Below are 66,126 nucleotides of genomic sequence, written 5' to 3' on the forward strand. Positions count from 1 at the left end.
GGATCAGCCAAAGTGTGAGCTTTTTGGAAAGTCTGGCATTCCTCTGCTTTCTCTAAATGATGTGTGGTTTGTTTTTGTTTATTGATATTTTTAAAAAGTGACCGTAATATATCAAACCTTTCAGAATGCTTTCCATTTACCATAAGTGGTCCTCTTTGCTGTGTGTGGAAACTTAGGTTCGTACAGACATCAGCTTCTTCCACAACTGAGTTTGCACTAAAATGCTGTTAACTGTACTGTATCTGGATGAATATTCCATCTGTTCACAGTTGTTAACAATTAGAATCCCAAATTAGTCCATAACCATGCACAGAAAAGGTGATTAAAAACCTACCCTTCCCCAACCTTACTCCAAATATGACAAGGTTGTTATATAGCAACAACAACAACTTACTTGTATCTCGCCCATCTGATGGGGTTGCCTCAGCCATTCTGGTTATTAATGGTTATTAAACAGCAGCTAAGCTGGTTATGTTTTTGATGTGTGTTCTTTCATTTAAAACTTTTGGAATGTAGTTTTCACTATGTGATTGTTGATAGGGTAAGACAATTAATGTCCCAATCCTACTGACTACATGATACACTAGGTCTTGTCCAGGCTGCAGCTTGGATTATTTTTCTCATAGCACTTTTCTTCCACCACAGAACCCAAGGCAACAAGCATATGGTTCCCAGGTCTGTTTCGCTTCAGTAAGGGTCTCATTTCCCTTCATTCCATACCTAATGTCTGGGTTCAATGCTGTGGTGCCAAGCTGCCTGAATGGCACTGGGGGGATGGGGCAACTGACTGAAAAAGATGTAAATCACTGTGGGGTTTTGTTTTAAAGACACTCTTTCAGACCACTAGTCACATGGCCTGCTAAGAAAGGATCAACTTGGATAGCTCAGTTGGTTAGAGCATAGTGCTGAAAATGCCAAGGTTGCAGGTTCAATCCCCGTATGGGACAGCTGCATAATCCTGCATTGCAGGGGGTTGGTCTAGATCAGGGTTTCCCAAACTTGGGTCCCCAGCTGTTTTTTGGACTATAATTTCCATTATCTCTGACTGCTGGTCCTGCTAGCTAGGGATGTTAGGAGTTGCAGTCCAAAAACAGCTGGAGACCCAAGTTTGGGAAACCCTGCTCTAGTCTTGATGATCCTCAGGGTCCCTTCCAGCTTTACAATTCTATGATTCAGTTCAAGGCAGCGGGGCCAAAGTGCAGTGCAGTCAAAGCAGCACATCTGTCACCTGAAAGGGGCCACCTATGGAAACCACTTAGAGGTCGAGCAGCAGCAGCACCTCTGGTGGAGCAAATGCACTGCAACACAACATGTTGACTCTGCCACCTGGACTAGAGGGGTGCAGAACCAGGCTGTGTTCTGGCACTGCCATGCTGAGGCTTACAGGTTCCTGCCATTGACAGGCTCCCACTGGTAGCATCTGTGACTTCAGAATAAGGAAGATGTCTCTGTTCATGTTCATAGTGGTACAAGCTCAGCGGCAAGCACAAGTCCCAGAAGTCAGGATTCCAAGGCGCATGAGCAAGGCAAGAGGTCCATAAGCAAATGGAAGCTACGAAGATCTCCCAACAAGTGACATTCCCCTCCTGCCAAGTTTTCAAAGATAAGGCAGGGCAAACTCTGCCATAAGACTGTCTTGTCCTGTGTGTCTGCTCTGTCTGATCTTATTGTGCCTGGTGGGGATGGAGAGAACTGGCAAATCTACTTCCTCCTCTCTGGCCACTAGAGCCAAAAGGGGAGGACCAAGAGGTTGACTCCATTACCTGTTGCAGAACCAGGCTGTGTCCTGGCACCGCCCTGCTAAGGCTTACAGTTGTTGGATGTGCTGCCTGTTATCTACCGCAGTGTTTCCCAACCTTGGGTCTCCAGCTGCTTTTGGACTACAACTCCCATCATCCCTAGCTAGCAGTACCAGTGGTCAGGGATGGTGAGAAATGTAGTCCGGAAACAGCTAGAGACCAAAGGTTGGGAAACACTGATCTACCTGGTACCTGAGAAACCCCTCGCCTGGCAGGGCGCGCCTCGCTCCCCTCCTTCCCTCCCGCCTCCACGAGGCACGTGCCACCTCTCTCCCGCGCTCCGCCTCTCAGCAGCCGGACTCTGAAGAGGAGCGCGTGTCAAAGGCTTCTCCTGTTGAACTTCTGCCTGTCTGACGAGGGAGGAGGGGGTTCCTCGTTGCCCAGCCGCGAGCTTCTGCCCCCTCGCTCTTCGCCGCCCTCCCGGCTCTCCTCAGCCAGGTCGCGCTCTCTTCCTCCTCCTTCTTCTCCCGCGCTTTCCTCAGCCCTCGAGGCCCGCTGACTCCGCGGGGGCGGGGTGACGCCGGGCGCCCGCCCCGTCCAATGAGCAGGCGCGGCGCCTGGCGGAGGCGCCAGGAGGCTGCCTCGGCCGGCTCAGTCCCCACAGCTTAGCGGTCGGCTGAGGTGCGCGCCTGGCGCGGGTTCAGCGGGCGACGAGGATGCGCCGCTGGCCGCTGCTGCTGCTGCTCTTGTGGGGGCTGCCCGCCGTGCCCGGGCGCCACTACCCGCACAGCGCCGTGCTGGACGGGGCGTCCCGCTACCGGCTCTCGTGGGCTGCGCAGGGCAGCTCCATCGCCTTCCGCCTGGAGGTGCGCGCGGCGGGCTACGTGGGCTTCGGCTTCTCGCCCACGGGAGGCATGGCTTCGGCGGACATCGTGCTGGGCGGCTTGGATGCGGGGAAGCCCTACCTGCAGGTGAGGCGGACGGGCGCCTTGGACAGCGGGTCTGGCTCACAAGTGCCTTGGGGGAGAGGGAAGGAGAAGAAGCCTTCCAGGATCCGCCTTCCCCCTTCCAGGATCAGGGATCCAAGCTCCTTAGGGGTCCAGGCTCCAGCTGCTCCGTGGAATGGGCAGCCGTGCACTCTGTGCATGCTCAGAGCATTATAAAGTGGCAACGGGACAGCCACCAAATCGCGACCGTTTGGGGCAAGGGGCAAAATGGGATCTCATGCTTGCTTCTCCTGAATAGTCATTACTGTCAGGCCATTATTACTATTATCATTTTCGATTTATATACCGTCCTTCATGAAAAGATCTTCGGGGCGGTTCCCCCCCCCCCAAAAAAAAAAAAAAAAACAAAACCCTGGTGCCAATGCTTCTTAAGGGATAGGTTTCGGAAGAATTAATATGAAAAGAATTAATATGAGGAAACATTCAAACATGTATTGGAGTTATTCTGGCATGTGCGGGGCGTGTGTTTTTATGGGGAGGGTGTGCCAGCAATCCTATGCGAGACAGAGAAGGCTTAAAAGCGTTTTTAAAAATTTGACCTGTTTTATGAATAGCCTTATCTCCCAGGTTAGAAGCCTGGTGCTGAAGTTGGTTCTGAATTCGGCAGGTTTGAGGGTTGATCCCTGGGCAAGACTTGGGTCCATCTAAGACCCTTCTAAGGTGAGCAGATGAGTGACCAGATGGGTAGCATGCTCACTGGAGGAAAAGGCAATAACATACAAGTGATTTTCTGCCTCTCATCTGTCTGTTTTTCATCTGGCATTGACAGAGCACTCCTAGTATGTAAATCTGTGTTCAGTTGAGTTTAAAGGTGAGCGTGCTTAGGATTGAAGCCCTAAGTTTTAGCATTGTTAATGACGACAAGCCCCAATGTTCACATGACTGTGTTCACACTTCATGTGCACAGATTCAGGAATTAATATTATTAGTAATAGAATGTTGAATATTTGTCCCCTTGTAGGGATGGGCGAATCTTGAGTTTTTTTGTTTCTCCTCAGTTTCTCATTTTTCCACTCTCTTCAGTTCATCAGATTTCTACATCAGTTTGCAGTTAAATAAAAGAACAAACCTTGACAAGCAGGACTTCTGCAAAGGGAGGTTTTGTGTCACACACCTTTTGGAATTCTTTTAGTGTCCACATGTATTCAGTTGAGGGAGATCTGGTTGACATTATATACTTAGACTTCCAAAATGCTTTTGATAAAGTTCCTCACAAAAGGCTCATGAGTAAACTTAGCAGCCAGCCACATCGTAGGAACACAGGAAACTGCTTTATATCATCTAGCACAGATTAGTGACAATATAAAGGTTCGATTACCACAAAGTAGGCATTTATCTTTTTCCTTTAGTATTTACTTATGTTTATATAAGTAAACATAAGTGAATTATGTTTGCACCATATTGGTGCACACAATATGGTGCTTTACATGGCTTCATTTATTATTTTTTTAAAAAAGTCCCTGCTCCCAAGAAACTTGCAATTCATATGCTCCATTAGATAAAACTGCTTTGCTTCCATCAAGGAAGATATAGATCAACATCTAGCTGATCAATCTGTGAAAGTTCATAGTGGAAGATCTGAACAGTGGAACTGAAGTGTTTTTACATAGTATTTATAAGAAAAACACACATATATACACAAACAAGCCAGAGCTTTCTTTTTTCATAGACTTTTAAAAATTTAAAATGCCCCACCAGGAATTGATTTCCCACATCCCCACCCAAAAAAGAAAACATATGCCAAGTACTAGAGATCAGGAAAACTTTTAAATAAAAAATATAAATAATTATCTCTCTGTGTGCCTCTTGATGTTACCTTGGGTTTTTGCTTCAGTATCTGGTATGATGAAACAGAACTTGAAAGATTCTTCTACTAACTCCTTGTAAATAGATCAATCAGGTTGAAGGGTGCAATTATGTTGTGGAGACAAAAAAGAACTTTACAAAGGGTCCACACATTCTTTCAAAAACTGTGGTTGAGTGGAGAGGGAGCCTGGAATGATGCATTAGTGGCCGAGCATTCCAGGAGCTCAGAGATTAGAGTGGGAACCCAGCTCTAACTATTTGGAAAGTGCAAGACTTGTGGTAAGAGTGGTCTCTCAAGCATGCTTAATAACTGTTCTATGAGGGGTGGGAAAAGAGTGAGAATTGAGCTAATGTGGGGGGGGGGGAGAGAGAGAGAGAAAGAGAAAGAGAGAGAGAGCACTCACTACAGACACACTTGTAGGCCAATGGTAGCAAAGTAGCTGCAGACGGGTGGAGCTATTATTATGAATACATTTAAGCATGGAAAAAGCACATGTACCTCAGTGCAGTGAAGCAAAGATACTTGATTGGTGCTGCCTCAGAGAAATTGCTCAGTCTGTCTGCTTGTAGTTATAGTGCCACTGCAATATTGCCAAAGTGAGTTTCTCGGCGGATTACTTGCCATGAGAGTGCTCAAGGCAGCTCTAATTTTTGCATCTAGCTTTTTGAAAGACCCTCTCTTTTTTGCTCATGAATTGACACAGCTTGCATTTTCTTGCCTCCTCCGTGGTCTCCGCCCCTATCTGGAATTGTGCGTCCCCACCCGCAGCCTGCAGTAGCTGTGAGATCCATTTTTGCAGAGGGTAATCCTTCTTTATGAATGCTTGTTTTGTGCAAGTTCTACAGAACGTTGCATTGCAAACCCTTCTGTTGAATTCTTGCACAAAAATAGCCCTTACTTGAGGCATAAATCCTTTTGTGAATAGCTCTTCATTAATACTTGATAGTGCTGTGTTCATTATAACCCTTGCTTGTTAGCTGACACCCATAACGAAGAATATTTGTTTTATCAAATACAATCAATTTTGAGATGTTACAGAGGAACAATCAGAATAGATTTTGAAAATCGAGAAAATGGTGAACGGAACCATATTTAAATGCACTCATGCCAACATAAACAAAGAAATGCTAAGAAAACAAATAGAAAAGCAGTAAGGGGAGATATGTCAGTGTGACACACACTTTATATGTCAGCTGGTGTTTGGCTGGAGGCATTTCAGTACGAAGCCTCCCTGTATTGACTTAACTATGGGCTGAGTTTGTAGGGTAAGAGCATTCACACTTGAGAAACCAGAACAAAACATAGCAGTTGGCATCTTGCTCCATATTTACTAGCCTTCCACACAGCAGACCTGCTTCTTTTCAACATGTGTTCAAATCTGCATTACGGTAATTCAACAACCATTTTGAAAAAGTGTTGAGCACAGATAGAAGTTTTCCACAAGGTTGAAACAAATTGTGAAGAAAAGACACAATTTCTGAAGTTTTATTGCGTGGACAGGCGGAGTCCCCAGATCCCGAGTGGTCCCCCCCGTCATGTGGAATAACGACTCTAGACAACGTGCTATGGGATTAAATTGGCCACAACTTTATTAAATTTCAAATGTGGGTAGACCTTGGCTCAGGCATTGGGCGTTCTCCCTCCCCAGTCCCCAGCTGGGGACCTAGGGAGCATCAGGGTTATCCAGTGTGTGTGGGGGGGATGGGCCGGCTCTGGAGAACATATGTTCAAGCAGAGATAGCCGCCCCCGTTACGCCGCCGCAGGGGAGAGCAATGACGACCTTTCGGCGTATGGCCAAAGCCTCCCTTCAAAAACCCCTTTAACGGGGAACCCTGGTATCGCCGCCGCAAAGAGGAAGATGGACTAAAGGATTCCGCCCAAGGCCTGATACCGCCAAAGTTGTGACGTTTTGCTACGGGAAAGGCGAAACCTGCCAATGCAGGGAAATTCCTTTCCGGCCCTTTAACAGCGACCTTATCGTAGCATACCTGTGGAGAGGTTAACCTGCAAAAGAAGACATTAACTGAGGGTGGGTAGGGTGGGAGAAGCTCTGGAGCCAAGTGAGGATTAACAAGTAAGATCCACCCTCTATTGTGTGGGCAGGTAATCCCTCCCCTTACCTGGCCTGGTTTCCCTGGCAACGCTTCCCCCAGGTGGGATTGGACAACTCACTGGGGTTAGGCGGGGACCTCCAGGTATCCCACCTGAGGGAAGGCAAAGCCTATGCTGATGGGGCCACTCCAGATCCAGGGCTGCACGCGTCCACGCAAAAGGCGCCCCCCGTTTTAAGTGGGGAGCGGTCATTCTTTTACCATGAGCTGTAGAAACAAGTGTTATTTTTAAGATATAATCCTTCACAGACCCCCCCCCCCCTCTTCTCAGGTTTTCCACAGATACACAAAATACCTATAGCCCTGGTTGGGACCCTCTGCTATAATTAATCAAGCCCTGCTGGGGAAACCCAACCAGAGGGGCAGGGTGTGGTCTCTGTTGTGTTAGGTTGTAAACCTGCATAATTCCCCAAAGCCAGGTTAAATGATAATAAAGGACTTGTCAGCCTGCCAATTCTAAATGGTTCCCCACCTAAAAATGCCTGAAGCAATTCTTTTTTTGGTTCTTTATTACATTTGAATCCTCCCAGTGAATCTCAGACTGACATTTTACCCTCACAATATAACCATGTAAGTTAAGCTGAGAGCTTAAGGTACCCCTGCCCGTACGGGCCAGTCGTGTCCGACTCTAGGGTTTTGCGCCCATCTCACTTAAGAGGCCAGGGGCCAGCACTGTCTGGAGACACTTCTGGGTCATGTGGCCAGTGTGACGAAGCTGCTCTGGCGAGCCAGCACCAGCGCAGCACACGGAAACGCCGTTTACCTTCCCGCTACAAAGCAGTACCTATTTATCTACTTGCACTTAAGGGTGCTTTCGAACTGCTAGGTGGGCAGGAGCTGGGACCGAAAGACGGGAGCTCACCCCGCCACGGGGATTCGAACCGCCGACCATGCGATCGGCAAGCCCTAGGCACTGAGGTTTTACCCACAGCGCCACCCGCGTCCCTCACAGCGCCACCCGCGTCCCTTAACTTGTGGCAAATGTGAATGTGGACCTTGCACACTAGTCACTGTACTAGTCTGACTTGGGTGGTACAGAATGAACACTCATCCATAATTTGCATTCACGTGGAACAAAATTTACATCTCACAAGCATAATGGCCCATATGCCCGGTAAATTGCATAATCAGGCTATCAAATAATCTTGTGACCCTTTGTGTTGGAGTGCCCCAGTGTAGTTGAACATATTATTCTCACTTCCTTTACAAATGGAAGGAGGCAACATATATTGCAGGTTGTCAAGTAGTTGGAGGGTATCTTCTCCATAAAAACACCTGTTCAAGGATAGAATGACAGCTGTGATTCCTCCCCCCCCCCCAAGGTTCCTTGTGCAGCTCTGCTTACATTCTTCAAGGATAAAACAGGGCTTATTTACATATTTTTACTACATCCATAAGAAAGTACTCTCCTTGCCATTTTGTATAGCACTAATCAGAAACCATATCAACTGCAAATCTCTTTTGAGAGAGTGAGAGCAGGGTCAACAGCATGTGAGGAGCAATTCATCATCAATGCCTTCATCTGTAGGAAATTATATACCTCATCTTTTATGATCCGTAAAATCAACTTACCATGTGTTGCTTCAATTTCTAAATTACTTCCAGTGCATGAAAGACATCTAATTGTTTGACTACACCCACAAGCCAATAATTGCTTACGGTAGTTTTCTTTTTAAAAAAGTGCTGATTTTCGGCAGTATCTTTACTTCAAAACATGCTAAACTTTCTCATTATATTGTCTACATCCAGGATGAACAGCACATCACATGTGGTCAGCCGTGATCTCAAGCTCTCTTTGCACAATATTTTGAGCTGACATGGTTCTTGCCATTGACAGGCTCCCACTGGTAGCATCTGTGACTTCAGAATAAGGAAGATGTCTCTGTTCATGTTCATAGTGGTACAAGCTCAGCGGCAAGCACAAGTCCCAGAAGTCAGGATTCCAAGGTTCATGAGCAAGGCAAGAGGTCCATAAGCAAATGGAAGCTATGAAGATGTCCCAACAAGTGACATTCCCCTCCTGCCAAGTTTTCAAAGATAAGGCAGGGCAAACTCTGCCATAAGACTGTCTTGTCCTGTGTGTCTGCCACAGGTACACATGTCTGCTCTGTCTGGGGGGTGCATGTGATCTTACCTACAAAGGTGGTGCCTGGTCCACAGTTGGGGGAATGGAGAGAACTAGCAAATCTACTTTCACCTCTCTGGCCTCTAGAGCCAAAAGGGGAGGACCTCCTTCCTCCATCTCTGGGTGCCAACCTTCCAGCTCCCACCCCCACCCATCTTCCTATCCTTCCTGGGGTTGCCAAGCCACATCCTGATGGAGTTAAGGAGTCATTATCATAGTTCTTCACATATGTCTTTGCCAATGAGGTTAGGGCAGACTACAGTTATATACAGTGCTGGGGGTTGCCACTGTGATGCAGAGCCACACAGTGCCACATCATAGGTAGAGAATAACTCCTCACACAAAGCTGCTCTGATGATCATGATAATAGAGTAATTCAAGGTAACATGTAAACTCAGAATATTTTGCCTCATAGCAGGTACTGGAGGCAGGTGAGTGAACTGACTGAATGTCAATATCTTTGTTGATCTGTCACATTAGTTATCTTTTGCGGACTGGAAATGTTTGTCCACTAATATATACTGGTTTTCTTGGAGATGCATACCTTGGGTTATCTACCCAAATTGTTTGAGTTTAGTTTCTGTTTATTTATTTGGTCTGTTGTCTGCCCCACCCCCACCCCTGTTCTTTTACATGTATCTCTAATAAAATTCTTTTTAAGAAAGAAAGAAAGAAAGAAAGAAAGAAAGAAAGAACTGCTGGAAAAATGTGTAAGAAAGCATAGTAGCTACAGCTAACTCAACACCTCATTTTGGAGTGTGGACCTGGCAAACTCACTCTGAGCAAAATAGGAAACAAATGCACAAATGCCCCCACAAGCTAAGAAAAGAAAATTAGATGACATTGTTAGGATATTTCCGTTCCACCTTAAAAGGGAGCAGGCTTTGTGAGTCACAGAGTCTGTGTATTTCCTGTTCACAGGTCTATGTTGTGTCTATGCTTTCGTTTCTCTCTCTGTGCCTGAACACGCAAGCAGGCAGTCATGTTTTTTCTTTGTTCTGACCAACGCTGAATAAACTTCTAAATAATGCTCTCCTGCGTGCATCTTTCGCTGTGCGAATTCTGCTGATAGAGCATGCATCAGCTCTGGAATGTGGCAAGCTATTTTCTGGAGCTCATGTCGCTAATTTGCTGATACTGTATCTACGGGAGATCGATGGATCGTCCGGTGGCGACGTGGGGGCCATGATGGGCTTTATCTCCCTGGCAGTATCCCAACAGACATTGCTGTCCTGGTCTCTAAGTCTATGGAACGTTTTTGTGAATTAGCATCAGAGAGTTTTAAGTCAGTCACAGGACTTATGGTGACCTAGAGAGGAGTCAGAATGCCAGCTGCACATTATGACAAAGAATTCAGAGGTGAAGAGGTTAATGACACTATAATGCAGCTTATGCATTATATCATATGTCTGCTAACATTGAGAACTAGGATAATCTTTCCTCAGAAAAACATTAAAATATTCCTGTGGGTTGGCACATACAAAGTGTACAACAATATTATATTCCTATTTAATATTTCTCTGTCTGTCTGTCTGTCTGTCTGTCTGTCTGTCTGTCTCTCTCTCTCTCTCTCTCACACACACACACACACACTAACTTGGTTATGAATAACTTCCTTCCATATCTAGACTAGGAAGTAGGTTCCAAGGAACTAGAAAGAACTAAGAACATAGGTTTAGGATTGGGGTATTAGATTGTTCATTAATGCAGACATGTTATTCCTAGATTTTAAAACATGAAACAGAAGTGGGCTTTGAAATAGATACACTTTAACAACAGACTTTTAAAAGTTAGTTTATACATTCTACGAATGTAAAGCAAAACCATAATGGATACACTTTTAACCTACAAGTACAATGCAAAGAAGTATCATCTGTACAAAATGTTTCACATGGATCTTTTAATGTAACTATTTTGATTACAATATATTTCATGTTTTCATGGTGACAATGTTGGGAAATTTGCTTTGTTTTCTTTTTCTGCTCTTTCCTTCCCTCTTTTGTAAGGTGCACAGATGAAAATATATGCATACAGTTATAAAATAAATTCTGGTGGCTAAATTCTGATGTTTTCCTGTTTGCTAATATAAAATACTTTCTTAGAAAATTACAACTTATCCTTTTACACTTCTTTCCCAGAAAACTCAAAAGGTTGTTGAGTTCAAATTATTTAAAGCAAAACAAAAAAAGTAACAGCAGGTTTGTTTCTTCAACAGGATTATTTTACAAATGCAGACAGAACATTGAAAAAGGACTCACAGCAGGACTACCATCTGGAGTATGCCATGGAAAATAGTACCCATACGATACTAGCTTTCAGCCGGCAACTTCACACGTGTGACCCCAATGACAAGAGTATAACAGTAAGTAGTTGACGATCAATCTGACTCAGAGAGAGGGGAGTAAGACTTAAATCATGAATGAAGAGATAAAACAGTCTGCCCCCCCCCCCAAAAAAATATCAAGCCGTTTGTGAGCTTCACATTCTTGGATCAATTAACCATTATACTATGCTAGGGTTGCCATATTTCAAAACGTGAAAATCCGGACAGAAAAGTTGTTGAGCTTTTTCTCTCTCACTGAAAAGCTCTATGCCTAATAGAAGTTTGTTTAATTACAGATTCTGGTGGTACCAGAATACAGTGGTACCTCGGGTTACAAACACCTCAGGTTACAAACACTTTGAGTTACAGATTCCGCTAACCCAGAAGTAGTACCTCGGGTAAAGAACTTTACCTCAGGATGAGAACAGAAATTGTGCACTGGCGGCGCAGACGCAGGGGAAGGCCCCATTAGCTAAAGTTGTACCTCAGGTTAAGAACGGTTTCAGCTTAAGAATGGACCTTCGGAACAGTTTAAGTACGTAACCAGAGGTACCACTGTATCTCAATTCCACAAGGAGGCATTGCCTGAAGTACAGAACACTTTAGGATAGGTGAAACGAATGTTCTTGGATTTTAAAAATTTAAAATATTTATAGACTGCTTTTTTGATCATATTTAGGCTGTATAAAAAGCAGACAAAACTATTTTAAACAGCAAATTTAAACAAAACAAAATGAAGTGCAGAGTGATAGAACTACAAAAAGATAAAATACAGCTATCCCTTACTAAAGAATCCCTTACTAAATCCCTTACTAAAGAATCTTTCTGGACTATCTCTCACCAACCCTAGCCAGGTGGTGGGACTGATGAGAGTTGTAGTCTAAAATATAAGAAGGGTATCATTAGGAAAGGGACGCGGGTGGCGCTGTGGGTAAAACCTCAGCACCTAGGACTTGCCGATCGCATGGTTGGCAGTTCGAATCCCCGTGGCGGGGTGCGCTCCTGCCGTTCGGTCCCAGCGCCTGCCAACCTAGCAGTTCGAAAGCACCTCCGGGTGTAAGTAGATAAATAGGGACCACTTACCAGCGGGAAGGTAAACGGCGTTCCATGTGCTGCGCTGGCTCGCCAGATGCAGCTTGTCACGCTGGCCACGTGACCCGGAAGTGTCTGCGGACAGCGCTGGCTCCCAGCCTATAGATTGAGATGAGCGCACAACCCTAGAGTCTGGCAAGACTGGCCCGAATGGGCAGGGGTACCTTTACCTTTACCTATCATTAGGAAAGGCTGTTATATATGGGCAGATTCATCTGGTAAGCTGCCATGATTGACTGTGACATCTTCTTGCATACTTAATCAGTAAAGTTTTTCCTTTTTCCTTTCTAGGAAAGCACAGTGAGGGTGATATGGGCATACCATGACAAAGACTTTAGAGAAGGAGTTCAAAATTACCATGGTTCAAATCGAGGGACAAAGAGTCTTCGTTTATTGAACCCAGAGAAGACTGCTATTATCGCTCCCTCATTGCCGTATTTTGACTTGACAAACCAAGGCGTAAGATTCTTTGGGTTTTGCTTTGATTAAGTATCAGGGTAAGATGGGTGGAACTGTTAGCTACCTGTACAGAGAGCAGAAATCAGATACTTTTATATTATATTTGCCTTTCCTTTTCCTTTTATTAAGACAGGTGCCTATACCAGACAAAGATACAACATATTGGTGCCAAATGTTTAAGATACCTACACTACATGAAAAGCATCATGTGATACAGGTATGCCATCAAGATACATATATGTATGTATTTATAAGATAGCACTTTTTGCTAAGGCTTTCTTTTTTGTACACACATTTTAAAAACAGTGAAGATCCTTGAAATATAGGATCATATTTTCAGCATCTAAAAATCCGAACTGCTGCATTAACTTTAGTTCTGTTTTATGTCCTGCCTTGATTATGTTGATTTACTGTAGAGAAGTTTAAGAAAAAGAGGGCTTTGGTTGGTCATCCATGCATGTTTGTGTGTGGGGAGAGAATTACTATCAACCCGTAAATGGTTTTCCCTAATTTGGATAGAAACATGATTATTTGAAAGTTCCCTTGAAATGGGATTTGATTAGGAGTACTGAAATGTATTTTTAATGTATTTTAAATCTTTGTTGGAAGCTACCCGGAGTGGCTGGGAAAACCCAGCCAGATGGGCGGGGTATAAATAATAAATGATGATGATGATGATGATGATGAAACAGCTCCCCCTTCCACCCCCCAAATAAAAGCCATTTTGGTTAAGTTTAAGAAATACTGTTTTTGAACATCAGCTGTTTTATACTGCTGGATATACTTGTGCTTCTTCAGTTGATACGATGGAATTCCAAGACTTGCTGTCCTTGTTCATTAATGTTCAGGATCTCATGTGCCAACATTTATGACTGTTTAGCATAATACAAACATGCTGAGGCAAATGTATAGGATCTAGGCAGGTAGTTTGGTGTACAGTAAGTCTGCAATGTACACATATTTTACTTGGGTGCATTCAGGTTTATGTGCTTGGCAAAACAATTTTACCTAATTAAAAAGGGTGTTGAAAGGAGGCAGGCATCCAGGGGAAAAGACTTTGGCAATCCCACCTGCCATGGAACCCAATGTGTTTTGACTATACGCGATTTTGGCTTTAGGCATGATTCCAAGAACTTAACCCCCATGTAAATTGCGGGCTTACTGTAATCTCTGAATCACATTGTGCAAAGATGGCTTTATGTAACTCCACAGTTTTTGTGAGGAGTGGTGGGTTTACCAAAGAAGTTATAAGATTACAGAAAGACTTGCTTCTTATTCTGAACTTCTTAATCTGCTACTTTTATTTTGAAAGTAAATGCCTATCCAGCTAAATATGTTACATAAATCAAAAAGTTCATATGAGTTACGAAATTTTACAAATCTTGAGACCCAAGGTATATGCAATTTTCTTAAGGGAGTCAACAACACTTATTTATGCCTGCAAACATGTCTTGTGGCTAGATGTGCACTTGCATCATGCTTTAGTTTGCTTAAGTTGCAGAACTCCACAGATGCCAGAGGCACAATTCCATGCATTTGATGTTTGCCTATATATAGTACTAATGTCCTGAGTGTTCTAAAATAAAATAAAAAACCCAGCCTATGCATTATGTATACCACTCAAGGCTTTCTTAAATACTAGCTCCCATGTAATGAAAATTAAGACTCTCAAGTCCTTCACTAAAACTATTAAATAGCTACTATTGAAAATATTGTGTGTGCCTCTCTTATTGTTTTCTTGGGTATCTGTTTTATTTAAATGAATATATGAAGATTACAAATTGTATACTTTTTATAGATATTGAAGAAGGGAGTATCCTCTGTTAGACAGAAATCTAAGGGGGGGGGCTATTGTTTTGCCCTTCATATGCCAACCGAATATCGTATAAGGGGCTCTTACATGGCTGGCACAAATACCTTTTGTTATGGAGGAAGATTTTTATTTCTCCGTTCTTAGATACCGACTTCATTTTGATTCTGGTACCTAGATAATAAACAGATACCAGGAGTATATGTTAACATGGACACACATTTTTAATATGTAACCACAAATTATGAAGTACCACAGTTTCACATTAGTTCACATGATGAAAGTATTAAGATGCAGCTGAATGAGTTGGAAACTGTTTCTCCTGTATATTTCAACACCTGTTCAGTCTCGAGTTAGAAAGGGGGTGGGGAAGGATGGCTGGAGCTAGCCCACCTCCCAATCTGCCATGCTGCTGGTGGGGGAATTCTGGCACCAGCACATGAGCCCTGGCAGCAAGAAGTGTGCCCTGTACACTTTCCCCAATGGCACGTGGATTGGAAGCTACCACTAGTGGTATCCCTGTGGGCAGAAGTCCATGGAAAAAGCCTGAAACAGGGTGTTTGGGGAATTGATTGGCACAGTATGGTTCCAGTGATGGGGCTGTGGATGCAGCTGTGATCTACTGTGTTGCATCAACACCAACCACTTCCAGGCAGAGGTTCTGATTGCTCTGTAAGATCACTGTAGTTGGTAATTTAAGTAGATTCCACTTCATCCAAGTTGCAAACTTCTCCTGAACCTGGCTAGGTAGAAGGGGTGGGGGAGAGAATTTGAGATGCTGATCAGAAACACAATTCAGTTTTATGGCCAGTAACTACAACCAGCTGTCATGGCTAAAAAAGTTCAAAAAAATTGCTCCGGTCTTTCACCAAGTTTACATCATTTACTGTTATCTGTACCCACCTAGTTTTGGCAAGTTTCTTAAATCAACAGATGTCATGAGTGGCCTTTGACTTGTGTGCTTGACCTTTTAACCATCCTAACTGCAACTTCCAGATGAGGGTCTGGACATAGTAGGTGCTCTTCATAATTTTCAAAGGAATCATTTCTTTATTTCAACCTTCCATTTTGCACCCCTTCTAACCCGATTTAACCCCATCAACATTATCCTGCAGCAGGAGGCTATGCATGTAAGGACATAGATGACTATCACAAGCACATGTGATACTATTGGCAACCTATTGGGCCGGTCACTTGGGCTAGTCACTGTCTCTCAGTCCAGTCTGCCCTACAGGGCTGTTGTGAGAATAAAATGGGAAGAGGAATAACCATGTATACCGCCTTGAGCTCCAGGAAGGAAACATGAGGTATAAATGTAATAAATAAATCCCAGATAGGACTGGGGGAAATCCCTGTTTGAAGCTCTGAGAAGCCACATTCATTTAGTATTTCGAAGTGATCTGACATGGTATATGACAGCTTTGTATGCTGGTAGGCTATCCAACTGTTCAAAGAAGCCATGTTCGTGAATGACACCAAATTATTTGGGGGTTTGTGCAGAAAGCTCCAAAAGGAACTCCTTAAACTGGCTGAAAGGCAACAGAATGGCAAAAGAGATTCAGTGTAAATTCTTTTGTTCCAGATTAGCAGTAAAGCACATAAAAACAGTGTGAAAATGAGTAGCAAATGTATTGATGCGTGGCAAGAGAAGCAGATAGACCTGTTCTGTTGCATTTTTATTTGTTTTTGTACTTACTGTTGACCTGTTCTATTGTATTTTTTATCTGTTTTTATGTTTGTTGTAAACTGCTCCTAAAACTTCCTCATTGGGTTGCATATAAATACTTTTAAATAGAGACAGGCAGGCAGGCAGTGCAAAATTCTGTGCTTCTGACAGGGGCCAAGAACAAGTTGCCAAAATATTTTATCTGCCCTGGAACAGGCTAGCAGATGCTACTTAAACATAATTTTTAGATTCATAGTAGAGTCTCATTAAAAAGAGACTCTCAAAAATCTTGTTACCATGGGTAACTAGGCTTTTTGACACAGGAACGTATTAGTAATGCCAAATCCAACAGCGTGCAAAACACAAAGGGGCTCCAGTTTGAGAGCATGATTGATCGGAAGCCAAAGGGGCAGCCACAGCATTTGATACTTAATGGGAGCACTGTTTCTTATCTTGAATGATAGACAGTACCTACTTATTATTCTGTGGCCTGCCCTGCATCTTGCTTGATGCAAATTGCATCACTTTTTTTTCTGAAAAGGACCCCCCCCCCAAAAAAAAAAAAGTGATGTGAAGTTTTGCATTCTAAGCATTTGCTACCTGTTCAAAGCTCTCACAGCTCCATAAAATCAAGTTGTCTGTAAAATGTTCAGCTGAATATCACAAATCTTTCTTATTTGTTTATGGGTCCTTTGATCTGATGGATTTTCTCTTTGTTGCAAGCTTGGCTATGCCTTTTAAACTTCCAAGATTATTTATTTATTTTGACTTACAACCCACTTTATCCTCAAAGGCTCAGAGTAACTAAGAACACTGAAGATGATCAACAGCTGAAGGTTCTAAAAACATTTAAAAAGATTATGCTCAAGATGGATTCTGATTCTTTCACAATAAATTTATAGGGTGATATCTAAGTCAGGCTAGACCCATTGAAATAAATAAATTCCAGTAACTTAAGTCCATTGAGTTGAATGAGCATTGTGACCCTATGGCAGATGTGAGGGGTAGGGGTCTGAGAAGTGGCCCAGAACCCAGGCAGCTGATATGATGGCCTCCAGTCCAGGGGCAGGGATGACAATCAATCAATCTATCATTTTATTTGTATGTCACCTTTCCAAAGTTAAAACCATGCTCAAGGTGGCTTACAATGTACTTTTAAGATTACTTACCTACAAGCATAGAAAAAGTAGTCATAAGCAATCAACAAAGCATCAAAAAGTGTACAACCAGACTGAACAATTTCCACATAAATCATAAGATCAGAATAAAGATGCAAAAATAGCATTAACAGCAGCAACAGAACCTCACAACAGCACCCTCCCGGACCAGATGGGGAAAGGCGTGCAAGGCAGGGAGCAGGTCTTGCAGGTTGCAGAGCCAAGATGGTGTCTGGCCTCTTCAGCAGCCTCAGCAGTCCAGATCCAACATCTCCTAAGATCATTGGCAGTGTGGAGATCTGCTAGAGGGTCCTGCTGCAGGACCCTCTAGAAGACCTCAGGATCTAGTGGGCAAGGCAGAACACTTAGCATATGACTTAGTTACATTCCTACTTTCAGTTGACCAAATCTTCCAAATCATTTTTGAGAGCTGAGATTAATGTTGAGTGAGTATCATTTTTTCACTTGCCCAAATTTTGGACGAATAGTTGTTAAAGTACATACGCATGCACACAGCTTACAGCTGCAACTTCAAAAGAAGAAAAGCAAACAAAAAAAAAGGGGGGGGGGAGATGGGATATTATAATAAGCAAAGTTCCATGTCTTTCTGATGTCACCCTGGAAAAGGGTCTGGCTTCCATGTGTACGTTCAGCCATCTGAAGTTTTATTTTTTGCTGTTTAATGACAAATTCCTGATTTTCTGTTTGTTTGCATACTGCGCTTGTAATCCTTTCTAAATCTGATACCCATTCCAGCTGACATTTTAAATGCTACATTATTATTTTTTTAATCCTATTCAGTATGCCCTATTAGTATTTAGTAACACAGAATATATGGAACGTTGTGACATTCACCCTGTTTCTGCCATTATTTTGTATGTATGCTTCCCAGAAGGTACAACAAAGTACTTCCAAAGCTATTATAAAGCATAGATGGAATGTTTATTTTGCTTAGACAGGAGCAGTTGTTGAATAGCTAAAGGCTTGTCCACACTTCTGCTTTGCCCTGGGAAATCCCAATCTTTGCTGCCGAATCGGAGAAAACATTAATCAGGTTTTCTGCAGATTGACATTTGCTCCAATTCAGCACTAAAGAGCAGGTTTTCACAGGAAAATCTCTTGCATTCATGCTTTCTAGGCATGGGACAACTGGGACGAGCCCTGGGTGAGTGATGGCAGAAGGAAGCAACCAGGCTTCTTTTTTTCTAATGTGGTAATCACAAAACAATCTGGAAGTTAAAAATTGCCGTTGATTTAGATTCTTTCTACACATACTTAAGTCCAGCACTGATTTATTTATTTATTTTGAAATATATCCTATATATCCTTTGTGCCTGCTCCTTTTCAGCCCTACCTATGTTGGAAGCGTGACATGAGTTGGGCCAGGGCCAAGGAGGCTTCCTCAGTGTGGCGGAGGCATCCCATGTCTGATCTCCCTCTCTGGTTAGACCTCTTTCTCCATTCTTGTACAGGGAAATTCCATGCTTCCTGTGAGCCCTGGGAAATCCCACCAAGGACCATTGGATTGTAAGGTTAATTAGTTAAAGATAATATGACAATAGGATATCTAGAGAGAGGAAGAGGGAGAGAGAGATTAAAACAGTTTTGGAATCTGTCTAATGCTGAATAACGGTTCAAACCAAATCTCTCCCTAGAAAGCTTGTCATGCAAAACAAATAACTAGACATCTGGCTGTTTTCTTGTTTCTCATTTTGCAGTAATGTAAAGGACTGTAATTTTGATGAACTGGCCAGCCACAAAGAACATTGTTTCTCTTTACTGCCAGTAAGCAGTGTTTATTTCAACCCAAAAGGAACAATTTCTGGTAAAATGTTGCATAAATGTGCCTTTGGGAAAGTCTCTGACATGTTATTTCACAATCTCTTTGAAGATGGAAAGACAAAATAGTTGTGGCACATACATTATTTTGTTCTGAGAATTGTATTGATTCATAACAGTGTGCGGCATAGAGCCCTACTAATACAGTGGCACCTCAGGTTAGATACGCTTTAGGTTACATACACTTCAGGTTACAGGCTCCTCTAACCCAGAAATAGTGCTTCAGGTTAAGAACTTTGCTTCAGGATGAGAACAGAAATCGTGCTGTGGCGGCATGGCAGCAGCAGGAGGTCCCATTAGCTAAAGTGGTGCTTCAGGTTAAGAACAGTTTCAGGTTAAGTACGGACTTCCGGAACGAATTAAGTACTTAAACCAAGGTACCACTGTACTTATGCTTTATATTGGTTTTAAATATGGGGGGGGGCATCAAAAGACAAATTTTACCAAAGGGGTAAACATCATGATGAAATGTGCACCTGAATCCCCACTGGCTACACACACACACACACACACACACACACACACACACACGGGTATCTTAAAAGATGGACCCTGGTCCCCAATGAAATATATTTTTTTTCTTTTCATATGGATGCTCCTATAGTTTTGCACCCCCCCAATGCCTTAAGCATCCACCCAGATGCTCTCCCATTGATACAGATATGATTGTGTGGCTGCAGTATGCATAAAAGAACCTAATCAGAACTAGTATCACACATAATTTTGAGATGCCTTATAGGGAAGAATATTTTTTAAAATGTGTTTTTCATTCTTTGGCTCCTTTAAATTCATACTAATCGTGTTTTGATAGTAACTGTTTGAGGGTCTCAGCATTAAGCCTCTAGCATCAGGGAATGTCAGGCAGACAAACAACATTGCCTGTGATCAGAGTTATAGGTGACATTACAGTATTTCTTGCCAACTTGTTCATGGAACTTGAACTTGACAGCTGCTTTTTTATCTTGCAATTTTAGCAACGTATAGAATGCAAAAAGTATTTTGGGGGAAGCAAGAGAGTAAGTGTAATCTTGCAGGTAATTGCAGAGGAAAAATATTCGTTCTAAATACAAACACAAATATTTCATGATATATAAAATCAATCAACACATAGGAAATACATTGCAGCTTAGAAATACTGTATATTTACTCTCAAAAGGGGCACAGCCCTCTGCAGCTGGTTATATTGCCTAGCCATTTAGTTTATCACGCAAGATTGATATTGTGAATTATGAAAGTATGCTAATTAATTGATTACCAAATCCTTATTATTTTGCTTAGTCCACAAACTTATGAAATATAATTAACAATAAAACTAACTACATATCCATGATGTCATTATTCCTTTCCAATCTTAAAACAGCATACATTAAGCTTGCAAATTACACGGGGGTTAGGTTCCAGGAACTGCCAAAATCTCATATAGTCAAAAACCACTGGATTCAGTGGCAGGTGAGATTGCCAAAGGCATTTTCCCCAGAAGCCACCTTCTTTGCAGCCCTTTAGAAAAATAAAAAAAAATAAAATTGCCACATGCATACAGCCAAGTTAAATGTGTGTAAGTTGTGAGCTTGCTGTACTGTGTAATTATTGGAACAGAACTGTTAGGAATGATTTTGTAAATAGAAGAACAAACTAGGGAGTTTCATCACAATTTCTTCTCCTTGAAATCCTAGATTAATTTTCATCATGTGTTTTGTCAATTATGGAGAATCTAAGGAGTCTGTCTGTCTTACTTTCCTTCCAACTTAAAAGACATTTTCTTGTAGTTTGCAGTTGTTATAATTTGTTACTGTTATTACCAAAGCCACTTCATATACTAGGCTGTCTGGAAATCTAGTACTCACAGTGGAGTACTAGATTTATAAAAGCTTCTAAACCTCTTCCTTCTTCCAGTTATTGATTTTCTTGTCAACTCGTCTACACCACATATACTAAGGTACTATAAGTACAAGGAATTTGGGTGGTTTCTCCCAGAAAAAAACAAGTTTATACACCCAATGTCTTAACTACTTCTGGTTAAAATGAAAACATGCTTATTAAGAAGGCAAACATACACTCCAAAGCATTTCAGAGAGTACAGAATCCTAGCATTACTTCAGCTCTTACAGATGTCAGCAGCAAGGTGTATAATATTTCACCAGCTTGTTTAAGGTTAAGATAAAATGCAAGAGAATCTTTTTATACTAGGCACTAGTAAATAAAATGCACATGCCCCTGGCTGTGCACTCATAATATAAATAACCCAAGATGTGCCTAGGAAGATGAAGAGACAAAAAGGAGCTGACTCCTCTGTTCTCGGTGATGGGGGTCACGATCTTAGGGTTGTCAAATGGCAATTTTTGATTTCAAATATTCCTCTGGCTGGGGGGACCTTGGGATGTGGAGAGGGAAAAGCCCAGTGGACTCTGAAAATGCAAAGAATAGAGCTAATAGCAAAATAGATTTGTTCCTGAGGCTGTGTGGGCAGAATTGTGGACTAAGCCTGTACCTGAATTTTAGTAGGGCATATAAGAGTCGTGGAAGGAAGTAGCTGTGTAAGCAATCTCCATAGTTGCCCCTGTACCATCTCTTACTTTTACTTTGGTAGCTAAGGAAAGTATGGCATTTCCACTGGGGTGGAAAGGGAAGAATTTGTTTGGCTGCCTTGAGAACAGGATGCTGGACTAGATAGGCCATTGGCCTGATCCAGCAAGCCCTTATTATGTTCTTACCTAGTGCCGGATTTACATATAAGCTAAACAAGCTACAGCTTTGGGCCCCACTGTCTTGTGGGCCCAAAAAAAATTTAAAGGGGAAAAAACCCTGGATGTACATTTCCAAAATATAAGATAAGCAACAAATAAAATGAAACCTCCATACAGCAGCAGTGGCAAATGGCTTTAGATACCTATTGGGTCCAGAAATTACCATATAGCATATATTCAACACAAAAAAACAGTTACAATTTGTTGTTGACAAAGGACAGCTGGACATATAAAGGGCCCCATTACCTCCAATAGGTTAGGGCCTCATCAAACCTAAATCTGACCCTGTTCTTCCCTGTCTTTAGCCCTGTCTAGCTCTTTCAGTCTTCAGTACAGACTGAGCTGGCCTGTCCTTGGAATAGGTACAAATGCCTCTCTTGTTATATTCAAGCCTTCCCTATAGACACATCCACAAGCGTGTACACTCAAACCACTTGTCATTGCCACATTTAATTGCTGCTGATATTTTTCTGGCCCAGGGCTCATTATGCTTCTTTCTTTCCATGGGAGAAGTGCAGTAACAGCGATTGGTCTTTGACACATTCATATTCTGCAGCAGGTGTTGACATGTACTGGAAGTGTTCAAGTGCTCAACATGGCAATGGGTCTGTGTGCAAAGAGCATCAGTGAGATACTCTTGATACCACACCTGTGGAGTAAGCATTGGGAGGAAGCAGTTCCCCAACATACTAGCTCTGTGATAGGAATAGCCACACAGATAACAGAAATGTAGAAGGGCTGCTTGCATTCTGTCTCCTCACCCGCTTCAGTGCTGCTCTTGAGTGTACTTTGAATATATAAAGACAAAAGTGCTGTATCAGTCAGAATTGGATACTTCTCATGGATGATAGCCCTGTAAAGCTCTTACAGTACATTTCATAAAATACAACATATAACCACCAGATATTTAAAAGGTTCTGTAGAAGAAAATGTATGCATGTGAGATAAAAGTCTCATTTTATTAAGTCCTGAAATTCTCACCCTTGTCATCTTAAGCTTGAAAGGATGTTATTTTTTTGGTAACTGCCATATCTTTTAATGGGTAATGAAAAATATATTTACAATATATATTTGCATGCATTTTTACACAAGTCAGATAATTAAGGGGTTATTTCCAGCCTCTTGTCCAGCTGTAAAGACAGTGATTTGTCACTTTATATAATTATTATCAAATTAATGGGCTGATGCTTCTCATGAATGTTTCTCTCTCTCTCTCTCTCTCTCTGTGTGTGTGTGTGTGTGAGAGAGAGAGAGAGAGAGAGACAGACTACAAAGCCTCCTGCAAAATGTCTGGCAAAGGCAGAAGGGCGTTATACATAAACTGTTTACCTTTTGGAAGATTCTCTTTTTCAATAGAAAGGGAACTGAACAAAAGAATACTTGTTTGAATTGATGTTTAGGAAACTGACAGTGAAAGGATTGCCAACTTTGGTGATGACCCATTGCTTTGAAGGAGAGGTTGTTGTTGTTGCTTTAAGTTCTGGGTAGAAGAACAGCAGGTGTTGGTGTCCTTTAGAGGCAGGTGGGTGTATCACACGTTTGGGCAAGTACTCCGTTATTTCAAGCAGAGATCAATAGAATATCCTCCTAGCCTTTTTGCTGGTTCCCGTCTTATTTTATTTGTATCAAAAGTAGGTGGATTTTGTCATCATTGTTACACTGTAGCATTCAGTTTAAAAAACTGCCATTGGTTTTAGGGCAATGTAACTGCGGCTTTCATTTATGCTTCTACTCTTCCCTTTTCTGATAGCTCAGAAACTAGTTATAGTGTGAGCACCTGTCCTTTTTACATGGGGGCATGTAAGATGGTGGAAACTACATCAATCTGAGATACAACCCTGTATCTTTACTGTACTTACTTTGAAATGATCAGTGTGTGAAAACTGGTTGTCGTTTTATTTCGCTTCCGCAGTACCATGATAGCTCCTACAGGGCAGAATAAAGCAGCGAGGAGGCCTTACTCAAAGTCCTCCCCAGTTTAACTATGAATCAAGGTCCTGCTCTTGTTCACCATACCCATAAAAGTCTGTGTTGTTGCTGTTATGTCTTAGTATAACATAATTATATTATTAAGAAGTATATGCTTTGCTGTGCCATATCACACTCCCCAGCCATCCATTTTACATGTATCCACAGACTCTCTTCATTTTTTGCAGGGGGTTGGACTAGATGATCCTCAGGATCCCTTCCAACTCTACAATTCTATGATTCTATTATTCTTTTCCCATGCTTGCAGAATGGAAGCATGCATATCCAGGATGTCTTCAGGATGGGAGAAGAGAACATTCTGGTTAGATGGGTTGGCCTTAGCTAACAAACAGGGATGGAACCTGAAAAATAATTCATGCAAACTGTGTAATCTACCATTGAGTTATGATCCCTCCCAATGTGTAAGGCACATGAATAATCTGCAAACCAAACACCAAGTCAGGGCAAACCAAACACCAAGTCAGATGTGTAATTTTTCACAAAATGATTTAAACGTTTTCATTATATCACTAATATATAATTGTAATTGTAGCTATTTAGACTGGGGCCTGCTTCTTCAAATGCTGTTAACATTTGCTAAGATAAAACAGTATTAAATTCATTGACTTTTATTACATTAACAGGTTGAACCATTGATACAGAAAGGCCATGAAAATTTGGTTCATCACATTCTACTCTATCAATGTAGCAGCAGTCTGAATGATAGTGTATTGGACTATGGTCATGAGTGCTATCATCCAAACATGCCAGATTCATTCCTCACCTGTGAAACAGTCATTTTTGCCTGGGCCATTGGAGGAGAGGTAAGATATATGGTTTTGGTAACTTATTTTGCTAATAGACACTATGGGCAGAATTCACCTAATGAACTCTGGCAGCAGAAGTCCATTGAAATCAGTAGGACTTAAATTAGTCATGATTGAAGTACATTCTCTAAGTTGTTGCCTGTATTGAACATGATGAAATCTAAAGCCCAGCTGCCAGAGTCTTGTTGAGCCAAAAATTGTTACATGGAACAAATTGAACTTGGTCTCAGGATGGTTAAATACCATCAACATTAAATCTAGCTGTTGAGCACATTTCTGTATTCTGAGAATTTTTCCAAGGTAAACAAGAGACAACAATGAATAATTTTAAAATTATATGTCATTACTCGGAATAATATGATTCCTGTGGTATAAATCTGTATAAACTCAGCCTAGATTAAGAAAAAAATGATCCAATATTGGGAAATTCCAGTTGGGAAATCTGAGGGTATAGGGCAGTATGCAAATTTTACTACTACTACTACTACAACTACTACTGCTACTAATAACAGTTTGGGGTGGGATGAGGTCAAGCAATTTAATCCAGATGAGGGAAGAACTATGGCCTGAGAAATCTGATTTGGATGGAGAATTGCATCTGGGTGTAGATGGGGTTGTGCTTCCACAGAAGGGCAAGGTATGCACAGGTAACATCTGTGTGGGCAGAGCAGCATTTTGCCATCTTACGTTGGTTCAGCAGCTGCACCCCTATCTAGAGAAAGCTCACTTATTCTCAACAACAAATACTTTGGTTATGCTCAGGCTAGATTACTGTATTATGCTGTACATGAGCTGTCCTTGAAGATAGTTCAGAAACTGCATATGGTGCAGAAGCTTATAGGCTTGGGGCAGCTAGCTGTTCAGATCATATCAAACTTATTATGTTTTGGTTACATTGGCTGCCTAGTCTTTTCTAGGCAACTCAATTCAAGGTGCCTGAACATTTGGATCAGGCTCTGAGGTCCTCCTTTCTTGTCTACCAGTAAGTAGTTAGATTAGCAGAGAGCAAGGACAGGGCCTTCTCAATTGGAGCTCTCTCCTTAGTGGAATATATGTGCCTTGATCATTGCTGGTGTTTTTAGGAAAACTGACAAGTGTTTTTACCGTAGTCTGCATTTTTTGATTGATTAATGTGATGTGCTTGAAGAATTTTAGCTGTTGGTTGTTTTTTAAAAATTAAAAATTACATTGTTCTTTAAAATGCATTGAAATCTTTGTATGCATTGAAAGGCAGGCTATAAATCTATGAATTTGGAATACAGTTGTTGTTGTTTAGTCGTTTAATCGTGTCCAACTCTTCATGACCCCATGGACCAGAGCACGCCAGGCACTCCTTTCTTCCACTGTCTCCCGCAGTTTGGTCAGACTCATGTTTGTAGCTTCGAGAACACTGTCCAACCATACAGTACACTGATCCTAAGCTTGTTCCTATAGTGTCTGATAGTGATATACCTTCATTACACTTTGGCCAACAACAGATAAGGAAAGGAGGTAAACAAGGCCCAAGTATCAGTACCAGTTTTCCTCTTTGGTAGAATGATGGGAGCAAATGTATGTATAGTAAAAAAATACGAAATACCGGTATACACAAAAGGTACACAAAACCCCCAAATTACTGCATGTTTGCATGCAGACATAGATATATTTAGTATCAGCAATTTCTGGTAAATGTCAGTCCTAAGGGATCTGCCATTTTCTCTAGTTGACATATGAGGTTGAAATACGTTCCAAACTAAATTATTAGAACTTTTGGTAGAACCTGGTTAATTGTGTTTGCATGTTTCAAATTCTAGGGCTTTACATATCCTCCTCATGTTGGCTTATCTATCGGGACAGCATCAGATCCTCAGTATGTGCTTATGGAAGTTCATTATGACAACCCATCATACATGGAGGGTATGTTTCTTAACTACTTTTTAACTTTCTAAATTAGTAAAATATGCCAAATGCATTGGCTTCCTAGCCTGCTCATCCCAGAAAATGAAACAGCTAACAGGGAATGAAATCCCACTTTTTCTTTAAGTGTCAGTGCTGATGATAATCTTCTTTATGAACATCCTGGGCTTGTCCTAGCTCTTGCCCATATTCACGTGGAGAACGCAATGTTTGAAATACTGTACATGGAAGCACAGGTTGACATTCAGTACAAAGTATATGCTGTACTTCCAGGTACAGTATTTATGTGAAATTGCAGCTCTTCTTTTTGCACTGCACAACTTAATCTGAATTTCAAAAGGATAAACTTTTTCACACAAAAAATGGGGAAACATGCACATCTTTTAGTTCTGAATCTCTTAAAGATGTGATGGGTGGTAATATTTTTGCATGGCATCAAAGTCATTTTGACTTTTTACAGATCAACATTTGAATGAAATTTTGAAGCTGTACTGTTTTAGTTATCAACATATTGTGTGTGTGGGGGGGGGGGAAAATAATACAATTGTTTATTTATTGCATCAGTCACCCAAACAAGGCAGCCTCTGGGTGATGTATAGCCAAGTTTGGAAGCTTCCATCAGTTTTTGTAAATGTTGATTTACAGAAATTCTGGCACATAGGCTGACTGCCTCTGAGCATGTGCTGAGTAATTTTCCTTTCCAAAACAAATGCTTCCTCACCTGTCTGGGTGTGTTGTGCAACTGGGTTTTCCATACTTCCAACTTGACCTGTCCGTCTAGGGTAACAAGGACCTTGCAGATACTATCTTGATACTACGAGGAGCTACTTGACTGAGGAGGGAGGGACTTGGGATTTACTCCGAGACTGGCTGTCTGGCTGACTCTCTTGCACAGTGGCTGTGAGAGATTAGCTCCACTCAAAACAGCTCGTAGCATGTTAAAAGACAAGAAAAATCCAAACAACAATTAGCCACTTAAAAACTTTAAAGTCTTAGATTTTAAAAGATTCATAATAATGAGAAAGGGTTGTCTGAACCAGAAAAGATAAGATATTTCATAAGACAAACTGTGATAAGACATGCAGTGATGCTGATAGCCAACTACACTTTACTGTCTGTCCTGTCATATTACGAAAGTGGAAAAACACTGCAGAGATTTGTTGAAATCAGCTCACCATAGACAAAATGATTGCTTCTGTCTCCTAGCGTTGCTGATTTGTTAATTTTGTTATTCCTTTAAAATCACAATTGTATTGGACAGCCCCCCCCTTTTATAGATATAGTTCATCAAAGGCTGTTAATATTGAAAGAAGTGGGACCTGGGCTCCAGTCCTAACTTTTACTGAGTATAGCAAATTAAACAATAAGGTAAAGGTAAAGGTACCCCTGCCCATACGGGCCAGTCTTGACAGACTCTGGGGTTGTGCGCCCATCTCACTTAAGAGGCCAGGGGCCAGCGCTGTCCGGAGACACTTCCGGGTCACGTGGCCAGCGTGACATCGCTGCTCTGGCGAGCCAGAGCCGCACACGGAAACGCCGTTTACCTTCCTGCTGGTAAGCGGTCCCTATTTATCTACTTGCACCCGGAGGTGCTTTCGAACTGCTAGGTTGGCAGGCGCTGGGACTGAGCAGCGGGAGCGCACCCCGCCGCAGGGATTCGAACCACCGACCTTTTGATCGGCAAGTCCTAGGCGCTGAGGCTTTAACCCACAGCGCCACCTAACAATAGCTTAACAGAAAACAAAACCCCTCACTTATGGTCCTATGTATCAGGGAAAAGGTAAACTTCACTCATGATGGATCTACATTTATTTAAGCATAATTTTAAGATTCCCAAACTAGACTCAGATCAAAATGATGGCACAGGCAAACTTCTGTACGCTTAGAATTTAGGACCAGGATGCCTTAATTGGCACATTATTATCATTAAATTAAACATGTTCAGCCAAATAATTTCTTTTTAGGACCAGAACTGTTCTTACAATCCTTTTACATACCAATCAAGTCCTGATTCCTCCACTCAGGAAAGAAAATATTTGTTTTGGCAAGCTATCTTTTTTTTTTTTTTTTTTTTAAAGTATGTTAGTGTTGCTATTGTTAAACAATTGGGATTCAAAAAGTTTTGCTGATCTGCCAGAAATCACCCCAAGGTCCTGACTTACCTTTGTCCACCGCTGTTATATGTGCTGTTATATATATGTTTTATATATAAGAAGGAATAAATAAAATTTAAAAAACATCACAAAATGGAGAGAACATGGGACAGAAAAGAGCTGCTCATGATCAGCCTTACCAAATACTATCAAATAAATATCCCTGACAGAACTCCAGATCATTACAGAAGGATCCATTCCTCCACCCCCTTGATGAATACTGCATCTTAAGTGCTTGTCGGTTCAGATGTGCTTCCTTGGTGCGGGTGGTATAGAGAGACACTTAGATAATACCCCACAACAACAGAGTGATAACTATGTGTTTATTGTGCTAGAGTGGCTATTTGGAAAGGCCTTACAAGGAACACAGATGCGTACATTTTTTTTTGTTGTTCAGGTCAGAAAAGTACAGAAGTCAGCCTGCTCTAATTAGCCACTTTCTTGTGACAATACCTTATTTACAGCTTTCCCAGTTTTGTGACCCCCTTTGACCGGTTAAGCACAGGTTCTCCCTTGCATTACTTTCTTGCATAAACTTGACAAGTGGGTCCCAAAGCGACTTTAAAAAAAAACGATAGGATACTTTATGTTGATTTATGGCTGCTTCTGACAATCGCTCTTTTGTTCTCAGGAATGATAGATAACTCTGGGCTGAGGCTATTTTATACCCCAGATTTAAGGAGCTACGATGCTGGAGTTATTGAAGCAGGTCTCTGGGTCAGCCTCTTCCACAACATCCCACCAGGCATGCCAGAATTCACATCAGAGGGTCACTGCACTTTGGAATGCCTAGAGGAAGTATGTCTCCTGCCTTGCACAATTCATTGTGATTCTTTGCATTATCTGAAAATAGCACATTTGAATTGCTTTCTTCTGAAGGAACTAGTGGCTACTGATACAGTCATTACTATACAGACATTTGCAGTACAGTAGGTCCCGGATCAAAAGATTGTTTGTGTGCACATGAGACAGAACTGCACGTGTAGCTCAGCTTTTTAACTTCATTTTTCTCTGCTGAAAAACCCTTTGCACTGTAATTAAAATTAACCTGTCTCTTCAACAGTTGTAAGAGGAAGCAAAAAGTCAAACTCCTGAATCCAAGTTAACTCTAGGGCACATATACCATTCCTTTGGATCCCTGACAGCAGCATGCAAGTTGTTAAATGAAATCAAATGAAAATAGAACAGGAAATAGTGAAAGAAATACTTGATCTTTATTTTTCTTCTCCTGCTGATCTTAAAGAATGTGCTTTAAAACTGACCTACAGTTAATAACTCTGACTTTCATTCTGTAGAGCTTTGTTACCAGTTTTCTGGCAGCTGGGCAAATATATTCTATTCAAAATATTGACAGTGCTTTGCTGTTTTCTTGGGGAAGAGAGTTCCACTTTGAATAAATGGCACATATGCAAAACAATGAACGAACAATTTAAAATACTGAATAATATTGTGTTTGGAAACTCATGGAGGAAGGGAATAGACTGTTCTGGAAGGGCTGTTGAGGAGATGGGATGTGAGAACTTACAAAGCAGGAATAGTTGAGGTGATTAAAGACTGAGTTTGCTTAATTTTCTAGCTCCCAAAACTCCCCCTCCACCTTGCAAACGTCTGAGTGTTTTAAGGAAAGCAAAAGCAGCTCGAAAGTCTGTTCTGCTGGTCAGCCATCATAGGACAGTGACTAAGCTGACAACTTGAATTACTGCTCTGTAAATCTACCCATGCTTCCATGGTTTCTGCTGTGAGGTTTTTTAAAGCATTCTTTCTTTTTCCCTTTTGTAGGACTGTCTCTGCCTTAAAATTATTATTTTGAAAAGGAATAAATTCTTATGTGTGCAGGAATTATTTTAACATTCTGTCTACAGTGTGTGTGTGTGTGTGGTAAGGGGATAATGGCTTTTGTAAGCATATTACAATGCAGTCTATATGCTCTTCTAATACTGAATGTCCTCTCACCCTCTGTGGTAATCTGATAAGTTTCACTGGTCCTTTTCAGGCCCTGGATGCTGAGAGGCCAAGTGGAATTAATGTGTTTGCAGTGCTCCTCCATGCACACCTTGCTGGTAGAGGTATAAGGATGCGTCATTTCCGCAAGGGTGACGAGCAGGAACTTCTGGCCTATGATGATGAGTTTGACTTCAACTTCCAGGAGTTTCAGTATCTGAAAGAAGAAAGGACCATCTTGCCAGTAGGAATCAGTGCTTCTTTCATTTAATAATACTTTTGCCATTTCCCCAAGCTGAGCTGTCCCCCATTTTTCCTCCTCAACAGCATGGACCAAAAGTTCATGTTTGCCATTGCAAAACACACATTTTGTTCCATGCAGGGATGGGGGAAGGGAAAGAGAAGCTTCCATTTGGAGTAGAGAAATGACAGGTTAAGCCCCCCTCCTCCTCACTTCTCTCCCCAGTCATGGCCCCACCCCAAATCAGCATGTCTTGTTAAAGAAGGGTAATTAGGCTACAATTACATATATTTGCACGTCTTGTGCTGTGGCTTATCAGTAAAAGTTATTACTTCATATTCCAATGAACCTAATGTTTACTTGCATGAATCATTTTTGAGGTCTTGGTTTTTTTTAATTCCTAATTCTCTGTTCACAGCCTTTCATTCTAAACTGATGTTCTGTTTAAGATAAGCTTTTCCTTTGGGCTGTTGCTGTTTTTGTTACTGATAAGAACTTTGGGTTGCCATAAGAGTTAAATATTAGTTGCAGAAACTTGAGACTGAAAGGCTCCTCACCATATAAATCTGTCAGCATTTGTCAGTTGCAGCCTGTCTGATAGACCTCAGGGCTCTGAGGATGGCTAGTCATGACAAATACTGTTATGCATTTGCAGACATGGAAAATTTGCTGCCTGTAGCAACTTTCTTATTGTGGGGAGATCAAATATTACTTCAAATAGTCAACTTGCTTCTAAGCTCCCAAATAGACTACTAAATAACAAAAGAGATATCAAGAGAGAGAGAGAGATGCATGCAGTGGCATATAGATGACCCTAGTGTCATTGATTGAGAAGTGTTGTCATTATTGTCCCCAATAATAACAGTATTAAGATTCATAAACATGACCACTGGGCATGTGCTGGCCACTTTATAATCCTCCAAAAGTTATCTGCCTGCTTTGGGCAGCTGTTTTGTTCTGCTACTACCACTCCTCGCAGTATTAATCTTTTCCCACACTATTGCAAATGAATATTTAGAAGTATCTGCAGTGACCTACAAAATGTTTAATCCTTGTGTGGTGGTGACTGGACTGGCTGTATGCAAGTACATTCAAATGAGCTCTCAGCCACATATGCCTCACAGGCCCACTTAACATATGCATTTGATGTCCCAGTTTCTATCTTTCTCAGCCCATGATGTGCTTCCACAGTAATGTATATATCATTCATTGGATGCCACTGAGAACAGAATCCATCTAGATGAGAGGCGCAACTCATCCCTATCCCTAACCCAGTTGTGCCTCGTTTGCCCCCAGTCAGATTGCAGGAACGTAGCAGACTTTTTTTTTTTTTATAATAATTTTTATTAATTTCCACAAATATAATAAAGAACAATATAAAACAGTATCACATCATACTCATCGGTTCTTACCCTTCTTTCTTTGACTTCCCCATACCTCCCCATCCCTGCATCCTTGTTTAATAATTCTTTAGCAACCCTTAAGTCCATTGTCTTAGTTCCCTTTCGTAAAAGTTTCTTAAGTTTTTTTGTTTACTGCTGCAATTCTTTACTTCTTACCCCCTGACATCCTAACATTCCTCAATTTTACAATTATTTTTAAGATATATTTTGAAGTTCTTCCAGTCCTCTTCCATTGTCTCTTTCCCCTGGTCCCGGATTCTGCCCGTCATCTCGGCCAGTCCCATAAAGTCAATCACCTTTGTTTGCCATTCTTCCAGAGTAGGTAGTTCTTGCGTCTTCCAATACTTTGCCAGTAGAATTCTTGCTGCTGTAGTGGCATACATAAAGAAAGTCCTATCCTTCCTTGACACCGCTTGGCCCACCATGCCCAAGAGGAAAGCCTCTGGTTTCTTAGGAAAAGTCCACTTAAGGACCTTCTTAATTTCATTATAGATCATTTCCCAGAAAGCTTTAACCTTTGGGCAGGTCCACCAAAGGTGGTAGAAAGTGCCTTCAGTCTCATTACATTTCCAACACTTATTATTAGGCAAATGATAAATTTTTGCAAGCTTGACTGGGGTCATGTACCACCGGTAGATCATTTTCATAATATTTTCTCTTAATGCATTACATGCAGTAAATTTAATACCGGTGGTCCATAACTGTTCCCAGTCAGCAAACATAATATCATGACCGATATCTTGTGCCCATTTAATCATAGCTGATTTCACCGTTTCATCCTGTGTATTCCATTTTAGCAGCAAGTTATACATTTTTGATAAGTTCTTAGTATTGGGTTCCAACAATTCTGTTTCTAATTTTGACTTCTCTTTCTGAAATCCTATTTTCCTGTCCTGTTTAAACGTCTCATTTATTTGATGGTAATGCAACCAATCTCGGACCTTAGGCTTTAGTTTCTCATAACTCTGAAGTTTCACCCTTTCACCATCGTATTCTAAAATCTCATGATATTTTGGCCATTTAGAATCCATATTAAGCTTTTTTACTTCCCTAGCTTCCATTGGTGACACCCACCTAGGGGTTTTACTTTCCAACAAATCTTTGTATCTAATCCAAACGTTATACAATGCTTTCCTTACAATATGGTTTTTAAAGCTTTTATACACCTTTACCTTGTCGTACCATAAGTATGCATGCCAACCAAAACTATTATCGTACCCTTCCAGATCCAAAATGTCAGTGTTCTCAAGAAGTAGCCAGTGTTTCAACCAGCAGAAAGCTGCTGATTCATAATAAAGTCTTAAGTCCGGCAGGGCAAACCCCCCTCTATCCTTTGCGTCAGTTAAAATCTTAAATTTAATTCTGGGCTTTTTGCCCTGCCAGACAAATTTTGATATATCTTTCTGCCACTTCTTGAAGCATTCCATCTTGTCCACAATCTGCAACGTCTGGAATAAAAACAACATTCTAGGCAGTACATTCATCTTAATAGTAGCGATTCGGCCTAGCAAGGAAAGTTTCAGCCTTGACCATATTTCCAGATCTTTTTTAACTTCTGACCAACATTTTTCATAATTGTCCTTAAATAAGTTCACATTCTTGGATGTTAAGTTTACCCCCAGGTATTTTACCCTTTTTGTTATCTCCAAGCCTGTTTCATTCTGAAAACTCTCTCTTTCTTCCATTGTTAAATTTTTTTCCAACACTTTCGTTTTTTGTCTATTCAATTTAAAACCTGCTACTCGACCAAATATATCAATTAATTCTAATACTCTTTTAGTACTAGTATCTGGCTGTTGCAAAGTCAATACTAGATCATCTGCAAATGCTCTTAATTTATAATGTCTAACTCCGACCTGAACTCCTTTAACCAACTGGTCCTTTCTAATCATGTTTAACAATACCTCCAGGACTGATATAAAAAGCAAAGGGGATATTGGGCAACCCTGTCGTGTACCTTTTTCTATAGGTATTTCTTCTGTTACCACATTATTTACAATTAATTTGGCCTTTTGTTGAGAATATATTGCACCTATACCGTTTTCAAAACCTTGGCCTACCCCCATCCCTTGGAGATTCTTTTTCATAAAAGTCCAACAAATGTTGTCAAAGGCTTTCTCCGCATCCACAAAAATCAAAACTGCTTTCCTATTAATGTCAACATCCAGCAGCTCCAAAATATCTATAATGTTTCTCACATTGTCTGACATATGTCTACCTGGGAGAAAGCCTGTTTGGTCCTTATGAATCTCTTCTGCTAAAACTCTTTTCAATCTTTTTGCCAAAATGTCTGCAAAAATTTTGTAATCCACATTGAGTAAAGATATAGGGCGGTAGTTTTTAACCTGGTTCTTCTCAGTCTCTGTTTTCGGTATAAGTGAGATGAAAGCCTCTTTCCACGATTCAGGTGCCTTTTTCCCCTTCAAAATTTCATTGCAAACTTCCTTCAATGGTTGTGTCAGCCATTCTTTCAACATTTTGTAGTATTTGGCCGTCAGGCCATCTGGTCCTGGTGATTTTCCCAATTTCATATTTTGAATGGCACCCTCTATTTCTTGTTCTGTTATTTCCTCATTTAAGATCCTTTTACTTTGTTCTGAGATTTTTGGTAAACCGTATTTTCTGATGAATTCTTCTATTTCTTGCTCGTTGATTGGCCCTTGTGCATACAATTTCTTAAAAAAGCTTTGAAAACAATTGTTGATCTCATTGGGTTTATGGATAATTTTTCCATCCATTTCTAAACTTGTTACAGTGTTCATTTTCTGCCTTTTTTTCAATTGCCATGACAGAAGTTTCCCACATTTATCCGCTGATTCAAAAGTTCTTTGTCTCATTTGCCTTATCTTCCACTCTATTTGTTGGTTCATAAGCTCCATGTACTGCATCTGATAGAACTTTATTTCTCTCAAAATCTCATGGGATTTTGGTTTAGACCTCAACTTCTTCTCTCCTTCTTTTATTTTTTCTAAAATTTTTTCCTTCTTCTCATTTTGTTGCTTCCTCTTAATAGAATTTTGTTGAATTAGGAAACCTCGCATCACGGCTTTACTTGCGTCCCAAATTATTCTTTTTTCCACATCTGTTTTCCTGTTGATCTCAAAGTAATCTTTTAATGTTTTAAGGGCCTTCTTGTGGATCTCTTCATCCTTAAATAGGGTGTCATTCATTCTCCATCTAAAGGATCCAGTTGTTGTTAGTTTCATCTCCATCTTCACCGCATTATGGTCGGAGCACGTTTTTGGACATATTTCTACTTTTTTTGTTCTTGGCGCCAGACTACTAGAAATCCAGATTTGGTCTATTCTTGTCCATGTCATTTTTGCTTCAGAGAAGAAGGTTCCCTCTCTCTCTAGAGGATTCTTTATTCTCCAAATATCAATCAAGTCCATTGTTTCAGTCATTTCGAAAAAGATCTTTGGTAGTCTCCCTTCTTTTGAAATCACTTGTCTCTGTGCTTTATCCATGTTTGTTGAGACAACTCCATTCATATCTCCCATCATTAAGATTTTATAGTCTAAAAAGTCAACTAATGTCTCATGCAACTTCCTAAAGAATTCGGCCTTCCCTTCATTTGGGGCATAAACTCCCACAATTAATATCTTTTCTCCTTGAATTTGTATTTCAATTGCCAGGTATCTTCCTTGTTCATCTTTAAATATCAATTTTGGAGCCAACTTTTCCTTTGCATAGATCACCACACCTCTTTTCTTTACTTTGTCTGATGAGATAAATTCTTGACCAAGTCTCTTATTTATCAGTAATTTCCTATGTATCCTGGCAATATGGGTTTCTTGCAAACATATTATGTCTAATTGTTCTTTCTTCAAAATGTGAAAAACCTGTCGTCTTTTCCGAGGAAGGTTCAGACCGTTACAGTTCCAACTAAGGAGTTGCAGAGACATTTTGTATTTAGGTAGCTGTTCCTCCAACTGCTCCAAGCTTCTGCTCTTCCTCCGATGGTGGTAGTGAAAGTCCAAATGACAAATTTGCTATATCAGGTGGTTCCCTCTCCTCCACAGTTCCTTTCTGCAGATCCTCCAGGTACTTCTCCAGAAATTGTTCTTTGTCCTGAATTGTTTTTATTTTAATCTTCCTTCCTTTGAAGTTAAAGGACAATCCTTGTGGAAACTCCCATCTGAATGGTATAGTGTTTTTCTTCAGCAGGTCTACTAAGCTTTTGTAATATGTTCTCACCTCTAAAATGTATTTAGGAATGTCCTTGAAAATCTGTATCTGACAATTTTGGATCACCAATGCCTTTTGATAATGCAAATTCAATATTCTATCTCTTTCTTCTTTTGATCTCAATGTAATTAGACAGTCCCTTGGTTTTTTATCCTGCCTTCTACCCAGTCGAAAGGCTGATATTATCTCAAGTTCCTCATCTTCCTCCCATTCCTCCTGCCAAAAAGTTATGATGTTCTCTGTAAGAAATTTCACAAGGTTGTCCCCTTCCCCTTCAGGCACCAATCTAAATTTTAAATTCTTCTCTTTACGTTGAAGTTCCAGTAAGGAGAGGGCTGCATCATGCTCATTCACTTTTTTAATAATAGGCCCAAATTTTTCCCTTGTCTCTTCAGCCGTTGTTTTTGCACTTTCTGCAATCTTTCGTGTTTCTGAACTTTCCTGAATTAATCTATTTATAGAATCTGTGTTCGATGTAACACTAGCTGTATTCACATCCAACCTTGTTGTCAACTCTGTTAATTTTTTAGAATTCTCTGTCGATAGCTTTGTCAATGCTTCCAGGGATTGATTTATTTTAAGTAGTGCCTGAGTCATAGGATCCATAGAAGCTGGTGTTTTTTCCTGCACAGCTGCAGTTCCTGATATAGAGGAACGTAGCAGACTTACTGGTTCCAAGGCGCAGCCTGCTGTGTTACTGACACAATCCCTTGCATGTCTATTTAGATATAACTTCCCTTGAGTTTTATGACCCATACTCCCAAGAAAGTGTGCAGCTGAGCAGGCCAATCATTCCCATGTTTACACAGAAGTAAGTTATGTTGGGTTCCATGGGACCTATACCCAAGAAAGTACACCTGAAGCTCGCTGGCTGACACTGGGTCAGTTACTGTCTCTCAGGATTATTGTGAAGACCTTGGTGTGGGTCTGCAGGGAAGAGTTGAACTTGGCTGTTCAGGAACTCTTTTCCAAAGATGCCACTTTGCTACATTGCTTGCAAGCAAGGTGCATGCATCAACTTGCCCTTGATCAGAGGAAAAATATTTTATTCTTACCTATGAATGTCCTTTCTGGGATTAGTATCACAGGTCTTGCTTTTCTGGCAGACTAAAGAGGCCCTGAACAATTAAATTTAGCAGGGCAGAGTATTTTGCCTTTTCTCTCTTCATTAGGGGCAACTACTTTCTAGAGTTTTACATGAACCTGCTGGTGAAGTTACAAACTAAAAGCGTTGCTACCTCCTGGCTTAAATAATTCATTTCTGCCCATGATCCAGTGAGACAGATTTGCAACTCCACTCAGGGCTGTCTTAAGCATATGCGGCGCCGGGGTGCAAAGATCCGGCCGGCACCTCCCCAGTCGCCCAGTCCCAGGTACGCAGGAGGGCGGAACCAGCTGGCCACCTCAGTGTCTCATTGGCTCGTTGCCCCTGAATGGGTGGCGCAGAGCCACTCACAGCAGAAGAGCCCTGCGTGGCGCTCTGACCGACAGGCGGGCTCTTCCCCGGACTCAACTCTCAGGCCCCAGACTCTCGGCCTGGCGCCCCTGAGAGCCTGGCACCTGGCCCCCATGGGTAAGATGACCCTGACTCTACTCTGCTGCTCCCTGGCTGGGATGGCTCTGTGGATCTACTACCTTCCTAACCAAATCCCAAATATTCATAGCAACAAACCTTTCTTTCTATGGTCTTTGCTGCTTCTGTTTTGGTACTGAAGAAAAGAAACTATGCTAAGAGAGAATGCTGTAATTCAGCAGTGAAATGCATTGCTGCTATTTGACCACAAATCCAGAAAAAGGTGGTGATTTTTGTGATTGTGTTACTTGTAGATTTTGGTTCTAAGAAACAGTGAAAACTGGAATCTGTGTTACAATGTATTTTACAGTTCCTTTTAACAAATTGTTACATATGCTTTTACTGATAAATATAAATGCCATGTGGCACAAAATAAAATTTCAGCCTACCCTCTACATCTTAAAAAATCAAAATATTTAAACTCAATTTCTCAAAACTGTTAAGATATTTTAAAACGGTCACCAAAAAATGACTTAAACATTATTATTTGTAACAGTGTTTGCCTTAAATGTTGTGTTTCAGGGAGATAATCTGGTCACTGAATGTCATTACAGTACCCTAAATCGATCACATATGACTTGGGTAAGAAACTTTATGACATGGCAGAATGAAAATGTCTTCAGATAAAAATGTTGCAGGAAATGTTGTTTTGAGGCATTTAGGTACTCTTGGCAGATAGCTGCAAGGCTGCTAGAGCTTTGCTGCAGGTGATCTATTAAACTTATAAAGCTGATTTACTTCTGATGCCAGAGAAATTGCATCTGGCCCTCTTTGCTGCCTATAATTTTAGTGTACCATAATAGACCCAATCAAATATTCAAGAACAATGCTTTATATATTACAATGATCTCATTGCCATTGGGACATAATTGAGACATAAGTCTCACCTCCGTGGGTCATTTGTATGGCAGTTACACAGCAAATAAGATATTAACCTTCCTTTAGCATACTTTTGGGTTACCTTGTATGTACCATATTAAGGCTCTGTTATTGTGGGTTTGGGGCTACAAAATCCACCTTTTACTTTGAGGGTACAGAGAACAAGGTTATTTGGGCAGTGGGCTTTGCCACATGCCCTGTGTCCTATATCCTTAACTGCTATCCCTTTTTCTTGCCATCCTTTTAGTGTTTTATGTACATAGTGGCAGCAGCAGCAACCATGATGGATATACAAAGGTAACACCAGAGGGCAGTAGTAGTCAGGTTTGGGAACAAGCAGAGAAGCTTAGATTCTAGGACCGAATTGTCTGTCAACATGCACACACAGTCCTAGTTCAGAAAAAAACAGCACAGCAGGAAGGCTTCTAGAAGAAAGATTTTTTTATTTTTTAAAAAAACCTTTTGCAGTCGTCTGGCAGCACCTGTTATGAATAATCCATCTACTGTTTTACTTCAGCTGCAGTAAGAAAAGAATAAAAGTTTCACAGTCAGCAAACAAATAAACAATGGCTTGGGTGCCATTCATACAGTTTATAGTTTTATTTGCTGCCCTTGCTTTGGACATTATCTGCATTTTCTTATGATTATTGATAAGAAGAGGAGTAATTTTAGGAAACATTCTCGATAAAGCCTCAACAAAGGTACCAAGAGATCTGAAAAAAATCTTGAAGTGTGTATTGTTGATTTGTTCACATTTTTAGGGTGGTCTTAGCACCAGAAATGAAATGTGCCTATCCTACCTTCTGTATTATCCAAGAATAAATCTTACCCGATGTGCAAGTATCCCAGACATAATGGAACAACTTCAGTTTATTGGCGTTAAAGAAATATACAGACCAGTGAGGTAAGCAAGGTGGTTTCATAGGCTGAGGAGGTGCAAAACTATATATTGCATTTGATATATCACTCATTGTTATATCCCTCATGGGAGAGAAGGCAGACCTTAAGATACGTAATACTTAACATAATCAATGTATTAAAATTTGGAGGTGTGGGCGAGATGCACCATGCTCCGCATGCTCTAGAGCAGTGGTTTTCAACCAGTGTGCCATGGCACCCTGGGGTGCCTTGAAGGATGGCCAGGGGGCCGCGAGCAACACTGGCCTCTGTCCCTCTTTCCTTCGCTCCCTCTTCTCATGCTCTCTCATGTCTCTGCCTCCCAAAGGCTTGTGCAGCTGTTTGTTGCAGCAGCCCTGGCTGCAAGATCCTGGTGCCTCTGGGGCTGGCTAGGGGGTGCTGGTTGCCAGGAGCTGAGGCGACCTCAGAGTAAACATGCAAGCAGGCAAGGGAGCCCAGCCAGCTGCTCCACCAGCCCTTGCTGTTGGGAATGGACAGGCAAGTGGGCGGCCAGGCAGACAGGTGGTGCACGAGCCTTTCTTGTTCTTGCTGTATGCAAGGCCCACCTGGGAGCTGAGTGCCCAGTGCTGAAAGGGAGTCTTTCCACCATGCAGGCCCAGCAGCACCTGCTGCCTCCCAAGGTTAGGTGGTAGCCTCACATTCACCTTTAGCCAGTCTCCATTGGGCCACCAAGGCTGGGGACATCCTCTTCCCAGGCCCCTGTGGGACAGGGGGCAGCTCAGAGACCAGGAGTGGCAACAGCGACTGCCCAGAGGACTCCCAAGTAGAGGGGAGGGGAGAGGAAGTTGAAGGAACATTCTGCAAGGGAGGGTGTTCAAAAAAGAGTGAGAGGCTGCCAGCTCTGCAGGCAAGGGGTAATATAACTGGGCTCCTGAGCCCCACAGGGGTGACCCAGAAAGAATGTAGTTGGTCAAGGGAGCCATGGACTCAAAAAGGTTGAAAACCTCTGCTCTATAGAGTTCCCTCTTCTATAGGTTGGACAGGGCCTCAGGTTCAAGTTTCCTGGTTAAGGGATGCATTTCCTGCAATTATGGCTGGCTCATTGGAACTTTTCATTATAAATATTAACAAGAATGATGCATTAGTCATTCTGTTGTTGCTGGTATTAATACATTAATACCACAGCAGATAAAAATATTTTTTTCTTTCAGAGAGGCAGCATTCTAAATATTTGGTACTATTATTGTAATAATGGTGAGTTTTGTTTCATTTTGCTTTTAATTCAGGACTTGGCCATTCATTATCAAGAGTCCAAAACAATACAAAAACCTGTCTTTCATGGATGCAATGAACAAGTTTAAATGGTCCAAAGAACAGGGCCTTTCCTACAATGACTTTGTTCTTAGGTTACCAGTGAATGTAAGATGTACCAAGACTGACAATGCAGAGTGGACAGTAAGTGTAATCCTTAAAAACAACAACCAAAAAACTGCTTGAACTACTGCTAATCTGTATATTTTATTAATGTGTCGTGGTTGTAAGTTGGAAAGGGTGATTGGATTGCATCAGATATTTTAATTCTTATTTATTTCATTTATGAATCATTTATCATGAGGAATGCCAAAGTGATTTACAATAAAATGGCACATATATATAACAGTTCTCTATATCAGGGATGTCCAACTTCCAAGAGACTACGATCTACTCACACGATTATAACCTGGCAGTGATCTACCCCTTTTCCTTGGGGTTCAGGTCAAAGTTCTTGAGCTTTTTTTAAGGGAAAATCCTCCCATTTGGGGGGGGGGATTCAGGTCAAACTTGTTTAACTTTTTTTAGGAAAGATCCTCCCTTTTTTTAGGGGTTCAGGTCAATGTTGTTGAGCTTTTTTTAGGGAGGTAATATTTGTTAATTTAGGGGCTTAGGTCAAATAGCTAAAAAAAAGGTTCATGTCCAGAACAGATACCAACCAGGATAAAGGCACCTGTCTGATATGCAGTGGGAGGGAGTTGAGTTCCAAAGGGCAGGTGCCACCATGCTAAATCACACCACAAATCATCATGAAGGAGGGGCTGTAGCTCACTAGTCACAATGCATCCTTTAACAATGTAAGAACTGACTTGCCTGATGAAACCATCTAGTTCAGTTTCTGTGGAACATATTGGACAATCATATCTGAGATTAATAAGGCAATATATGAATGAGCCATTTGAGTGTGCACCCAGCTCCATCACTCCTCTCTTTGCATGGGTGAGTGAACAAACCACGAAGTCTACCATTAACTATTGTTTCCCATTTCCTTCCAATTGGTTAATGGCATTAGAACAAGGCCGGATATGTAGCTGTGGTTGAAGTCTGATTAATATCCTGATTTGTTTGAAAGCTGTTTACTATCATTTCCCAGTTCAGACAAAACAGAAATGTATCATTAATGAAAGACTTGCTTGCTTGCCTGACAGATGGTGTGAAGACTGAAGCAAAAGGCGCTTTAAAAGGGCTCACATATATCTTGGCTGAATATACTGATTTGGTATATGAATGGTCTTGGGGATTTGCAAAGTACTTTAGTAACCATAAATTCTATAATTCTCAGCAGCTAGAAGGTAGCAAGGATTTAGATAATAGATATTAAGGGCATTAAGAAAGTAACTAGCTGTTGATTACGACCATTGGGTTTAGTTGGGATGAATAAATCTGTGTAAATAGGTGTAAATGCTTAATAATAATAATAATAAATTGCCAGAGTATTCTGTTTTGTTGGTATTGGTGCTTACTTAGATCAGGATTTCCCAAACTAGGGTCTCCAGCTGTTTTTGGACTACAATGCCCATCATCCCTAGCAGGACCAGTGGTTAGGGATGATGGGAACTGTACTCCAAAAACAGCTGGAGACCCAAGTTTGGATCTGCATGCTGACTTAAACTATAATACATTAATAATATAGATAAGGCACAGATGTCAACTAAATTCTTTATATAGCTCAGTAGTATATGCAGCTTATAATTTTATTTCATTTTAAATTTCAGATACAAGGAATGATAACTTCACCACCTCAAATAGAAAGACCATACAGGACAGAACCAATTGTCTGTAGTTCAACTTCCAGCTTAAACTGCAATCTGTTTTTAACTCTATTGATTGTTCTGTACACGTCAACCACTGCTGCAAGAAGGAGTGGGCCTTTTGTATAATAACTCTGATTGTACTCACTTTCATTTTTTTGTGCCATGCAAGTCCTGAAATGTTTGCACTGTTGCTCTTGTAGATTTATTTTTTTACATATTAATAAACTAAATTCATTTCAAAATAGTGTTCACCTCATTTGAAAGGGGGGGATATTTCTTTTTTGCAATCTAAATTGATTGGTATTGTTTCATTTTATTCATCCTGGCACATCACACCATGAACAAAGCTGCTCTGTATTTGGATACCATTGTAATAAACTAAACTTTATCTATGTAACCTTAATAATCATGAAGTTTGTTGAATTATTTCACCTCTGCTCTTGATAAATGTAAGATAAAAAGGTGGTTTTCTGTAGAGCTGGCTCTTGCCAGTGCCATATTAGTTCTGCAAACTTTTTTACTCCTTCAACAAAAGCCATAAAAGTGTTGTAAATCACAAACATGAATGAAGCAGAATCATAGAAGTCTGTTTCTGTGATATTGGCTAGTTATTATTCATATAAGAAGTCCTGTGTCCGTGTGTGGGGAAAAACCTTCACTCAGATTAGCAATTTACTAATCTGCCATTCTGGTCTGCCATTCAGGTGTACTATCATAATGTGTGACTTTATGCATTAAAAATTGCCAGCTTATTTGACATGATATTTATTTGACATGATAAATACTATTAGCTTCAGCCACATCATTTGGCCATAATATACAACTTTTATAAATGTTTACTTGGAAGGAATCCCATTGATCTGAGGTAAATGTACTTCCCAGTAAACATGCTTAGCAGATTGCAGCCATTCAAACAAACGTTCTCACTTCACTTTTCCAATGGTTTTGGAGAAATTTACAGTTTAGATACCTTACCTTTGATTTCCTGTTTACTTTTCACTGCTAGCCATATGAGAAAAAGCTTCTATGCTTTCTGAACAGCTATACAAATGGTTACAAAGTAGGTACAAGTAGGTGTGTTTTACCAAATATGGCTTTTCATTGCTTGGTAAATGTGTGTTTATGGCAGAAGGCCTTTGTTGACTTGGTTTGGAATAAATATAACAAAACCCTATTCCTTTTTCATGAGCAGTCAACCTAACAGAATATGAACAAATGCAACTTTGTTGTTACCAACCATTCTGTTTTGGTTCTGAGATAATGGAAAGCCATTCAGGCAAAAGGCATTTAGAAGATAAAACTCCTAACGATAGCAAGCAGCACTGGATCGTTTATGCTTTGACGGCATCAGGCTTTTTTAAAGATCACACCTGGCAAAGAAATAGAAGTCTGATTCAGCAATATATGCAAACATGCGCAAAAGGACATTTCTAACAAAACAATATGGAAGCAAATGTGTAAATACTAAATTCCCAGCAATGGAGGGAAAGAGCTGGAAATCAGGATACAGATTGCCAAAAATCGAAACTCAGGTGGAAATGGAATATGTTGGACCTAAATGCAACAGTGAGAACAAAAAGGTAAGAACTTGTCGCCTAACATCCTTTGACCTTGCACACTTCTACAAAAACAGGCAGTAAAGTATAACGTCTGTCAATAGCTTGTTCAGTTGTTTATTGGCATGTACAGTTTCGGCATACTAAGTCTACATCCCTTTACAATAGCTGTGAGTAATAAACATTGGTAAGTACAGTTCAGAAACAGTGCCTATGGGAAAGGAGCATAATGGAACATGTTTGTGTATGATTATCATAGATGGACTTTTGTTTCTCCACACACACACACCGGCACTGAACTCTCCTATAGAAACAGCACAGAGGATGAGGCACTAGAGACTTCATCTGAATGTTAATGTCACACACATATTGGAGTAACCTGTTAGGCCATGGTAGCAGCTCCAGAGCAGTGCACAGCAGAGGACAGAGAGGAGATCCTTCCATCAGAAAAACAGAAATGCTTTCAGTGACAGAGCAATCTTCTTACAGTTATGTTGAATTCCTCCCAAAGCTCTCTCCCACATAATTAAAGCACAGATTTGAAGCAGATAAGAATTGTGTACAGTCATACCTTGATTTTCGAACAGCTTAGTTCCCAAACATTTCAGCTCCTGAACGCTGCAAACCCAGAAGCGACTGTTCTGGTTATTTTGGGAAGCCGAACATCTGACGGAGCTTCCTGCAGCCAATCAGAAGCCACATTTGGATTTCCAAACATTTTGGAAGTCGAACGGACTTCTGGAACAGATTCCGTTTGACTTCCAAGGTACAACTGTATTTTACAGTTAACCTTAGTGTGCACTTGCATTCCTCACTTTTCTCAATCCAGAAAACAAAACTGGCACAAGGGTTTCGATCAGAGGAAATATTAATGCAAAAGAAATGCAAAGATGTCATGGGACGGGGAATGCCACCTTCAATTGCCTTAAAACTTGTTTATCCCTGGCCCATGCTAGGGGCAGCTAGTATGCTGCCACAGAAACAAACAAATCGGTCTTTGGAGAGAGGCTGAGATATCTGATGAATACAGTCATGATATGGGGCTGATATTGTCTGCTTTTTTAGAGCCTTTCAGCATGTCCTCCTTAAATCTTGTCAGAGTCTCAACAGATGTTAACTTAAAATAATTCATTCTTTTCTTTCTTTAGGTTCATGGTTGCTTTTCCTACTTGTGGGGAGAGATCTCAAGGTATGGCTGTGATGTGATAATACAACATTGTGATAATACAACATTAGATGCTTGTTGGGATGAAGAAAAGGGTCTTCATCATGTTTATATAGTAGAACTCCTTACCTGGGAGGTTTTTTTTTTAATTCCCCAGTCTCCTTGCTGATTGGCCAAGATATTTATATTCTGACAGGCATTTGACCTGCAATGTTAACTTGTTAATGTACAAGTTTCCGAAAGATACATTTTGGTTTAATAAAGAAAGATATTGATCCTTCAGTCCATAATAAAAATGAAATAAAATATCCTTTTCAATTATTATTTGCAATTTCAGCTAAATTGTATAATGTTCCTAACAGTATATGGATTAATATTATCCTGTATTTAGTTATTAGTTATTAGTATTTAGTAAATAAACAGACTCCACTTCTCAATAAATGGATTGTCATACTTTTTCCTCTCACATTCTAACCACATTTAACAACTTACATATCTGAACTATGTCCCATGGTTTCAATAACCAATCGTCCAATATAGGAGGGTTAGGCTTTTTCCAGTTGGGACTGATTACCATCCACACACTTCTCAGTAAGTGAATAACCATCTCTCTGGCTTCTATGTGAACCATATCATAAACATAATGAAGCTGGCTAACCAAAGGATTCCTAGAAAGAGCATATTCTGTGAATTATTCAATTTCATGAATTGCCATAAGCCAAAAGGACCATATATTCTGGACAGGACCAGACCATATGATTTACATCTCCAACTGTGTTCGTTAGAGCCATTATAAATACTGTATGATTATCCCTTTGAGGAGTTAAGCACCAATGAAAAAGCAGCTTGTACAACTTTTCTTTCAGACTTATACTTACCAGGTTTGGCACATATTTCCACAAATCATTACAATTATTCATTTGAAATTTCAAAGCTCAGGCCTTTCACCCATCTTGTAATGTTACATATAATGAAGAAGAAAAGACTCTTCAAGATCATTTTATCCAAGTTTAGTTGAATTTAAGCCTTTGACAATAACCCTTGAGATTAATTTCCTCTTTGTATTACTCCACACTGCTTACATTTTGTCAGGATTCAAAAGCTTTATCAGATTCCTGTCTGTATTTATTTATGCTATACATAATCCCGAGGGTAGCGTTAACATTGGCAAGAATTAGGTCAAATGCCATTTGTGCTTTTAAATTGGAATTTCTTAACATTTGTGTTCTAAAGCTACTTCTCATGAGCCTGACACTGCAGTGATCATGGGATTTTGATTGTGTGATTATATGCAGTAGCAGAGCACATGATAAGAAAGAAATCACTTTAGATATTTTTAATATTCCCCCACCCTTAAAAATGGATGTAACGGTTCAACTGGCTGGTGGTGTAACGTCAGATACAAAATCAAGTCACAAATAAAAGAGTCCAAAGAATATGCTTATAGCTATTCTTCTGGATCAGGAAGTTACTTTTGGCTGAGTCGCCAGGGACAGAATCAGGGAAGGAGGAGGCATACAGGTGCCACATGCTCTGAAAGTTTGTTTAGCAACCAGGCATTTTCAGGGAAGTAATGCCGGATAGGGACGCGGGTGGCGCTGTGGGTAAAAGCCTCAGCGCCTAGGGCTTGCCGATCGGAAGGTCGGCAGTTCGAATCCCCGCGGCGGGGTGCGCTCCCGCTGCTCGGTCCCAGCGCCTGCCAACCTAGCAGTTCAAAAGCACCCCCGGGTGCAAGTAGATAAATAGGGACCGCTTACTGGCGGGAAGGTAAACGGCGTTTCCGTGTGCTGCGCTGGCTCGCCAGATGCAGCTTTGTCACGCTGGCCACGTGACCCGGAAGTGTCTCCGGACAGCGCTGGCCCCCGGCCTCTTGAGTGAGATGGGCGCACCAACCCCAGAGTCTGTCAAGACTGGCCCGAACGGGCAGGGGTACCTTTACCTTTACCTTTAATGCCAGATAGTCTTTCTTTCTGTTGGTTTTACAGATGGATTTAATGCTGTTTCATCATTCTAGATTTGTATTTTGTATTTTCTTTGTATTTCTCTTACGTGCATGTTAGCTTGAGGAACAGAATCACATCCGTTGGCCCTCCCTCTACTTAAATTTACAGCGATGTCTGAAAGTGCATGGATATAACTGATGTTGCTAGTTTAGAAGAAAGTAACTCTCTACCACTTTCTTTTGCTGCAACTGTTAAAATAAACACAGTTCACAGACAGTTAACTCAGAAGCAGCTTTGTCATAATCGAGATGTGTATTCAATCCGTTGCTATTTAACTTGCTATTATGTTGTTCTATTATTTCCCAGTGGTTATTATAGTAACCAGCCATTACAGCCACCAGATCTACAGATATAGAAACATTTATTGACTCATGAAAATGATCAGTTTTGCTTTCAGCAGTGTTTCTTTTGGCTGCATTTATGCTCCCCTTCCCCCTGTTTCTAATGAAACTAGGCTTTGAATAATCTCTTGCTAAGGGAATCTTGTGATTCCACATTGTTTCCGTATATAAATTACTCCAGTTCCAGGAAGAAAATTTCAGTATATCAACACTGCAGAAAATCTCCACGTGTCATTCAGGATTTGGCATGGGGTGACGGCATTCTAAGGTGTTTTTTGAGAGCAGTATGACACCAGGGAGCAAGTGGTGCTGTGGTCTAAATCACTGAGCCTCTTGGGCTGGCCGATCAGAAGGTTGGCAGTTCGAATCCCCATGGCGGAGTGAGCTCCCGTTGCTCTGTCCCAGCTCCTGCCAACCTAGCAGTTTGAAAGCATACCAGTGCAAGAAGATAAATGGGTACCGCTGTGGTGGGAAGGTAAATGGGGTTTCCATATGCTCTGGCTTCTGTCACGGTGTTCTGTTGTGCCAGAAGCAGTTTAGACATGCTGGCCACATGACTTGGAAAGCTTTCTGTGGGCAAACGCCCTGTCCCTTGGCCTGAAGCGAGATGAGCACCGTACCCCATAGTCGCCTTTGACTACTGGACTTAACTGTAGTTAAGGTCCTTTACCTTTTACCTTACCTTATGACACCAGGAATCTATTTCATGGGTGACGTTCTTCTTGGCAGGGATGGGAAAACAAGACCTGTTGTGTGACCCCCCCCCCACCTCGTTTTATGGAGCTGCTAATACCACTGAGCCTCCCAGCCGAACTACATCTTACAATACAGCTGTGTGTAGCATTAGCTTGGCAGCTATTTTTCTTGTTTCAAAGCACTCATGGAAAAAGGGAAGCAGTAGGAGAGGGGTGCTTAATCCTCCATGTGCTGTTTTCTATGGAAAAACAGAGAGAGAGAGAGAGAGAGAGAGAGAGAGAGAGAGAACGTTCTTACTGTATCCAGGGTTTCTGACCTGTCTTTACCTTAGAAATATAGGGCTGAAATTCAGGGAACGGGTTGGGAAAAGGGGATCAGAGGCAAAGGGGCCAAAGATCTACGTCACTTTTCCACACTGCAGAGCTGGCAATAGGAGTTGGTATCAATGAGCATTTCCTAAAGCCCACCTCAGCAGGGATCTCCATGGCTGAGCACCAGAGCCTCTTGGAGCTTAGCATTGCTTCTTGCTCTCTCTGACTGGCCCCAGAAGGACAACACCAAGAGGCAACAAACACATGAAGAAGTCTTCAGATCACAATTGCATAACAGGGCAACTTGTGGTGTCCCAGTGATGCAGCACTTCTAGTCCTCTGGTTTATTCACTTATTTGGCAACAGCATTTCGTGCAATTAGTGTGGTATCATTAAGAGGCCTCTCAACACTTAATGCTCTTAAACAAAACAAAACAAAACAAAACAAAACAAAACAAAACAAAACAAAACAAAACAAAACAAAACAAAACAAAACAAAACATTTCAGGGAGTATAACTGTTGTGAAGCATGAGAACTGCACTATTGCAGGATATTATTTAAAACTCTTCAAGAACCACTTTTCCAGCTGCAGTGTACATTAATGCTCCCCCTGCCCTTTTTCTTGTGAATACAAGCCCTCCATCTTACATATATATGCCTCATTTATTTTGGTCAATTTGCCAGTTTGCCATTTGACCTTGATGGATGTCTATAGCAGCAGCTCTCACAGACTTCAAGTGCTACGGAGCATCGGGTGAGCGAGCAGAACAAGCAGCCTTTGTCTGAAACAGCACACTTATTTCTGTCACAAACAGTCTGCCGGAGATATTTTTGTGAAGCAGCGTGACATAATCTGTCTCTGCTGCACTTAGGCTGACGAAACCAGAACTTCCATTGTGGCTGCCTCTGAATGGAAAGGCAAATCTGTTAATTGGCTTAGTGGGTTGAAAAAAGAGAAACAATCCCTCACATCTCTAAGTTCCATTTCCTGATAATGATCATTTGGTGGTTCTGGAGACACTGGAGCTATCAATAAAGTGTTGCAATGAATTCTTCCTGAGGGGTTAGTGGGAAGAAGTGAAATGGTTCTGAAGAAAAGTTTTTTCTTCAGAAACAGGAAATAGCTTAGTCTGTGAAAATTATGTAATTTATGTGAGTGTTTATGGAAAACGTGGTCTGCTGACAAGCTACAAATGTCACAGTGGTATGCCATATGGTACAGTATTGAATTCCAGAAAAGGAAAGGTTTATGATACAGCTTGTTTCTGACAATGTGACATTGGTGCAGAGCTGAGAAGAATGACAGTGGTGTCCTGCGTGTGGAATTTTTTGATACAATCCGCTAACTGATGAGGCATGTGTCAGGGAACTGCCATCAGTGCCGGAGGGAGAGAGCAAGCTCCAGAGGGATTCCAGAGAGCGTCCCGGGATGGGGAGAGGCAGCCCATCTTCTGGGGAAGAGAATCAGCGTAGCACCAGTGGAGAAGGGGGGCAGATGGGGAAATCAGCGAGGCAGTCCCATGACTCCTTGCTGGGGACCAGCGGGGAGAGTAAGGGTCCTCCGCTGCCTACGCCCTCCTTGCGCAGAAGGCTTCCGCACAGGGAGAGTAGGAGGAGACTAGGCATCAAAGAGCTTCTTTGCTGGAAGAAGTTCAAGAAACGCCCACTGACGGATTCTGCCAGCGATTGAGACAGCCACGGGCGAGTGGCTGTCCGGACAGAAAAGGTTCACTCAGGCAACCCAGCCAAGTGTTGGCACCAGCTTACACACGAGCAACCCCATTACAGCATGTAACTGAATAGTCTACTAGAAATAAGAATTGATACACACATGATAGATAGATGATGCCCTGTCACGTCTCTCCCTCCCAAAGGCTTGCACAGCTGTTTGTTGCAGCAGCCCTAGCTATAAGCTCCACAGGCCAATGATGCCTCTTGGAGGCACCTCTCTTTGGGGCAGAAGGGGGCAGTTCAGAGACCAGGGACAGCAGCTGTAGTTGCCCAGAGGACTCCCAAGGAGAGGGGAGAGGAGAGGAGGCCGAGGGAATACTCCACAAGGGAGGGTGTTTGAAAAAGTATGAGAGGCTGCCAGCTCTGCAGGCAAGGGGTGACATAACTGTGCTCCTGAATCCCACAGGGGTGACACAGAAAGATTGTAGTTGGTCAAGCGAGCCGTGGACTCAAAAAGGTTGAAAACCTCTGGTATATATGGTATTTTACTTTCACTGCAGTACTGTTGATAGTCTCAGCGCCTAAATGTATGTAAGTTGTAACTGTTATCACCCTCCCTTTTTTACATTAGATTCCACTTCCATTGTAGCCCAAAATGTGCTGCAAACTATTCCTCCATCCGCGTTATGCCTTAATATTTTACCCTTTACTGGGAAAGGCTCAGAAAAGAGCAAGTGAAATGATCAAGGGCTGGAGCCGCTCCCCTCTGAGGAACACTTACAGCATTTGGGGCTTTTTAACTTAGAGTAAACTTAGAGAAAATGTAAGTAACAGGAGATATGATAGAGAAGTATAAAATTATGCACAATGCGGAGAAAGTGGACAGACAAAAGTTTTTCTCCCTCTTCAAAAAAGCTGAATGGTGGAATATTCAGGACCTTTTAATACAGCATAGCCAAACTAGGGAATTTTCTCCCACAAGGTGTTTTGAGGGCCACCAACTTGGATGGCTTTAAAAGAAGATTAGAGGAATTCATGGAAGATTATATTTCATCTTCCAATCAGGCTTTGGACCTACCACATGAATTACTGGAAAAGATAAGGGGCCAACAATCTCACAGGCCAGTAGAACTCTAGGTTTTAAATCCCCTATCTTCATCTCAAGCTCTTCCTTATGAATGTATGCATATATTTGTGAATATCAGCTCACTCACCACCATAATTTACCTTATCATATGTATCCCCCACATAGTTCCAACAGCCTTTCTTTGCTTTCCATTTGCCTAGACAAATGCAGCACTAGCTATTAACCTGAACCATCTACCCTGCCCCTCAACATACAGGCTGCCATACAATTTTCTATCATCATGGAACACCTTTCATACCAACTTACAGCATGACTAGGAATGGCCCCATGGAGCATCTTTCTCTAAGTGTTTCTGGGTGGGTAATAAAATGGATGAACATTGAATTAGAGTGCAATATTGATACTAGGCAGGATACTGACTGAGAAAATAAATTTTCTATGGCTGTGGATTATTTGGGAGGATAGTTAAAGCATATTTAATTGATTTGGAGCAGGATCTGTTGGGAAAGTAATTGGGGGTAAATGAATTGAAGAGAAACTTATCTAGGGGGATCTGGGATAGGATACAAATTTGTTTAATACCTTTCTTGGGGGTTATTTGGATGAAAAACTGGCTTGCCTCCAGTGATATCTAAAGTCTAACATAGCTGGCAATAACTCAGCCAATTTGCTTGCTCCTTTTATCACAATTGCTTCTAAATTCAGCAGTTTCATGCTGGAGTCTTCCCTTTGAAGATCCTTAGTTAAAGAATGGCAAAGGCTTCTCTGGGCTTCTGTTTTGCAGAACTATCCCACCGCTCAACCCATACAAACATTTCCAAGGGTGGGTATAAACCAAAGCAAAACTCCCACAAAGGAAAACCTGCCAGAAAGACGTTGGAGACTTGCTCACAAATTACTTGGCACAGCAGTTGCGTTTTGTGAGTGGCTGCTGCCATCTTATGGTAACAGGAGAGAATAGATATCTCAAAAGCAAAGTGATGAGAGCAATGAGCAGTTTGTTGTTGTTTTTTTTAATAAATTTTTTTATTAAAAGTTTTGTTAATACAATAGAGAAAAGACAGAATAAACAGATAATAGACAGAAAAAAGAACAAACATCTTGTAATACCCATCTTTTCTTCATCCTTTAGACTTCCTCACATCTCCCACTCTTGCGTTCCAAATTATAAAACTTTAACAAGCAACTTATCACCTTGTTTCAATTCTTATTGTGCACATTTCCAATGTTTTGTCCCTAACTTTGAATACTTTTATCTAGGTCTTACATACCTAACTTTAACACAATGTTCATTCAAAATTTGTTTTTCTCATAAAATTCACTCATTCTCGTAATCTTATCTACTAACTTTATGGGCCCTGTTATTTTCAAATCTCTCATCCTTCTTAGCACTCATACAGTTTACAACGTTTTTGTAGATAGTCCTTGAATTTCTTCCAGTCCTCTTCCACTGCTTCCTCTCCCAGGTCTCGGATTCTGCCGGTCATTTCTGCAAGCTCCAGAGAGCAATGAGCAGTTTGCTCTACCTCAGTGAGTGGGGCTTCTGTAAACGAAGCAATGCAATAAGTTGTATTGGTGAAATATTCCAGTTTGTACATTTTGTGGGGCTGAGGGGATATGATCTTCAAGGTAAACTTGCTTCATGGATAATAATCAGTGTAGTTGATACTACAACTTTCACATGTGGAGAGGGGGAAGTAGAAGGACCATGTGAAGGTGGGAGGGGGCAGCTGGGCACACTTGCCCCAGACCTTGGAGGGCAAAACTGGCTGGGGACTCCCACCAGGGGCCCACAGGACTTATGCTACTTGAGTTTATAAATTTATTCCAAAAAGACTCCTGCCTTGGACCTCAGGCAAGCTCTGCCCAGTCCTGGGAAGTAGGATCATGTCTGTCAACCTCTAGTGTTGATGCATGCCCCATTTACACCCCCACCACTTACTCATTTAGTAAGCAGAAGAAGAATCCTTATGCACATATCACTATGCACACAAGGTCCTACACACAAGGGGTTATGGTCTGAAGGCCCCTGAGGCCACCAGCTGTTTTTAGATGAGTGAGACACACATTATGGCACCTTGGAATTCATGGAAGGAGAAAGGAAGTATACGAATTAGATTTGGCACTTTCTCATTCTCACCAAACATTCAGCCGACAGTGGGGAGGGGGCAAGGCCAGCCAAGTGTATGGATGGCAGAAGGCAGGAGGTGTCTAGAGCCAGCAGCTTCCTCACATTAGAGATTAAACCTAAAAACCATTCCATGCAAAAGCTGTAGGGCTGAAACTGTGATTATTATTTTTTGAACTTGCTGAACTGTACATTAAAAGCATTTCATATTGCTTTAAAACTTGAAGATGTGCTATTTCTGGGATTTTTTTTGAGAAACATTCAATTTTTTAAAATAAAGTTTTCCTTACAGAAAAGAGTGGGTAATATGGAAAAGGATGGTGGAGCACTTTGTTATAAGAAATGCCTTTGTTGCCATTTGCGAAGCTGTTTTTTGAGCCAGGCTCAGCAACAACTTTGCTGTTGGAGTTACAAGCCTGGGAAAACCCCCTAAAAGACACAGAATGTCCCCTGGTGGCATTGGTCGTCTGCTGAAAAAAGAGAAATCCATCCCTGCAATTCTTTGCAATCTTCACACTGAATGGTTGATTCTGAGGCCACTTTTTAAAAATAATAATAATCTAGCACATATTTTCTTCGTATTGATAATGCAATACTGAAAGAGGAAAGGAAGCGTTCGTAAATTAAATGTGTCAATTAGTATACAGCATCCTCAAAGATGGCATCCTTTCTATTGTCTCCTCACAATTACTCTGTATGACACACAACAATCTCTTAACAATAACATTTGTGTGCCATGTTCAGACAGAGAAGACCACCTTGCAATTAGAGAATTATCTCTTCACTCTAAAGCCTTAGGCTGTAATCTAAACTTCCTCCTTATGCTGGGCAGTGGTGGTGCTGGGTTGGATTGAGGCTTCCCTCTGTTGCTTCAGTCAGCTGAAGATGCCAGCTGTGTCACTGACAGGCTGCCATTCAGTTGATGCTGGCAAAAAAACCCCTCCCACTTCTGCCTGCCAAACAGAAGGCTCAGCAGTGGCATCCCCAAAACTGGAGTTCAGCAGAAAGCCTGAAGCGGGTGTTCCGAGTGAGGGGTGAGCCTGACCTGGAATCTGCCTGACCCAGTCTCACAGCCTGCCCTGACAAGCATTGGGCCCAATCACTGCACCAGCCTGGAGCTTCTGCAGGTACCTCAACTGATCTGCCATTCATTCAGACTCACTTCCAAACCCATAATACAGCATAATGGGAAGGGATTATTCACTTCCACGTGAACAATTGGAATTGTCAGGTATGTCACAGAAAAAAACACAAAACTGACCTGGAAGTCGTTCTAGTTCAGCATTCTCTTGTCACAGTAGCCAATCAGGTCTCCATGGGAAGTCCCCGAGAAAGTTAAGAGTTCAATAGTGCTATCTTCACTCATGATCTCCAGCAACTGGTACTCAGAGGCATATGGAACACTTTTTTTTTAATGTAAATCTTCCAACATTTGGCTTCATTCAGAAATGCCCTCTTCTGAAGTCTAATGTGTTGTCTTCTGCAGTCTAATTGTTCATTTACATAGATGTTGGATTTGATAGCACCATGATCACTATTACCAGTTGGTTCAGCAACATTTGCATCTTGCACCAGGCCTTAGGTGCCACTGAAGTCCAGGGTGCCCTCCCCTCTTATTGGTTCCATGGCCAGCTGTTCTAGGGCAGAGACATTTGGGGTATGTAGAAATTTCCCCTCTTTGACCTAACTGGAACATACATTTGCCCAGTCACTGTGGTGAACAGGCTCTCTGACTTTCTTTAACACTGTATGTCATGCATATGCCATCAGCAGGGCATCCCATAGCTGACCTTTCCGCAGCAGCTATTATTTATTTATTTGTTTCACAGAAATTATATACCATGTGATTGTAGAAAAGAAGCTACATCTTGTTTACTTAGTAAGCCTCAGCCCTGCTATTTAATTTGTACCAGTGATGTTATTTCCTTTGCGCTGCTAACATGCACAAAGATGTTGTTTTGGAAGCTTCCATTCCTGCTGCACAGGCTCAGAGACACCACTTATTTATACACAACCCTGTTGAGGCATCTGTGACAATCAAGATAGCTTGCTACTTTGACCCAGAGGTTCTGAAGGGGGTGCTGCTGAGTTAAGGTAGCCAGGCTACTTCTAATCAGCTGTGTTTATCCAGATGGTGTTAATAAATATGACCGAGTCAAGGTGAGTGAGACAGCTGTCTGTGGAAGCCTGCCAGGGTGTCTTGGGTAAAGGGAGAAAGCTCAGTGACACAGGAAGGAGAAAGGCAAGTATTTGCGGTTGGTACATGACTGCTAAAACAACTTACGCAGATCACGGTAGACCGAATATTCAGATAATCTCACCTTATGACAGGCATATGTTCAAGCAGCAGAGCAATGGAACTATCCCAAAACATAGAGGCCTTTCCCTCCCATTCTGTTAAACAGTGGACAGTTGTTGTTTTTTCCAGTGGACAGTTTTTAATACCAGCACTGTCAGAAGTGTGTGGATGTTTGGCTGTGCAGCCACAGTCACTGGCCACGAAAGTTGTCAGCAAGGATTCCCTCCCCCACCCTCTTTTAACGACTTGTCAGAATTAATGCAAAGAATAATGGTTGTCTTCAAAATCCAGCATTTCCTAGGACAGTGCAACTGAACAAAATTTAAAAGGGTCTCTAAAAATGCCATGTGCCCACAAACAGTGCTGCCATGTTATTATGGCCAGACCATGACTGCATCAGCAGTACTTTATGTGCTCTCATAAGACTGTCATGTTCTGTGAATTGACCCTCAGTGCCTCAGGCAGTTTTCTTTTCAGAAGTATGCAGTGACAGCCCAAGTTGTTGTGCTACCTCAAACAGAGCACAAATTGTGCCCCCTCTCCCTCCACCTGCACTGAGTCCAACTTTTTTTTAAAAAAAAGCTTGCTGCCTATAGTTTAGTTTCCAACATAAAAAATTGCATTGATTATACTTGTGTTTTAATGATCATTTATATTGTTTCTAAATTGGTTTGTGCAATTTAGCTGTGTTTTAACTTTTTTGTGCACTGTTTGATGGGAATTTTGAGCAGCTTAAGAAATCTCCAAAAGAAATAATAAATACTGAGGCATGAATTCTTACCTTATTCTATCCCACCATTGTGGTACCACCTGCTACACAACAGAGCCAGCCCTGGGCTAATGAGATGCAGTAATTTATGGTGCTCCCTGTTTGGTGACACTTTCATGTAAAAAGCAAGAGACATAATCAATAGCAATAATGATAAGTTTGGCCTCTTAAGCTGCAGTTATTCTTTAAGTGAGGGACAAAAAATAACTACTGACATAAATCACAACAACATTTTGTCTGATGTGGACAGAATCTCCACCAGTAGAGTTTTTCAATTTCACTGCTGAAGTGTTGTCAGAACATCACCTGATTCAATGCTGACCAGCTTTAGGCTTCATCAAGAGACGAGAGTCCTGCTGTTTTAATAATAATAATAATAATAATAATAATAATAATAATAATAATAATTTATTTGTACCCCGCCCATCTGGCTGGGTTTCCCCAGCCACTCTGGGCGGCTTCCATAGAAACCAAAAAACACTAAAATATCATACATTAAAAACTTCCCTGAACAAGGCTGCCTTAAGATGTCTTCTGAATGTCAGGTAGTTGTTTATCGTTTTGACATCTGATGGGAGGGCGTTCCACAGGGCGGGCGCCACTACCGAGAAGGCCCTCTGCCTGGTTCCCTGTACCTTTGCTTCTCACAATGAGGGAACCGCCAGAAGGCCCTCGGCGCTGGAACTCAGCGTCCGGGCAGAACAATAGGGGTGAAGACACTCCTTCAGATATACTGGGCCGAGGCCGTTTAGGGCTTTAAAGGTCAACACCAGCACTTTGAATTGTACTCGGAAACGTACTGGGAGCCAATGTAGGTCTTTCAAGACCGGTGTTATGTGGTCTCAGCGGCCGCCCCCAGTCACCAGTCTAGCTGCTGCATTCTGGATTAGTTGTAGTTTCCAAGTCACCTTCAAAGGTAGCCCCACGTAGAGCGCATTGCAGTAGTCCAAGCAGGAGATAACTAGAGCATGCACCACTCTTTTTGTTTTCTTTTTGGAGAATGGCTAAGCCCCTTTGACCAAAACTGTTTCCCTTCCCTGAAGTGCAAATCATTTCTGGTTTGCAGTCTACTCTTGGAAACCTTAATTATCTCATCCCCGCCACAGAACTCCAGTCCCATTCTCCTCCCATTAATGAATGTCTACTTGACCTTTGAACACCCCACTTTTCCCACCCAGCCTATATGTGGGGAAACACTTGATCACAGCTCAAGAACACGCAGCTCACTTTAACTTTCCAAAGTGGTTGGCTGTAGGCCTGGCTATGAATGGGAGCGAAGAAGCGTAACGAGAACGTAACTGATGTGTTTGGCCTGCACCCAAATTACTTGGGTCCTCTAGTAGAAGATGTATCTAAATCTCTAACTGGGTTTTCATCACTATATGTGGAGGAAAAACCACTGTTTCAAAACACAACAACCCACCTTGAATATTGGTCATATAGTTTCTACTGAGTGGGTCCAAAAAGTTGGGATGCTTTGATTCTAATGCTCTACAATAAGGAACATACAAAATATTATTTCCCAGCATGACCCAAATTTGGGAAATAAATATTTGTTCGCTAGTATTTCCTGTAGGAACTGGTGAGAGGGAACGCTATGTGCTAAGAGCTGTTTCAAGTGTCTAATAAGGTTTCCATGGTATGTTCCACTCAGACCTCTGAATGTTTGTTTAGTTAACAGAGTTTTTCATTTGGACTTTATTTCCTTTCCCTGTGATACTTTTGGAAGAAAAAACAACAACCCCACTTTGGTACTTATTTTTATTCCAGTGCTCCAAAGTTCAAATTAGTTAGCCAATACACACCTTGTACCATTGAGTCACCTGATGAACTTAGATCTATTTTAAGAAAGAGTTGTTTGAGTGCAGTAACTGGGGGAATTGAATGATTCAAGGTCCAACCAATTAGATTAAAGCTTGCAGAGACAATAATATATACCAGACCAGTGTCAGTTGTTGCCTAGAAAGCCAGTGCAGTCCCTGCTTCTGAGGTTGATAAAAGTCTTATTTGACAGTTCCTGTCAGGCAGCTAAATCAGAAAGTTTCTTGAACCTCTGATTGTCTCAATTCAAGTCTGCAATTTAATTTTTTCCTAAATTATAATTCAGCAGTTTCAGCCTGAAATTTCCTTTTGATGTCAGCAGTAAGGTTTCCTGTGATACTGACATTTTCTCCCCTTTCTGAAAGCTGATTTATCTCCATTTATTATTTTCATAGAAAATAATATGGCCTATGGCATGGATAATGCAGAATGGCTTTACCAGTAGATGATAGCATTGCTCATCTCTGGCATCTATTATCATATTTTTCAGGCAAATAAAGAAACATCAGATTAATGATTTGCTGTATACCATGGTTTGCAAATCTGTCCACTTCAGATTCAGCATTGATTTTGATAATTCTGATAAATGGGCTTCTCTGATATTTCTTCTGTTTTCTAGCTTCTATGTTTCAGAGACAACTCATTCCATAAATTCTATTAGGCACATGAGGTGGTGTTTTTCCCCTAAATGAGAAAATCCTTATGAACATTAGATATTAAATGATAACTAGAAAACATATTTTATTTGGGGAACAAATACCATCATTTGCCATTGGAGGGAGATAGCATGCAGCAATTTTACCTCAGCTGTTTCACCATTCTCACTAAACTGGAACAGTAACACTATATATATATATATATATATATATATATATATATATATATATATATTCAATAGGAATATTGAGAGAAGCTGTAAGAGACAAACACATATTTTATTAATCTGTAGAAATCTCTTCATGAGATTTTGGGCTAGAAGGCTATCACAGTATTTTCTACAGAAATCTTCATACTGTGTTCCTCAGACAACATCTTGGTTCCTTCTAAGCCCTCAGCCAGCAACTGACCTTGCTGATAGCTGCCATCAGCCAGAGTCCCCAAATGCTTTACTAAAGTAATTCCCTCACCCCAAATCATAAAAAACCCTTTAGCTAAATCATGCAGGAACTATTCCAGCTCTTTTGGCTTGTTTGAAATCACTCATACATGACAGTTAGAGAACTTACCTCAGGAAGATGGCTTGAAAATGCAGCAGCTGTCATATGGAAATGATTCTAGACAAATATCTCACATGAGGAGTGTACTTCCTCAGAAATTCATGTGAATTGGCCCAGAATTTAAAGGCAAATCCAAAACAACAGTAACATAGGCTAAGAAATGAAAGCAAAATAGGAAATAGGAAAAATTGCCCAGTAATTTTTCCCACCCAAATTCATTTAACTTCTAATTCAGCAGTGCTGCTTTAAACCTCAAAAATAAAAAAAACAAAATAAAATAAAAAAGAAGTTTTCTGCAATTTTGGTGGCCATTGGAAGCTCAGAATCAGGATTTCTTCAGATTCTCTCCTTGATACTTCAGTAACTAAATTCCTTAACTCTGTAAAAATATGTCTGCAGAAATGAATGAGCCTGCAAAGAGGATGAGGTATTGCAGCCTTAAAAAAACCCCACACCTTAAAAATGTAACACTGGAAAGGAGCCTTCATTAAAGCCACCCAAAACTAACGAGGAATTGGTATACGCTTTAAATCATGCCTGACAGATGTTTTTTCCCTAAAGGCCTTCAGTGGAGATTCCACAACTTCCCTGGGCAAACAGTAAACATTCACCTTTGGTGGTAATGGAAAGTGAATGTAATCTGATGATCCTGCAACATCTAGCAATAAATTACCTTTTAAAATGTATCTTCCAGAGAGAAGCCAGATTTTACAGCTACCTCATCTTTGCTTTGCATCCATGGCTTAGACTCAAAGCGTTGGCAGCAAAGGTCTTATTTATGGGACAGAGAAGATGCCTTTCATTTTATCTTTGGTTCCTGTGTTGCTCATCAGAGTGTGTGGCGCCCACACCTTTCTGATGCTGAAAATAAAAAGGGGAGGTGCGCCAAACAGGTGCAGAAGACGCCACTGTTTTGAAAAACATGTTGTGCATGGCGGACAACTGCCATAACTCAAGATGGGTTTCTTTCATCTCTAGAATGGGCTGCTTTGCCAATAAGGGGGGGGGGGAGAAAGAAAAAAGGTTGAAGTAAAACTCTATATTCATGGCATCCACTTTACAGGGTGACATTGTAAGACCTCACCTCTCAAGGACACTGCGCCAGGGTCAACTAATATCAATGAACATGCCTGCAGTACAGATGCAAAACAGTTTTCGAATGGCTTCACTGTTAGAACGCTAGAGGGCTGCTAGACCCATCTAGTGCAGCATGCTGTTCTCACATGCCTATGGGACGCTCACAAGCATGACATAGAATCACAGAATTGAAGAGCTGGAAAGGACCATAAGGGTTATATAGTCCAGCCCCCTGCAATGCAAGAATCTATGTGCTGTTATCTTGTCTGGTTATTCATCGACTAGGCAGCTATGGGGTAGCGTATTATTATTATTATTATTATTATTAATTTAATTTCTATACCTCCCTATACCCGGGGGTCTCAGTGCGGTTCACAGAATAAAATCAAGATATAACCCCCCAAAAAAATCCCCCCAAACCCCACACATTTTAAAAGGGCATAGGATGTAAATCAGATCAACCAAAGGCCTAGTTAAAAAGGAACATTTTTGCCTGGCACCTAAAGGTGTATAATGAAGGCACTAGGCAAACTTCTCTGTGGAGAGCATTCCACAGACAGGGAGCAACTGCAGAAAGGGCTCGTTTTTGTGTTGCCACCCTCCAGACCACTCGAGAAGGAGGCACACAAAGGAGGGCCTCAGAAGATGATCTCAGGGACTGGGTAGGAAACGGGCAAATTTAGCAGGGGATCAAATACTTTCCCCCCTCACTAACTATCATGACTAGTAGCCATTGTTAGCCTTATCATTTCGGAATTTTTCCAATTCCCCTTTAATCCCCCACGTTGGTGGGAATCATTACATCTTGCGGTAATGAATTTCACAGTTTTACAATATGCTGTGAGAAGTGATTCATTTTATCTGTCCTGAATCTTCCAATGTTCGGCTTTATTAAGAGAGGAAGGAAAACTTTTCTCCATCTGCTTTCTCCACACTGTGCATAATGTAACATACCTCTGTCACATGGGTAACATCACACATCTGTCATGACATCTGGATCTAGTACTTTATCATTTCTAGTTTGCTAGTACATTGGTTGTTTTTTTGTGGTTGCTGTTTGATCAGTTCTTCACATTCCCTTCCTGAGAGAGAGAATTCATTTTTTTTTAAAATAAATTTTTTATTAATTTCCAAATTTTTAACATAAACAAAAACAACATAAAAACAACACAAAAAAAATAATAATCATATTTTCTTTACCTTATTTCCATAACCCTCTTTTCCCGGACTTCCCCATACCTTCCCCTTTTTGCATCCTTAATTTTAAACCATTATTCAGCAACCCTTCTTAGCCAATTAAATATAAATTCATTCTCCTTTTCAATTCCACCCTAAAATTAAACACAATTTTGCCGCTGCAATTCTACGTCTTCCTTTTCCTCAGCATTTTAGTACTCCTCAATTTTATAATAGTTCTTAAGATACATCTTAAACTTCTTCCAGTCTTCTTCCACAGTCTCTTTCTCTTGGTCACGGATTCTGCCGGTCATTTCTGCCAGTCCCATAAAGTCGATCACTTTCGCCTGCCATTCCTCCAGCGTGGGTAACTCTTGTGTCTTCCAATACTTTGCTAGAAGAATCCTTGCTGCCGTAGTAGCATACAAAAAGAAATTCTTATCCTTCTTAGGCACCAGCTGGCCGACCATACCCAAGAGAAATGCCTCTGGTTTCTTGTTAAAGGTGCACTTAAGCACTTTCTTAATCTCATTATAAATCATTTCCCAGAAGGCCTTAATCTTTGGGCAGGTCCACCAAAGGTGGAAAAAGGTACCTTCAGTCTCTTTACATTTCCAACATTTGTTATTGGGCAAATGATAAATCTTCGCAAGCTTGACTGGGGTCATGTACCACCTGTAAATCATTTTCATAATGTTTTCTCGTAAGGCATTACATGCCGTAAATTTAATACCTGTGGTCCATAACTGCTCCCAGTCAGCAAACATAATGTCATGACCTATGTCCTGTGCCCATTTAACCATAGCTGACTTCACTGTCTCATCTATTGTATTCCACTTCAACAGCAAGTTATACATTCTTGATAAATTCTTAGTATTGGGTTCTAACAGTTCTGTTTCTAGTTTCGATTTCTCCACCTGGAAACCAATTTTCCTGTCTTGTTTATAGGCCTCCATTATTTGAAAATAATGGAGCCAATCTCGTACCTTGGACTTTATTTTCTCATAACTTTGTAATTTAAGTTCCCCACCTTCTTGTTCTAAAATTTCAGAATATTTCGGCCAATTAGTTCTCATATTAAGTTTCTTTACCTCCTTGGCCTCCATAGGTGAAAGCCACCTGGGAGTTTTATTTTCCAGTAAATCTTTCTACCGTATACAAACATTATATAGTGCTTTCCTGACAATGTGATTTTTAAAACCCTTATACACTTTAACCTTGTCATACCAGATATATGCATGCCAACCGAAGTTGTTATCAAATCCTTCCAAATCTAGAATGTCTGCATTTTCAAGAAGTAGCCAATCTTTTAACCAGCAGAAAGCTGCCGATTCATAGTAGAGTCTTAAGTCCGGCAGGGCAAACCCCCCTCTTTCTTTAGAATCGGTATCTTGAACTTAATTCTGGGCTTTTTGCCCTGCCAGACAAATTTAGATATATCTTTCTGCCACTTCTTGAAACAGTCCAGTTTATCCACAATTTGTAATGTCTGAAACAAAAATAACATTCTAGGCAATACATTCATTTTGATTCGACCTAACAAGGAAAGCTTCAGGTTTGACCATATTTCTAAATCTTTCTTTATCTCAGTCCAGCACTTATCATAGTTATCCTTGAATAAGTTTACATTCTTAGATGTCATGTTAATCCCCAGGTATTTTACACTCTTTGCCACCACTAACCCAGTTTCCTCTTGGAATCTCTCTCTTTCAACATTTGTTAAGTTTTTTTCCAGTACCTTGGTTTTTTGTTTGTTCAACTTAAATCCTGCGACCTGGCCGAATACTTGAATTAATTCTAGAGCTCTTTTGGTACTAGTGTCTGGCTCTTGCAGGGTCAATACTAGGTCATCTGCAAAGGCCTTCAATTTGTAGTGTCTGGCTCCGACCTGAATCCCTTTTACCAGCTGGTCCCCCCTAATCATATTTAGCAGAACCTCCAGGACCGATATAAAAAGTAATGGGGATATTGGGCACCCCTGACGTGTCCCTTTTTCTATAGGTAATTCATCCATGACCACATTATTTACAATTAACTTTGCCTTTTGCTCAGAATAAATTGCACTTATACCATTTTCAAACCTTTGGCCTACCCCCATCCCATGGAGATTCTTTTTCATAAATTTCCAAGATATATTGTCAAAGGCTTTCTCCGCGTCCACAAAAATTAAAACTGCCTTTGTATTAATGTTCACTGTCAACATTTCTATAATGTCAATTATATTCCTTACATTGGTAGATATATGTCTACCCGGGAGAAAGCCTGCCTGATCTTTATGGATCTCCTCCACCAGCACCTTCTTTAATCTTTTTGCCAAAATGTCTGCAAAAATTTTATAATCCACATTAAGTAGTGATATAGGGCGGTAGTTCTTGATCTGTTTTTTATCAACCTCAGTCTTTGGTATAAGTGTGATGAAGGCTTCTTTCCACGTCTCAGGTGCCCTTTCCCCCTCTAATATCTCGTTACAAACCTCCTTAAGCGGCTGTATTATCCAGTCCTTCAAAGCTTTGTAGTATCTGGAGGTTAATCCATCTGGCCCTGGAGATTTCCCCAGTTGCATATTTTGAATGGCACCCTCAATTTCTTGTTCAGTTATTTTCTCATTTAAAAGCAACATATTTTGTTGCGAAATTTTTTGTAATCCATGTTTCTTGAGAAATTCTTCCATTTCTCTTTCGTTTTCCGGCCCTTGTGCGTACAGTCTTCTGAAATAACTCTGAAAGCAATTACTGATCTCATTTGGTTTAGAAATGTTCTTTCTGTCTACCTCCAGACTTGTGACTGTGTTCAATTTCTGTCTCTTCTTCAATTGCCATGATAGGAGTTTTCCACATTTATCTGCCGATTCGAATGTCTTTTGTCTCATTCGCTTAATTTTCCATTCAATCTCCTGGTTCATCAATTCCATATATTGCTTCTGATACAGTTTAATTTCTCTCAAGATCTCATGTGACTTTGGGTTAGATCTCAGTTTCTTTTCACTGTCTTTCATCTTTTCCAAAATTTTATCTTTCTTCTCCTGCTGTTTCTTCCTTTTCAAGGAATTCTGCTGAATCAGGAAACCCCTCATCACGGCCTTGCTTGCGTCCCAGATCACTCGTTTCTCCACTTCTGTCCTCAGATTTATCTCAAAATAGTCCTTCAAGGTCTTTTGGGCCTTTTGGTACACCTCTGGATCTCTAAATAGGGTGTCATTCATTCTCCATCTGAAGGAACCAGCTGTTGTTATTTTCATTTCCATCTTTACCGCGTTATGGTCGGAGCATGTCTTTGGGCAGATTTCCACTTTCTTTATCTTTGGAGCCATTCCACTAGTAATCCATATTTGATCTATTCTTGTCCAGGTCATCTGTGATTCTGAAAAGAATGTTCCCTCCCTCTCGAGAGGATTTCTTGTTCTCCAAACGTCAATCAAGTCCAAGTTGTCAGTCATTTCAAAGAAAGTCTTAGGTAATCTCCCGTCCTTGGAGATCACCTGTCTTTGTGCTTTGTCCATATTTGTAGAGACGACACCATTCATGTCCCCTAAAAGGATCACCTTATAATCCAAATAGTCCGTTAATGTCTCGTGCAATTTCTTGTAAAATTCTGCCTTCCCTTCATTCGGTGCATAAATTCCAAATATCAAAATTTTTTCTCCTTGAATCTGTATCTCAATTGCCAAAATTCTACCCTGTTCATCTTTAAAAATCTGTTTTGGAGCCAGTTTCTCTTTTGCATAGATCACCACTCCTCTTTTCTTAACTTTATCTGATGAAATAAATTCTTGTCCCAATCTTTTATTTATAAGTAGTCTTCTCTGTGACCTTGTCACGTGGGTTTCTTGTAAACAAATCAGATCCAATTGTTCTCTTTTCAGAATGTGAAAAACCTCACGCCTTTTTCTGGGAAGGTTCAGTCCATTACAATTCCAAGTTAAGAATCTCAGAGACA

The 66,126-nt window shown here is 41.0% G+C and overlaps 1 protein-coding gene across 1 annotated transcript; it reads left to right on the forward strand.

Annotated features, from left to right (window-relative positions):
- The first annotated feature begins 2,421 nt into the window (after positions 1–2,421).
- MOXD1 (monooxygenase DBH like 1) lies at positions 2,422–43,114 on the forward strand. Its single transcript, XM_079970670.1, has 12 exons — positions 2,422–2,710; positions 11,006–11,152; positions 12,497–12,664; positions 12,798–12,881; positions 24,493–24,672; positions 26,469–26,571; positions 29,356–29,522; positions 30,718–30,909; positions 38,593–38,652; positions 39,711–39,853; positions 41,094–41,262; positions 42,834–43,114. Exons 1-12 carry the CDS (start codon positions 2,456–2,458, stop codon positions 42,996–42,998), a joined length of 1,833 nt encoding a protein of 610 aa, XP_079826796.1. The 5' UTR covers positions 2,422–2,455; the 3' UTR covers positions 42,999–43,114.
- The last annotated feature ends 23,012 nt before the right edge of the window (positions 43,115–66,126 follow it).

The sequence above is a fragment of the Podarcis cretensis genome (genome assembly GCF_951804945.1).
Source record: "Podarcis cretensis genome assembly, chromosome: 3".
In the NCBI taxonomy this organism is placed as follows: domain Eukaryota; kingdom Metazoa; phylum Chordata; class Lepidosauria; order Squamata; family Lacertidae; genus Podarcis; species Podarcis cretensis.

What these genes read in the sequence shown, in the direction of transcription:
- MOXD1 (XM_079970670.1), top strand. Translation starts at nt 2,456, where the DNA reads ATGCGCCGCTGGCCGCTGCTGCTGCTGCTCTTGTGGGGGCTGCCCGCC. An exon ending in CCAATGACAAGAGTATAACA is followed by an intron (nt 11,153 to 12,496) that starts GTAAGTAGTTGA and finishes TTTCCTTTCTAG; the next exon opens with GAAAGCACAGTGAGGGTGAT. An exon ending in CCTGGGCCATTGGAGGAGAG is followed by an intron (nt 24,673 to 26,468) that starts GTAAGATATATG and finishes TTCAAATTCTAG; the next exon opens with GGCTTTACATATCCTCCTCA.